The sequence below is a fragment of the Xiphophorus couchianus genome, chromosome 9 (assembly GCF_001444195.1).
Source record: "Xiphophorus couchianus chromosome 9, X_couchianus-1.0, whole genome shotgun sequence".
In the NCBI taxonomy this organism is placed as follows: Eukaryota; Metazoa; Chordata; class Actinopteri; order Cyprinodontiformes; family Poeciliidae; genus Xiphophorus; species Xiphophorus couchianus.
Window position 1 is genome coordinate 5,227,416 of NC_040236.1, and position 71,401 is coordinate 5,298,816.

At 36.0% G+C, this 71,401-nt stretch overlaps 5 protein-coding genes and 1 non-coding gene across 7 annotated transcripts; 2 read left to right on the forward strand and 4 right to left on the reverse strand.

Annotated features, from left to right (window-relative positions):
* The first annotated feature begins 7,357 nt into the window (after positions 1-7,357).
* Positions 7,358-10,943, forward strand: glrx2 (glutaredoxin 2). Of its 2 annotated transcripts, none has more exons than XM_028026683.1 (4): positions 7,358-7,422; positions 8,970-9,036; positions 9,517-9,693; positions 10,208-10,943. In XM_028026683.1, the coding sequence occupies exons 2-4, from the start codon at positions 8,971-8,973 to the stop codon at positions 10,361-10,363; spliced, it is 399 nt and encodes a 132-aa protein (XP_027882484.1). In that variant the 5' UTR covers positions 7,358-7,422; position 8,970; the 3' UTR covers positions 10,364-10,943. The 2 variants fall into 2 exon arrangements, with proteins under 2 accessions (XP_027882484.1, XP_027882485.1); XM_028026684.1 differs by lacking the exon at positions 7,358-7,422 and adding an exon at positions 7,429-7,896.
* Positions 10,944-11,276: 333 nt separating this feature from the next.
* uchl5 (ubiquitin carboxyl-terminal hydrolase L5) lies at positions 11,277-17,307 on the forward strand. The gene is made up of 11 exons (XM_028028268.1): positions 11,277-11,479; positions 11,874-11,937; positions 12,017-12,122; positions 12,914-13,039; positions 13,196-13,257; positions 13,554-13,684; positions 13,857-13,920; positions 14,005-14,107; positions 16,129-16,242; positions 16,377-16,475; positions 16,930-17,307. The coding sequence occupies exons 1-11, from the start codon at positions 11,404-11,406 to the stop codon at positions 16,972-16,974; spliced, it is 990 nt and encodes a 329-aa protein (XP_027884069.1). The 5' UTR covers positions 11,277-11,403; the 3' UTR covers positions 16,975-17,307.
* Positions 17,308-21,621: 4,314 nt separating this feature from the next.
* Positions 21,622-23,735, reverse strand: rgs2 (regulator of G protein signaling 2). The gene is made up of 5 exons (XM_028028269.1): positions 23,602-23,735; positions 23,427-23,513; positions 23,019-23,080; positions 22,633-22,799; positions 21,622-22,530 (listed from the first exon to the last, which is right to left on the reverse strand). The coding sequence occupies exons 1-5, from the start codon at positions 23,694-23,696 to the stop codon at positions 22,336-22,338; spliced, it is 606 nt and encodes a 201-aa protein (XP_027884070.1). The 5' UTR covers positions 23,697-23,735; the 3' UTR covers positions 21,622-22,335.
* Positions 23,736-34,931: 11,196 nt separating this feature from the next.
* Positions 34,932-38,528, reverse strand: LOC114151226 (regulator of G-protein signaling 21-like). Its single transcript, XM_028028310.1, has 5 exons — positions 38,094-38,528; positions 37,691-37,753; positions 37,329-37,393; positions 37,010-37,176; positions 34,932-36,826 (listed from the first exon to the last, which is right to left on the reverse strand). Exons 1-5 carry the CDS (start codon positions 38,171-38,173, stop codon positions 36,638-36,640), a joined length of 564 nt encoding a protein of 187 aa, XP_027884111.1. The 5' UTR covers positions 38,174-38,528; the 3' UTR covers positions 34,932-36,637.
* Positions 38,529-45,472: 6,944 nt separating this feature from the next.
* Positions 45,473-52,785, reverse strand: LOC114150995 (regulator of G-protein signaling 21-like). The gene is made up of 5 exons (XM_028027870.1): positions 52,741-52,785; positions 47,070-47,152; positions 46,924-46,979; positions 46,644-46,804; positions 45,473-45,956 (listed from the first exon to the last, which is right to left on the reverse strand). Exons 1-5 carry the CDS (start codon positions 52,783-52,785, stop codon positions 45,771-45,773), a joined length of 531 nt encoding a protein of 176 aa, XP_027883671.1. The 3' UTR covers positions 45,473-45,770.
* Positions 52,786-62,461: 9,676 nt separating this feature from the next.
* trnai-aau (transfer RNA isoleucine (anticodon AAU)) lies at positions 62,462-62,535 on the reverse strand. Its single transcript has one exon. It is a non-coding gene; the product is annotated as a tRNA-Ile (tRNA).
* Between the last annotated feature and the right edge of the window lie 8,866 nt (positions 62,536-71,401).

The window sequence follows — 71,401 nt, forward strand, 5'->3', positions numbered from 1 at the left end:
ACTGTAGCTCACAAAACACACATTTCCTTAAAAAACAAAACAAAATAAATGTTATTACTGTCTTACCTGCTTCGATTGAAAGTCCACTTGAGAAAACTTTTTTAGTGTTGTAATGTAGTCATCCATGTCGAAAGTCGGGATAAGCGAGAGGAAAAAAATCACTATCTCTATTATAATCTATCGCTGCACTTGACTTGCTTCCCGAATCGTTTAGCCTAGCTCGCTGTCACTTACTCGGCAGTTGAGGAGTGAACAAGACGAACGTCTGGGATCTTGAGCGCCCCCTGCCATGAGGCAAGAGAACTGCCTGCCTCACCTCGAACCTGTTCTCTGCCGTTTATAATCGCTCATTACACGAAACACGTTACACAAACACAGTTGGTGACAAAAAGCACTGTACATTATATACATAAGCTAAATTATTGGAAATAAGTTCACATATTAAATTTGTTTAAACCATTTTATTGACGCCGTACAGCAACAGGCTCTCTCCGCTTAGCAGCCAGCGCAGAGCCAGGGGTTGCGCAATCCAAGGTGAGGCAGAGCTCGCTGCTGCCTCACCGGCATCGCTTCCAAGCATTTGAATGGGAAAATAAGAAAATTCAGCGATTTTGAACAAATAAAAATCGAAATTGGTGAAGCTACATGAAAAATAAATATTTTTTAGTACAAACCACCGGATGAATATAACAATTTAAATTACTTTATGATTATATATTTTCTTTCTTTCCATGATGGCTGGTGAGGCACTGCCTCACCTGCCTCCCCTGACCGCACGTCACTGGTCATGAGAGTAATCAGGAACGGCTGATTGTCCACTGGAGGAGGTGGGGAGAGAAGGAAAATACGGTGCTGCTAACACAATTCATGACAGCCTCTCACCGACTGATTACAGCTCCAAGCTAAAGCATGTGGCAAACAGACATTGCATCAGAACATGCTAGTATTGGACCAAGTGTAGTATGCATGTGCGGCTCACAGCTATATACACTTGCAGCGATGGGAGAATTACATTTCTATAAGGGCTCCAGATGAGTTCGGGGATTTTTCTTCTCACAGTAATGATTAATAGTGATGGTCTCACAAATTGTTCCATTGCTGCAGTTGTTTTGCACTTGGAAACCATTGTATTTTTGAGAGTAGCGGTTAGATATGCATTCAGTGATGAAATTCGGATGCAGGAAAATTGAAAGAGCCTAGATTGATTTTGCAAACCAGACCCATTAAGAACTTTGATGTGAAATGACATTCTCTGAGCCCAAACAATACAGAAAGATCTGGAAGCGTTATCTCATTTCACCTCTAACCTTGTGTACTCCCACAGTGTGCTTGTTGCCACCTGCACAAAGATTGCCTCTATTTTTAGTTGCGCTTAGTTCAGTCTGGTCCCCAGACCATTTTCTAGCATGTTGCGCTCTGACTCATTTTATAAAATTGGGTCACATATTTGTTCTGTACTTCTTGACCTCATAACAATTTTGCCTTTCAAACTGGCCACCAGCAAACCATAAATGTAAATTTTTGGGATCCAGTGTCATCCTATTTTGACTAATAATAAAACCATTTACCATTAAAATGGACATAAATTGTTGAACCAGACTTAAGACGGTTTCAGTTTTCAGGGCTTTAATTGACTTCTTAAAAACTCTTTGTAGTCTTATAATTGAAATTTGCTGCAATTTAAAAGATGAAAGAAACACCCAACAGTTCATATTTATTACTTTTTCCAAACTAGATATGTGAAGCTTTTTATTTATTGTGCCAGTGAAAATCTACGGAAAAGAAGCAGAGCCAGCGAGGGAGCCTGCTGAGACCAAACCAGGTGCTCTTGGATTCCAATCACATGCAGCTCGCCCTGTGGGCCTGGATATGTGGACTCTGTCACACACTCATTGAGGTTTTCTCTGAGCTGCATTGCTTTATTACAATGGGGAATAAAGTTGCCATCAGGGTTTTAACCAAATTTCGTACCTGCAGTCAAATAGTGGAGGTAGTACAACAATAAAGCGGCTTATCTTGGTGTATCTAGTCAGACTAGACACAATGAATTATAACTTGATGTCCAGTTGATTTTGAAACTTCACTTCCATACAAAGAAAAAAAATATTTTTCTGATAGTTTCATTTTAACATTTCATAAATGTCTAAATGAAATAAGTATTTGATCCCCTACAACTAAGCCAGAACTTTGGCTAGTTATTGTTAAGGTAAAGGTAATTTTATTTATATAGCACATTTTCAGCAACAAGAAAATACAAAGTGCTTTACAGGAATTAAAATACAAACAAAATAACAAACCAAAGGAAAGAGCAAAATAAGAAAAAGCTAATAATGTTGTTCCACAGTAAATAAGCTAGATACTCAATGTGGCAAAACCCCCGACAACTTACCATCTGTAAACTTATAACTTCATATTCTAGTATTTGCCATAGCATCTAATAACTATGCAGACTTCTTTATTTCCGCTCGTAGGTGTACAGTCAATCAGCACAAAGGAAAATAAATGCTGCTCTCAGATTGGCTGCTTTGAAAATCCCAGCCAGCCAAGTAACATTGAGGTATTTCTGACAGTAACTTGGACTTAAGTTTCACAGAAAAATGTACGAAAAATTTGAACTATGAACCACGATCCACTTTATATGTATTGTGAGTCATAATATGAGAGTCTTTTGCAATAAATTCTTCATCACAACAGGGATAGAACATCATAGGGGAAAGAGTGAATCTCTGCAAGGCTGGAGTGGCATACATTCCTGCCTTGCTGTTGTAGATATTCTGAAACGGAAGAAACATAAAATTAGTGTCAGTTGCCCTTACTCTGTAGCTCCATGAAAGGTCTTGCCTCTTGGGGTGAGGATGGTCATTATAGAGTGTAGCTCTCTAATGAGAGAGAGCTACACTCTCTGTGCTAGCACTGTGTACTGCTAGCACACTACACAGTACTGGATTGAAATATTCTCTCTCTCTAGCACATCTGCAGGCATCATATGTTTTATAGTGAATTATCTAAATGACTCAGAGAGATGGCTGCTCATGTAAGAACCATTATTGAGTTCTATGGTATCAATTCAACATTGCATTTTTGGAAAAAATAAAATAAAAAATATATATAAATATATACAACCATCAAATTCATGGCATAATCCTCGATAAGTACCTTCTCTTTTTAACCAAAAAAGTGAAGATGAGTTTTGGATGAATTTTCCATCATTACAATGACCTAAAGTATGCAACCTAGACAAGTGGCTTAATAGGAGCTTATTAAGGTCAGTCTTCAGACCTCTATCCTTTGAAAATCTACAGCGTAAGCTCATGGTTTGAGTTGCCATGTAGCAGCCAGGAAACCTGAAACCACCAGAGGAAACCCAAGTGTAGCAAGAACTAATTTGTTTTCAAAATGAACAATTTGCTGTGACGGTCATCTTTTCAAGAGGAGCATTCCCCAATTTTTCTCTGACAAACATTAACAGCGCTCCCCTGTACCTCCCCCAAAAAACAGCCAAACTTCACAAGAAATTTCAGAATTGCAGGACTTGTCACACCATGTACATTAATTGCTATTGAGATGAACATATATGCATTTTGACATTGCTGGCAAACTAGTGAGCAGGGAACCAATTGGATTATTTGCTACCAAATCCAAGCCCTGGACAAAAAGTTGTGTCGATAATAGCAAATTACTTAGGTAAAGAGGTTTCAGAAATCATAACAATTTCATATAATATTGTAGATTTAAAATGTATTGTTATCAAGGGCACTGTTTTATTCTTATATATAAGAATTAAGGTTTTTATATCCAACATTAACTTTTAATAAACGTTTAACTTTTAATAAAATCATAAATTTTATCTTTCCCTAGCTGCAGTTCAGACTTGAACCTGTCAGCCCTAATCAGCCAAAATGAAAGTCAGTGCAAACCCCCCTGTGTGCAGCCCCTCTTGACTGACGGTATTATCAACACATCGAAATAGGAAATCTCCACATGCTATAAAAGCAAAGGCAGAACTACAGTCAATCTCCATTCCTGACTGAAACTCACACAGATTGAAAAATAACAGTGACACAAATTTAATAGATTGTCATGGCAAGCGTTAAAGATTTTAGTATTAGTTTATTGATAAACTGACCAAAAATGAAATATTACGTGCTCCCCTAATTGCCTGTTAAGCAGAAACTCAGCAGCACTCAATCAAGCTATGGCCACAAGCTACACTTTGATCAATAGAGACAAGAACTGTGATTTTTCCTTGTAACTTTCAGGCATGAAGCAGGTTGTAACAGCAGAAAACACCATAAACACAAAGCAAAAAAACTTTAGGCTCATCAGATGTTCTTTTCTAAATTTAAGATGAAAGGACATGAAAAGGAACTTTTCTTGCACTTCACTTGGTTCACACAAAAAGTACTTAAAAAAAACTGTGAAACTGTGAAGCACACATGACTAGTCCATGTCTTCCTCATACTATATTTACAAATCAGCATAAGGACGAATGCTGTCCCTTTAAAGTGGAAAAAATTGACATAACAAAAGAAGTAATTATTTGATTTAAAACATTTTTAAATTAGATGAAACTGAAAATGTTACTTCTTGGACACACCAACACTAAAATAATCACTTTTATTATTTTTTCTCTGAAACAAAGAATTTCAAGACTTACACTTTAGGTTTAATCTGGTTTAGGGGAGAAAAAAAAAAGAAAGACAAATATCTACAAAACTATGTTTTGTCAATACTTCATGATATACTGGTGTACAATGTAGGACAAATTGACAAATCAATTTGATAAAAGTGTGCATAATAATATTCTTAATCAGGAATAAAGCAGAGAAGTGATGTGTATCAGACTGGTTCAGTGTTACAATTAAGGTTCTGTATCCCAGCATTCTCTGATAATGTCCAATGTAATTAATTTTTTAAAGCGACAATCCATCTCTTCTTTCTGATGGTCGTTTTTTTTCTTTTTGCTAAAAACTAGCTTTGAAAAGCCATACACCTTTTTGTGACTTTCATTAGCATCCTAGAAGTACAGATTAGTTCTTATCAGACCATCATTTGCCCCACATGTGGAGTTTTTCCTTTAATCCCCCCAGAGAACAAGAATGTGCTGCACATGTGGGGTTTCTCCAGCCATGCTTAAACACAAATGAAATCAGGGGGATTTGAGGGAGTGAATTTCTGATAAGAATGAATGTGATGTCTCTATTTGGTATGCTGGGATTGGCTCTGACCTCATATAACCCAGACAAGGAAGAAATGACATGAATAAATGAAGTCCACCGAGACTGTGAATGTTTCTACAGGTTTATAATGCAATGTCAACAACTTACCCCACGCTGTCTCTAATTTGTCACAATGAAGCATCACAGGACTAATGACAATGAGATGGAAGATATAGATCACTCTAATGACTGCTCATCCTTTTCCATAGACAAATTATCCACAGTGCAAAGTCCATTTTCTGAGTAATCGTAGACAGTTTTGGGTTCCTCTCTTTTCTTCTCTGTAAAATCTTGCACCAATAGTTTTACAATGACAGCCCTTCACAATGGGTTCAGTGAAATTAAATTAGCATTCATTACATCTGTGTGATAAATGATGTGCTCCTCTATTATTTTTTTTGAATTATATGTATTTCTGCAGTGTTCAGTGGTGCAAATCCATCTACAAACAATTTGTCACCCAATGCCAGCTCCACACGTCAGCTTTTCACTGCTGCTTGAAATGTTTCTGCATGCGTCATTACCAAAGTGTTGTACATGGGAGCTGGGACACATTTTCTGAAAGCGCCATTTACTTTAGGCTATTTTATATTGTTATCACTTAAGTGTTGAGGTTGGTGAAGCTATTTTCTTTTTAAAATGTTAAACTTCAATTTTACCGTAAGTCCTGCCTTTGTCCAGTTGCATAAAAAAACACTGGAAATGTACTATGAAGTAATCTGCCACTCCTTTTATATTTTATTTGCCCAGTAACAGAAGTTGTATATATTTTTTAGACAGAAACCATAAAAAAGGCCTGAAGCCGGCACTGTAAGCCTTTTAAAGACCATTACCATGGCAACTATTTAGCCAATCACAGAGAATCAGTTTTTAATCTTCCTCTATGACCACCCTTATTTATCATTCAATTTCTCTAGCACTTATTATGACTTGATCTGCTTCAAATATGATTCTAAGACATTTAGTCTACAGCATCAACATAATAATTAAAGTATATGTGAATTAAAAATTATGAGTTCATTTCTATATCCATGGCATTTATTGATTGTTTTTTGGACAAAGAGTTTCCTCCTCAATGGTCAAGGTAATCTAAATGCTGCCTGGCTGTTTTTTGTCTGAACTGCTGATGTATTTGATGGTGTAAAAGCATTCTGAGATTATGCATATATCTCTCCTTCCTGAAAAAGCTGTTTGAAGCGTTTCTGTGCTGCCTCATCAGGTATTTTGGGATTTATGGTTGAATCTGCTGCCTGAGGTGGGCCAGAGTGGTCAAGGAGAAATTCAGAATTGATCTATTTTACTCTGCTTTTGACAAAGGAAGGGGAAATAGACATGCAGGTTAAATTTTTAACAAAGTGAGATAAATGGAAAGACAAAGCTCAAGTTTTATAGTAGCTGCATTTAAATAATGGGTATTGTATTCCAAGACACATACTTTTAAAACCTTGCAGCAATGAAAAGAGAAATTCAGTGTTTGAGCAACGAAAACTAAAAAGACAGTTGTCACATATGTAATCCTTTTGAGTGCATTTAAGAACAACAATTAAATATTAGTTAATGTGTTTTTGGTAAACCTCTTGAAAGTGCATAACTGCCACTGAAATGCACCTTTTTTGAAAAATGTTGTATTCATAGGTCCTCTTTATATTTCACATGCTGAAACAAGGACAAATTCTTTTCCATTTGTGTGATTTGAAATGTGATGTATTTCTTATAAGCCTTTGAAGACAGAATTACACATGGGGAGGAATGATATTAAAAAAATCAGAAGAGTAAAATAAGCTAATGCAACAGCCTTTGCAGTCCAACAATGGTAAAATTTAAATGGCTTTGTCAGAATTTGAACACAGGGTTTACGTTTACCTCCACCACTCAACTATTTGCAGGTGCTGCAGCATTTTACTTGAGTTTTATCTCATTTTAACTCATTTATTAAAATTCAAATATTGTGGCATGATACCAATTTTGCCACAGATACTTATGAATGTTATGTTCTGTAGTTGTCACAAAATAATTATCACAAATAATAGGGTGCTATTTTTAATTACTCATGTTGTAAATTTGTCCTTACTGTATTATCTCTAAACACCAAATACTATAACTTTTTTTTGCTTCACTTCCGTCCTGTTGGAGGCGGTAGCGTGCACTTCTGTTGATTCGCCACTTATTCACATAGGAAGAAGAAGGGCGCTCCATTCGTAAGGTAGGAATCGGACAGAAACGGTGTAAATAAGAGGGCAAAACCAGACGAAAAGCTTTAGACCGTGTGTTGTGTTGCTCCAGAGCTGCTCATACACTAACAGCATGTTTTATTCGAGGCACAAATTTGAGTCTTTACTAGCCTTTTGTTCATTTTTCACCATGTTTGTCCGCGCAGACTGTTTTCGTAGAGTTGTATGGACCGATTGCAGGAGGTCATTCCCGCTTGCTTTATGTAGAAAATACAGAAGCTCAACTACTTTAATCAAACGTCCACGTTTCCTAGTTTAAAACTACTCATTCCTTTTGTAATTGTACCGTTAACATTAGTAAACCACTCAGCAGCTGTGAAGATATTGTTGTCCCAGACGCCGAACATCGTTGATTCGTCAAAGTGCTATTTCTTTGCTTTCAATGACTCTTGACCGACTTAGAAAAGATGTTTCAAAATCGAATATTCTAAAAATAATCAACCAAGGTATAAATCCCACAACACTGCTTTAAAACACAGTTACGTCTTCGTGACATTCCAAGAAAATCATTTCCAATCAATTAACATTCATCTTGAAAAACTTGACACAAAATAAGACAACAAACGTGGACAGGATTGTGCTAAATTTAAACCAACTTCCTTTAAGCATATTTCATTATCTGATAAAATAAGAATATATATATACAGTATATATACTGTATATATATATATATATATATATATATATATATATATATATATATATATATATATACAGTATGTTGTTTATATATATATATATATATAGATACATACATGTAAGTTGTTTATATTATATCAGACCAAGTCTGATGCCATGTAATGGAGGTCATCATTGGAAATGATTTTCTGTGGTATAGAAACTGCTTTTATATAAATTGATATTTTAAGGAAAAATTATGCGGCATAGAGGAAATAGACCAGACTTAAAATGTCTTATTTAAAATTTTTGATTCTGAACTACAGCTCATAAAGTAGACTAGATTCCCTAAAATTTGTGAAATAACTATTCATTCAAGCTTCCAGTTTCATGTCAACTTAACATTGCTTTCAACAAGCAGGACAACTTTGTCTCTTCCTTAATTACTTTACAGCTTATTTCAGCTTACCGTGTTGGTAATGTACTTTTCAATATAATCCTCCACTGACATACATATAGTTTGTTGTCTTTTTAATTGAGAAGACACTTCTGGGCAGTTAGACAGACATTTGAACCATTTGCTTATTAACCCTGTTAGGTGGATAATCCTAGATTATCGGTCTCTTAAACCGTACTGCAGTTGTAGAAAGGCCATTAACTGAAGCAGCAGTAGTGAATGCACGGTGTTGCTACCTTCCACTAACAGTAATTGCTAAAGCTGCAGATATGGTTCATTTTTCCTTCCTTTTTGTTCTACTATTTTGTCTTCCTTTCCTCCCTTCCTTTGGTATTATCACATTTCTAAGGTTATTAAATGTGCCTTACCGTGTGTGTTAGTTTTCATAGTCCTGTTTTCCTTTGATTGTGCCAAATGGACCTATGTTTTTTATTCTTTCTTCAGGATGGGGAATCTTATTTCTTCCAGTACTGGGAGCCTCTCCAGTACAGCCTGTGTACAACTTGTTCAGGTGACTAGTTGTTTACAAATCTACCTCGTGCTTTTGTCGTGCTACTGTTAAGTGGATGCCCTTTGAAGCTCACTAATAACTCTTTGTATTTTAGATTTATGATTTAAGTCAAGAAATAGTATTTGAAATATCTCTGACGACAGATCTATGTATAGTTGCTTCTCAGCTGGGTTCCTGCTCTCTTTAATCTTTTGTCTGCATACACATCGTCTGCCGGTGTGATCTTACAGATTACCGCAAGTTGTTTTTCAGTTCAGTTTGTAATTAGAATTATTAATGAAGTGAATTTGATTTTTTTTTACATAGACAGTTTTATTTTCAATTATGTGACTTACTTTGATATCTATATTAAAAAGCTAATTGTGATGGAAAAAGTATAGAGTGTATGCTAATGGTAAATCATGGATACCTAATGAATCCTGGAAATATTCAGTGAAAGCCTTATAGTGGGTTAATTTCTATTTTCCCTCAATCTTTCAGGAGATGGTGTCACAGAACTGTGTTGTCATATTCTCCAAGACCACCTGTCCTTATTGCAAAATGGCCAAAAATGTGTTCAATGAAATTGGTGCCAATTACAGGGTGATTGAACTGGACCAGCACAACGATGGGAAGAGACTTCAGGAGGCCTTGGCACAGTTGACTGGTGTCAGAACAGTAAGAGTGTTAGATCTTAACGTGGGACTTTTAATGAACAGTTTATTTGAATTTTCGAATTTAAAAAAAATTATATATATATTTATTTCAGCCACACATAAGACCAAAATTATTCATACTCTGGCAGATTTTAGTTTCCTTTGATTTTACTAACAAGTTTCTTTTGACTGGAAGTAATATTAATGTTTTGAAGTGAGCCAAAAAATGTGAAAACAGGGTTTGGAATGAATAAAGCAGGCTAATTAAGCTTACAATCCTTTGTCTTCGCCCAATTGTAAGTTTGAGTAAAAGCTGGGTGTTAATCAAACAATTTAAATGATCTCTACTGATTCTTTCAAGCAGAGTGGTCAGAAATCCGTCCAGAAATGTGTGAGAAGATGTTTGTTGTAGGGGGGAAAGGAGGCATTTTTTTTCTCTTTTTTTGCAAATGCTATTGAAGCAGTAGTCTCTTAAAGCTTTCCCTGTAGGTGTCACAGATTAAATTTTCCTATGTTGTCATTGTTTATTTGTTCAGGTTCCAAGAGTTTTTGTGAACGGAAACTGCATTGGGGGCGGCTCTGACACCAAGCAGCTCCATCAGCAGGGAAAGTTACTGCCACTCATCGAGCGGTGCTCCCCCTGCTGTATTACCGAAGGATCAGGCAGTGGACACTTTGAACCCTCTAAATGACTAACCGTTGTTTTAGCCTTTTTAAATCCTCTATTATTTAATGCTTTGCTTAATTGTATACTAGAAGTTACAAATTTTTTGAACATGTCCATGCTCTTGGTTTATCAAAGTCAAACAGATTGTTGATGTCCAATTTGCTTGTATTTTCTCATAGATGTGAAGTATCAGTATACATTTTATTAAAATCTCCCATCTTAAAACATAAGTAAACCCTGAAAGCACTTCTGTTCCTTTGTTGAATTACAAAATAAAAGGGAAAAAAATAGCTTTAAACTTTAATATGTACTGGAATTGGGATACCTGGAAATACTAAAACACCTGATTATAACACACACTTTACTATGCTGCTAGTCTGCAAATCTTGGAGAACAACATTATGTGTATTTAAGAACTTACTGTTCTTTGACATTTTAGCAATAGCTGTGAATGTCTGAATGTTTACTAGAGAATAGCATTGATAAAAAAAAAATTCCAATGCATGTCAAAGGTTCCAGGAGAGCCTAAATAGGAGAAAAGTATTTTTATTCCTGTACGTCAGATGTACATTATTTAATAAACATGAAAGAAATACCATTCTCAAGTTCCAGTGCATTTGTCTGCATTTCTCTCCTCTTTTGGAGATGATTTTTTGGGGGGTTTTTTTGTTTCTGTTGACATTTTAATATTGGAGCTTATCAGTGAATTACAAGCAATAATAAGATAGAAATTATAATGCACATTTTCATTGAATTAAATGCTGTATTTATTGATGTGCTACTGTATTATGATGCATTTCTACATTTAACATTCACAAAGAGTCATAGGCATACAAGTCGAAATATTAGACCATAACGAATATATATTTATTTTTTGCAAAGTGGCGGTAGCACCCCACCGGTGTGTCCTCTAAAACAAATCGCGCGTACCCAGCTAGAACACATTGCACCGCATAGAAGTGAGGTCACTGCTACAATTAATTAGCCTAGCTAGCGTGTGCACCGCTAAGCTATAATAATTTGATAAATATATATGTTCTGAGGGCTTAACTGTACGGTGGAAAAATGTCTGGCAGCGCAGGAGAATGGTGTCTGATGGAGAGTGACCCCGGAGTGTTCACGGAGCTCATTAAAGGTTTCGGTGAGTGTTTCCTGTCCAAACGTTGGCAGCTCGTTCAATGTAATGTGGCTATGCGCAAACGCTAGCTAGTTGCTGCAAAGCTAACTTCTAAATTAGCTGGTGGAGAGTAATTTTCTCCATTGTGTGTACATATAACCAGCTGAGAATCTTGATCTGGCATCTGAATTTTACATCTTTTAAACATTTGCATGCGGTAACTGGGTAGCGGTCGATGACTTCATCAGGGAAGCTAAATAGCTAGCATTACTCAGCGTTCAAAAACGACGGCGCGTAAAAACAATCCGTAAAGATAGCGGACTTGTGTTTGTTGTCAAACGTGTAAAGACGCGTGTAAAGATATTTAATTTTTTCCGCTATTTAAATGTTAGTTTAATGCTGCTTTTTTATTTGTCAGGCTGTAAAGGGGCTCAGGTTGAAGAGATCTGGAGTATGGAACCAGAGAACTTTGAGAACCTGAAGTATGTTAATATTCGCTACTTGACTTTATCGCACGCCTTCTCTTAAGGTGTAATTTTTAATAAATCTGTTCTGTCTCAGGCCAGTCCACGGGTTGATTTTTCTCTTCAAGTGGCAGCCAGGGGAAGAACCAGCAGGATCAATTGTCCAGGATTCAAGGCTAGACCACATTTTCTTTGCTAAACAGGTAAATCCTTTACAATGAAACCTACTCAGCGAAGGTTAAACAAACCCAGGACTGAAAGAAGTTTAAGTAATAATCGTTTCCCTTTGTTTTCTTTAATGTTAAACAGTTCATCCAAGATAATGTTTTTGCTATTCTTTTACTGCATGAATGTGAAATTTAAAATTCTATTGTAAAAAAACATATCTGTAGCACACAGGTTTTCTCATTGTGGTGTAGGTTTGTATCTTAAACAATTAAAGAAAAGGGAAAATTTAAATGTTTTCACGGTTTCTTTGAGATGAAATGTGAAAAGGGTGGTGTTCATTTGGATTCAGTCCCCTGGAGTCATGTCAAAGAAGACTCGGCTCTCATGTACACACTGAAATATTAAACTGATGTTTTGATTTTTTTTCCCACTATGGAACTCATTTTCAAAAATAATATTTTTTTCCTGTTGTTCCAAAACATCAGATCCATGTGGACGCACACCCTAAATGGCAATATATTTACGGATACACCTAGTGTCTTCCCCGTGTCTATAATATAAAAACATTGATTTAATTCGAGCTACTTGAAGGAAATATATTTGCATGAACAGCTTATAAAAAAAAATGCTAATGCCACAAAAATGTTATTGACCAGTAAGAATATCTTCAATACCGTTTTTCTGTTTAATTGTTAGTATTGCTGCAGCCCTATTCCATTTCCAACAGCATAGTGTGAAGATGCTGCAGATCCTTATTACTGTTAATCAGTGGTTGTTCTGTGCGCTTTTAAATGTGTGTAATTTATGCTCTGTGTGCCATTTTCAGGTCATAAACAATGCATGCGCCACCCAGGCGATCATCAGCGTTCTGCTCAACTGCTCTCATCCGGACATGTTGCTTGGCGACACACTGACAGAGTTCAGAGAGTTTTCTCAGAGTTTTGATGGAGCTGTACGTAAATGGTATCTTTGTATACTTGCTGGCTTTTTTTCAGTTATGATGGGAGAAGAGATAAACAACATGACTTGAATATCTCTCTCCGCCTCTGCATTTTGTGATGCCAGCGTTTCACCGTGGGTTTTATAATCTTCTGCATGTGCTTCTCAGATGAAGGGTCTGGCTCTCAGCAACTCTGAAGTGATCCGACAAGTTCACAACAGCTTTGCAAGGTGAGCGCTTTCCCATGTCATCCCTAAGCTCTTTTCTTTTTAGCCTCTTGTAAATTTGTAAATTAGCTGCTGAATTAATATGTGTATTCTGAAATACAAGTCAGTTTCAAAATATTCAGCATTCTTGACTGTTTTTTTCAATCTAATAACATAAAGAAGACGTTTTCCCTACAGTTAATACTAATATTTCATTGAAAAAGTCTTTTGCTTTATGTTTGCTTTAGTTGTGTCTAACATTAACATCAGAATTTGTCCCATTATGTTTATCTTTGACTGGGTTTTTATGTGTTTTCAAGACAGCAGATGTTTGAATTTGATGCAAAGTCTTCAGCAAAGGATGAAGACGCCTTTCACTTTGTGAGCTATGTTCCTGTTAACGGCAGACTGTATGAGCTGGATGGGCTTCGGGAAGGACCAATCGACTTGGGTGAACAAAATGATTCACTTTATGCATGTTTTAGTTAGTTAAAGTTTCTGTATAAATTGTAAAAACAAAAAAATGTAAATCTTAACATGAGATCTTGATTATCTTTTGATAGTGATGTACTATACATGCTTGTGGAAACAACAGATTTTCATAGTAGTGTTTTATGCCACAGGTACCTGCAACCAGGATGACTGGATCAGTGCAGTTCGCCCAGTAATTGAGAAAAGAATACAAAAGTAAACAATATACGGAAATAACAAGTTTTTACAAAAAGTTTAAGTCTATTAAATGCTGAGAGAAATTCTTGTTTTCTTCTTCAGGTACAGTGAAGGAGAGATCCGATTCAACCTGATGGCCATCGTATCCGACAGGAAGATGGTATATGAGAAGAAAATTGCAGAGCTCCAGGCTCAGCTTACAGAGGTAAGAAGCAATGAGAAATAATATTACTTTTCTTATTTGAAGGCTTAACTGCATGCTTGAATTTAAAATAAAAAATGCTGTTTACACTTGAATCATGCATTCATTTTATTACCTTAAAATATGCTTTTGCAACTGTTTATACTTTTTTTTGCCTAGTAAAAAGCCCAAAATTAACCAACTAAAGCCTCAACAAGCGGTTTAGTAATTGCTAAAATTCCATGTTTTTTGTCTTACCTTCACTAGTAAAACAGAAAAAAAAGTTATCACTAAGGGAATTGAGGATTAATAGTCCCTAAAGTTGATTCACAAATATGTCAGTCTGTTATCCTTTTCAGAAATTACCTTAAAGAATTTCTGAAACAGCTTTGCAAAAATGACGATGAAACCACGTATTTGAGACTTTTTGTTGTTGTTGTTGGATAATCTCTCTACTGCTGCTTTTGTTGCAAGTGCTGACCATTTTGCTCCTTTACTGTTTTCTACCTCTGCATTCCTGACTTTGTTCAGGTATGAAATTATGTTAACTACAAGATGGTTATCAACTATTTTGTGTCAATTTATACCTGTCAGGGAGACGTTTCGCATTTTGTTTCCACCTCTCAGTTGCCATCTTTACCCTCACTAACTTCTCAAAACACCACTAAGAAGTGGCTTCAGTCTTCAGAGGGATGAAAGTGTGCATTGCAGGGTCATGTTGCCAATTGAGGGAATATTGGTTGTGTACTTTTTTGTTTATTCTTTTTTTTATTTTAGGCCCAAATTACATTTATCAGAAAAACTAACTATAATTGTGTAAACTAACTAACTGTAAAACCTTAAAGCTCCACCAGACTTCACACATGGTTGTGGGTTAGTTTGTGTTCTCACACGGTGGTAACCACCTGGTGACGCTCATTCCCACTTTGTCCCTGCATCCTTCATTTTGCTTTAGTGAAACACCACTCCACTTTAAAATTTCTATCTAAGAGTTTTTAGCCATTTGACAACCTCTGTAGGTATTTTGTGAAAAATTGTACAAATATACATATTTCTTCACAGCATCTGATGAACATTCCTCCAATTTAATGTGAACGAACAAAACCCGTTTAAGTGAAACATCAGCGTTGCTGTCTGAGTAAATTTCTGCATAAAACACGCTTCTGACCACTCACAAAACACATTGCAGAGCTCTGTTGAAGTAGTTCTACATGGACTGATGTCCAGAAATGGTCCAAACAGGATCATTCAGTTTTTGGTACGCGATTAAGTCAATGAGAGCAGATTTCAATGGTTTGGGGGAAGCATGGGTTAGCCTTCAATGTGAAGTCATCAAACCAGGTTTTGGTGTGCATATATGTAATTGGTAGCAGAACTCAAACCAGTTGCATACATGTTAAATAATGCACCAGCTTTCTCTGCTTTCTTTCAGGTCTGGTCTGCCATTTAGGATTTTCTAATTACAGCTTTCCTTCTCATTGCTGCAGCCCATACAGTCATTTGTATACATTTAGCTTTGATACATTTTTAAAAAAGAAGCTGCTTGATAGAGGTGTTGGTTTGGAATCCAGCAGTAAATTAAGTTCTTACAATATTATCCCTGTATGTATATACATAAAGAGTACATCAATATTTTTCTACCTAACTCAAAACTGCATGCAGCATTTTTCGCTTTTTATGAGTGAGGCGTGAAAGACGCACATAATCAGTAGTTGTTCACGTTAACCATAAGCTGCCTGAAACTTTTAGCCTTTCCAAAATTATTTTTTGTTCAATTAAGATGGCAAAGAAGCTTATTACAAAATCTTGATTAAACATTTATATTGCTGTGAATTTTGTTTCACCACCAGAGGTCAGCAAAAGTTTTCTTTTCCTAACTTCATGTAACCTTTTCCAGAGTGACATCTTTTAAAGCACTGCCCGTTTGTCTATTTTCAGACGCACAGATCAGAAGAAGATCCTTCTGTATCCAAAGAACTGTTTAGACTCTTCTTTTTTCTAAATCACCCTTTCAGTAATTTTTGTTTTCATTACTATGTTTGCAGGAGGAGCCCATGGACACAGACCAGAACAACACATTTCTTAGCTCCATCCAGTCAGAGATTGCCAAGTGTCAGCTCCTTATTGAAGAGGAGAACCAGAAGCTTAAAAGATATAAGGTTAACAACACAAAATGGTTCATAAATTTAGAGCTCTGCTTTATTTGATCATTTATCCGTATTTATTGGTTCATTTATCCGTCACAGAACAAATGTAGCTTTGCCCAGCTCTTTTAAATTCTGCTTTCTTGCAGATTGAAAATATTCGACGAAAGCACAACTACCTTCCCTTCATCATGGAGCTACTGAAGACATTGGCAGAGTACCAACAGCTAATACCTTTGGTGGAAAAGGTAACAATTCTCTCCCTTTTGCAGTTTTCCACGACTTTATTGACTCTGGGTTCACAGAGTCTGAGAATATAAGTGCCATGACATTTCTAAACGTCCACCATTAAGCATGCCAATTAATTTAATGAGCCATCTGGGTGCGACCTGCAGGTACTCTTTGTGGGCTGAGAATGAGAGATAATTCTTTCCGAGGAAGATAAAAGGCTTGTTAAAAGGAAAATAATTTCCACTTTTGATGAGGCACTCCTTTCTAGAAAAGTGCCAAATGAAATGACTAAACTACTGCTTCAATTTTTATTTTGCACACTAGACGGCATCACCTGTGAACATTATATTTTCAAAAGCAAAGCAGGTTGATTTGTAAGAAAAAGCTAAAACCGTTTAATTGTCTTTTGTTTTAACACATGTATGCTGTACCAATTGAAACATCATGGTCAATGTGGGTTTTTCTAAACAGGCAAAAGAAAAACAGAGCGCTAAAAAGGCTCAGGAGGCCAAGTGAAGAACACCAACACTGACTTCATCAGAGAAGTTTCCAATCAGACAAAAACACCCAATCATCCTGAACACTGGAGTTACTCTTTCGTCAGTGAGCCATGTACAGATTCATCAGTTATCTTCATGAGAGCGAGTGTGGACGGCCTGCGGCGCTCACGCTGTGGCTTCCTGTGAATTATTCAGAAAGAAAGAACTGCAGCTGCAGCACAGAGACTGTCTGATGAAACGCGGTCCCCATGTGTTTTTATTAGCGCTAATGCATGTCTGAAGGAAAAAATGTGGTAATATTTTGTTTTGTCTTATTTTCATAATAAAATGTCTAGACATTTGTGAGTTGTTTGGTTTTCAGAGATTTAATTTCCATCTTGCTCTTTTTCACCCATCTTCTGGTTTATATTTTAAACCAGAGGATGGTTTAAAATATTGTAGATAGAAAAGAGTAAATTACTTCCAAAAACTCTCTGACATATTCTAGAAAAAACATGGCAATTTCTGAGTTTGAAAAGTGGAAATTTTTTGACTTTTCAAACTAAGAAATGTCCAAGTGTTAGGGGTCAATTCTGTCTACAACAGTCTTTATACACCGTGGTATAATCTCGTCTAAAGAGATTCAGCGCTGTTAGTCAGACATGAGTTTTTACCGCCACCTGCAGTCGAAGCGATGTAATAGCATTTTAAAAGTGTTGCTGGAGCGATCACTAAGTCTACATAATCCATAAGGTATCACTCAAACATTGGGATGTGGTTTGCCTGCCATTATTAGTTCATCTAATATTTTTTTTGTGTTATTTGATTTTGAGTCATTAAAACTTACAGATTATTAAAACAAATGTTAAGTAAAAGAACAAAACAAAAATGGATAGTAAATGTTACTGTCACAACTTCCTGGAGAAGACGGACATTAACACCTTCAACATGAAGCTGAGGTCACACATTGTTATTAAAGATGCTGGTGGTGGTGAAACCAATCATTTATGAATCGTTGAGCTCAAAGAAAAAGTGGGGTAGGAATAAGTGTACAAGTAACAGGGCAGCCATAGTCTACAGAGGATTGCCCTTACCGGGATTAAGGAGGAAAAGGAATAAAATGTTGCACTACGTTTGGAAATCAATGTTGCAGAGTCTGGAGGAGGGAGGAGAGACAGCAATGTATAATTACTGGAGGACCAGAGTTAACTTTCCAGTCAGTAAGGCGTTCTGGATAAATATGAGCTGTCTTTTATCAAGACTAAAGTCATCATAGCCATGTGCTTGGGCATTTGTGAGCACTCCATGCTTCCATCTGCTGAAAAGTGTTATGGAAATGACAATTTTATTTCCCAACAGAACCTAACACCTACCCACACTGCCAAAAGTGCCAATACCTGGTTTAAATTCCATGATATATCACGGCCAGAATACCCAGCAAACTCCATGGCATGACAAGTTTATGCAGCAACTCGTTCAAAAGAAACCCAGACCATGTATTAAATTTAGCATAGCGAGATTTCTCAATATTTTGCAAATATTACATTTTTATGCAATTTCAAATCCTCAGACATTATTTGGGGTTTTCATTAGCTGCAAGCTGTGACGTCTTGAAATAGTGTGATCTACATGATGTGATAATTTAATAGTTTTTAATTTAATTAGTTAAAACTGTTTTTTGATGATGAACAAATTATTTGATATTTTAATTTGATCTGTATATGTAGCCACATGGTAACCAGCTGTAGTTTTATTTAAGTATGACTGATAAAACATTTTTGTTAACATATAATCTCATTTTGTTAGAATCATTGTGTTGCGATTGTTAGCGTTTTGACAAAGCATGGAATTGTAATTTTGTAAATAAGACCAATAAAAGAAATCCAGTCCATCAATTGACTGTCTATACCTGGTTGTCCATGCGACAGTTGGTGCCAATGCAAACTCCATGCAGAAAGACGTCATGCCGGATTCAAACCCTGAACCTTTTTGCTACGATGCAACACTGCCACCAACTGAGCCACTGTGCAGCCCCTTTTAAAAATATTCATACTTAGAATTGTTTTAAGTTCTCCAAGTTTTTACGTGTTTTTGGATTATTTAGTATATATGGATTAGTCCCACGGTTTAATCTCAATGATAAAGTGAAGCCATTGCATCTGTTTATCAAAGGGCTTACAATGAGCTCACAAGGCTTCTGCGTCCAAGACTTGTGGGGATATACACAAAATTATTTTCTGAAACAGAAATCCACTCATAGATCAACCAAAACAGCACATGGTTTTCCATTTCTTAGAGTTAGAAATATGTTGATGTTCCGAACTTTCTCTTCCCATTTGAATCAGCATCTGAATGGAAACTTACTGAGAATGCACTTATTTGCTTTAATTGCTGCTCTTGAACAGAGCGTACTTCTAAACCTCTGTGCATTCTGACGCATCTGCAGTCTGCTGACCGAAGTAAGACGTGGCCAGTTTCTAATTTTAGATCCAGTTTACATATGCACCTTAAGTACTTATTGGACCCGATCCCAGGAGTCTGTTGCCAGGTCAGTGCATGGCAACGGATGAAAAACTCATTGGTCTTACTACCAGCTGAGGGGAAAAAAAAAAATCCTCTCTGTTTTATTATTCTGTCACGACACGACACGTGAACGAGCAACTAAAGTAGCAAGTATTCTGTTCAGCAGAGGTTTTTGTATACCCTAATCACCACGCTGTATTTAGCTCTTTATTGAATCCACTAAAATTATCTGTGTGTTTGACTAGGGTCACGGGACAAAGTACCGCAGTTGACAGACGGGGAACACAAATGCTATGAAAAAGAATGAAGTCCTAAATAGCAAGACTGCTGCATAACGGAATGCGTATTTGGTATGCCTACTTGGAGGGGCAAGGAAAGTTTATTTATGAAGCTCATTATCGCACACAGTTCCTTAGAGAGCTGAAGAGGCCCATTGCTAAAAACGTTTCTGTTCAAAGTATTTAAACATAAACCAAGTAAATTAATGTAACCTGACATCAAATGTCAGAAAAACAACACAGATGACAGGAGGTGCAGGCTTTCTTTTTGCTTATAGTTCAAAATGTTTCCAACAAGCACAACATTTTAGACATTGAAGTTTAAAAAAATAATAATAATCTGCAGTAATCATATAAACATAAGGAACATCTCTTCTTTTGCTGTCATAAAAACCTTAAAACAAATACAAAGAGTAAATTGTACACATTTACTCAGTCGACTACACCCACTTTTATTGACACAGGCCAGAAATAGACTGCTCTCAGCTGCAGGCACAGAGAAGAAAAAAAAAAGAAAAAGAATATGTTTCCAGGTAAAGGCAGCAGGAGGTGTCAGGAGCAGGATGCTTGTTTCCTCCTGCTGCAAGGAGTTCTCAGCCTCTTTGAACGCAGACATACGCCAGACTGGAGGAGGATTCAGACTATCTCTTCTTCTCCACTGACAATCTAAACACTCATCATTGTTATTATAGTCAAACAAAGAAGGGTGTAGTATTCCAAAAAGATAAGGAATGCTGTAGTTGTGTGACTTAGCAAACTGTTTCTAATAGCTAGGTTCATTGCAGACCTTTGTCCTTTTGCCATGGGTAAATGACTGCTATTTAAATTACTCCTTCTAATTTAGGCTGAGTGACGCTGACTGCGTGGCATCTAGAGAATTTTCCACTAAAATTAGCAAAGAGACTTATACTTATTGAAATGGCCTTCTGCATGAATTCCCACATGTAGTGCCTTCCAGAAGTTTTTATGTATCTTTGTAACTTTGTTGCAGCTGAAATTTACAAGCTGCAACAAAGTTCACTTGTATTCATGCACAGCACTTAAATAAAACTATGTATAGCTGGGAAGATAGAGGAAACAGTAAAATCTGAAAAGTGTGGCATACATTTGTATTCAGCCACTGTTACTTCTACACAATATAAAACTAAACTTTTTAAAATATAGTCCACCGATGTGTAATTTAATCTCAGTATAAGTACAGCTGTTCTGTGAGGTTTGTTGCAGGACATAATTGACCTAAATTGTTAAGACTTCCAAGGGAAGGAAGTGTTGGAATGAAGCTACAGAAAGGTTATATGCAGAGTTAGGTTATAAAAATTTAACATTCTACAAAACTCTGTTCAATCTGTAATTGAACATAGACCCAGTCCAACTGCCGCCCTACCAAAACATGTCTGTCCACCTAAACTGACACAGGGTTAAGGAAAAGCTTAATCACAGAGGCACCCAAGAGGTTAGTGGGTAACTCTGGAGGAACTGCAGAGATTCACAGCTCAGATGGGACAAGAATGACTCATGGAGGCCTAGTCCACAAATGAGTTCTTCTTGAAGGTCATTTTCTGAGTGCATTCATTTGAAAAGGTGGACACCGCACTTTGAATCATTGTATGACATCATATGTATCTTGTGTAACAATAAATGTAATTTGTGATTGCCTGATAATATTTTTGATACTTGAGTAGCTTAAATAATATAATTACTATTCTAAATCAACCACTAATTTCCAAAAACCTTGGTCAAATCCACAAACATCTATGGATTAAATGTACAAAAGCATTGAAGAAAGAGTGATCTTAATGTGGGTGAAAGATCTTGCAGTGAAGCTGAGATTCTAATGTATAGGTTTATGGTTGAACTAGATCTATAAAGAACCACATTCAAGGTTTTCAACATTGAGAAAATATTTTATTTCTAAAGCAGGCCAGCTGCCCAAAGCTTAAATATACATGAAATATGATATCTAGTGCAGGATTACAGTATTTACATTCTCACAATCATTTGCAGTGAAAACAGTTGACATTATCATACACATTAAACTTGCACACCTTGTGTAAACAAGTGCAAATGCGAGTAAAAAAAAAAGGGTTACAGAAAAGTGTAAGACTCTTTTACATAGTTTTTCAGTGGATTTTGACTAAACATACATTCTTACAGCACTGTCGGTTTCATTGGAGCAGAGAAGCACAGTTCAGTGCTTCCATTTCTCAGTTCTGCAGCTCTACAATGTTATTCTGTTCTAAGTGTATTGTTCCATAAAACTTGAAATAGCCTAAAATTGTAATAGTGGATCAAAAAAAAAAAAAAAATGTGGGTAATGACCCGGTGATGAAAATGTAACCTTAATTCCACCTTGTAAAACGTTTCTGCACTTTTCCTGCAGCTTATTTATATTAACCTCACAGCTTCCTTGTTGAAATCCCGCAGCAGGACAACCTAAAAATTCACTTTGCATTTTCCACACTCGCTGCTGCTGTTAATGTTCAAAATTTGCATTCAGGTCTGTTATCCTGATGCAGCTCCTGGAATGAACATCATCTGCACTGAACTCACAGTCATAGCGGTAAACAAATGACTTCAGGAGTGTGTGTGTGGTTTGACTAGCACTTTATGAGCTTGCTATTTCCACTGGCAACTGCACACAGTTCCTTGTAGAGGTCTGAGTGGATAAACCTAGGGTAGGAATTGTTTTCCATCAAGCTGTAGACTTTCTTCTGTGCAGCATGGAAGCTCGTGGCAGTGGGTGCATGTAAGCATTGCTCAATAGCATTTCTTGTGTTGAAATCCAGATTTATCTGTGGCAAAAAAACCCAAAATATTAAACATTTGATATTCTCAAAACCACAGAGAAAATAATATAAGGTTAAAATAACTTCCCAAAGAGCAAATGTTCTTACCTCCTTTGGAGCTTCACTTTTAATGAACTCCTCATAGATGCGGTTGGCCTTGGATGTCAGCGCTTTTTGTGACGTGAGGGACTTGAAGTTCTCACAAGCTGTCCAAAACTCGACGTTTTCCTCACAGAACTCGGACTTCAAAAAGATATGGAAGGCAGCTTTCCCATCTGTGGGAGGAAGAAATAGAGCATGAGGATTGCGAGATGTTCCCTTGCGTCTTTCTCAGGCTCTTTGCCCATTAATGGAAGGTAAAGTGAGTGCAAAGCTATTACGAGCTTTGGTTTATTGAGGCCAATAAAATTCCTTTATTCAGCTCCCAGTTACAGTGTGACCTTTGAGACGCTTTTATGTAAGACTGCTGCAGCAGCGGGATGAATGATACTTACATTTATGGCCGAGTAGTTTGTCAAGTGACTGTGCCCATTGATTCACGTCATCAACACTTGGCCTGAAGGTAGAGAACAGAGCTCTCGTAAGAGGTAATTATAGCTGAGACAACTACCACTTTTTACGCCACTGTAAATCCTTGCAATTGATTACAACAGCTAAAATAGTATTACAATCGACTGGCTAGCTTTTCACTAGACTTGACTACATAGCCTTACTTTCTTTTTGCAGTTTGTTCTGCTACACTGAACACTGTAATCTCTTTCACTTTGAATATATTCAGTCCTTTTGACAGTAGGCTGTATCAAAATATAGTTATGCGGATAAAAGTCCTCAAACCTAATTTAATACAATGTATCAACCACATACATATACAGTATGTGCATATATAAAAATTGCCATCCTACCTGTATGACTTATTTTTCATTGGATGCAGAATCGACTTGGAAGAGTTTGTCCACAGAAATCTTATTCTGTTTCTCCAGTTCTTTCTCCTGTTAAAAAGTACAAGATCCATTAATCACTTCTTATTTTAAGTAAAATTTCATTAAGAACATCAAAAGATCTTTGAATAAGACTTACTTTATCCCCCTTTTCTCTGCAGACAGGTCACTGGGTTTCATGCAGTCAGGAAGAGCCATGTTTTGTGACGACATGCTGCTGAGGTTCTTTCTCATGGTTTAGTCTTGTCTCTTTCTCCCTCTTGGCTTGTGAGGCTGCTTTATACTTTTTGCTCTGGAAGTCATGGATGACGTATAGGAGGGCGGTCCAACCAGACTCTGAATGGACTCTGGTATGCCTCTGCCTCTGACTTTGCCTGAGGCAGAAGAGAGGCTGTCACTGCATAAACATCCCCTCCCTGAAAATGCTGCCGGTTTTCAAAATTAAGAGTGAGGTGAAATATATGGCAAACATTGTTTATATGTTTTATAAAGTTTACATGCACTCCTGCTAACTCCTGTTTCCAGGTTGATTTTAGTTTTTTATCTCAGTGTATCTTTTTTCAACTGATTTTGAAAGGAAAAACAAAACCTGAAATGTTAGCAGGTTTTGTCAAAAATAAATATTTTTTTCTAGTTCCTCTGTGTCGTTCTTCTTCATTCTCTATTTGTCCTGAACAACAGAGTCATTCTAACACTGGAAACATGGCTGGATGTTTAATGTTTATTAAATTAGTCATAAAGGGTGTGTGAGCATGAAGCATCTTGACACTTTTGTCATCATGGCATGTTGAGATATGACAGGTTGGCACAGATATGATTATGTAATATCCACTCACCTTTCAAGGTGGGATGGATAAAAAAAAGACAGGTCAGCTTTAGGCAGGAGACAACTTCACATTTCTTAGATCACATCAGAACATCAGATAAGATGAGACTCTTATGTTAAGGAATTCTCTATTTTTAGAAAACAGTTTGATTTAGTGGATAAGGTTTCAGCCTACTCTGCAAGCTCTCAGGAGGATCTCATCTGAACTGTGAAGCTTCTCTAGGAACTGATACTCCTTTGGCAAACACAAACTCAAATATTACAACCCATTTAAGTCAACATTGAAAATTTAAACCCAACAGGATTAGGAGTGGTTCATGCTTGTTTAAAAAAACATAACCCACCACACACACCAGCGAGCCTACGGTTATCTGGGAATATATCTGGCTGTCAGTGGTCAGCTGACGTAAGATGATAGAGATAGTGTCGGATGTGGTTGATAGAAATCAAATTATGCAAGTTCTAAATTTGAGATGTGAAGTTATTTTGGAGCTCAAGCTATATCAATGCCTCTTTCATCAATAAACGGATAAAAACCTTGCCTGCTTTGAATATGATTAAATTAGTCTTGGTTAATTAGGGATTAGAAAAAAGGAGCATGTTGTTTTGACTTGGATTTGCTCTTTTTAGTGATAAAACATGCTGTTCTTTAGCTGCTCAGCTGTTCAGTATTGTTTATGAGCTAAATGTTGATTTTCTCCTCTGTTTCTCCTTCTGTGTATTTTTCTGTGTCTTTTGATAGTCATGGAGACTACAATAATGTAGTACAAGTTATTTTCTAAATTGCAGTGGTAGTAAATGAGATATTTTTTTTAACTGAGAGCCAGGCTTATTACATTGTTAGAGAGATGTTAGAGAAACACGGGCAATCTGAAGACCTGACAATGGCCTAAATGAAAGGATAGTGGATGCTGTGGGTTTAAACATAAACATACATTTCCACATTTTGTCACGTTAAATCCACAAGCTTGAATGTATTTTATTTGAATTTTAAGTGAGATTTTGACCAATATAATAATGGCAAAGTGTACAGAAAATAATACATACTGTAGTCTCGATGTACAAATAAAACGTTACCTAATCTAGAGTAAGACTTTTCCTCTTTGCAGTGTGTTCCTGTGATGACTCATCAGATGTGCTGAAGAAAAGCATGTTTCAAAGTAGAGATGGTGTGTACAACTCTTATACAGACTAAACAATGCTCTGTGAGATGTTCAGAGTGTGGGGTATTGTTTTATACATTCTTTATGCAATCTTACTAAAACACATTAAAATTTTGCTGTTGTGCTATGACACAATGTAGAAAGGTTCAACGCATATAAGTACATTTGCAAGTTACTCCATACATATAATGAACAGTGTTTCCTCAGCTTTTCAGTGTCCATTCATTGTTTATAGTCGCTTGTCTTTGCAGGGTGACCTGGGCTGGTACCAAAACCTAACAGTCATTAGGCGAGAGGCGGGGTACACCCTGGACAGGTCGCCAGTCCATTAGAGAAAACCAGAGATACACACACTCATACCAGACAGTATCCCAGAGAGAACCCGCACACACAGGGAAAACATGCAAACTCCACACAGAAAGATCTCAGGCTGTGTGGAGTTTGCATCTTGTTGCAAATCTTGCATCTTGTTTTCTCAACTAGATGACAAAAAAAGACTTACAATGATGATGCAGCTTCAAGTGAGGGAATGAATTATGTTTATCTTACATATCTTTTCAAGGGCTTATTAACTTAAATTGTATGTTTTTGTATAACTTCCCAACTTGCCCATATGGACCTGCAACATTTCATAGTAACATTAAAAACAGGTTAACTGAGTTCACTGTAGCAAGGAATGGGACAAATCATGTCAAATTTAACCTGCAGGTACTGCATGTATACACAGCTGGTGAATAACCCACATCATCTTTGCTAAACACAAACTGCTGTCTTTTTATTCCATTTATGCCTTTCTTTAAAACTCTGGTCCTTAAATCTCTTTTTCATAAAAACAGAAGATGGAAAAAGTTAATCAGAACTGAAATTATTTTTTTATGATCTTAAACAGTAAAGATTTAGAGCAATGTTATTAGCAAGAAGAGGGACTTAACAGGCACAGTAAAACCTTTGCCAGTAAGATTATGGGATTCTTTATGACATCACATCCCCACAGAACTGAGAGGTCAAATCCACTTTGGAGCACAACATGCTTATATGTAGAATTATCACATTTTGTTCTATGTTATCAGTGCAATAGTGTATCTGCGTCACCTGTTGTACACTGTTGCGGTTAGCCTTGGCCTCCCCCCTGCTTTCGCACGGGTTTAAAGCTATGCTTTGTGAAAACATGGTGTTCACCTCTTCTGCTTATTATGATGTGCAGACTGTGTGTAAGCAGATGTCTGTTTATAAGTGGATGGAGAGCAGAGCCAAGTTTCCACTAAAGCACTCGTTTTATCTGCAGTCTTAAACAGAAGGCAATTCCCATCATTGCTTTGCACCACGTGTCCTTTTTGTGTTTTTGGAAGTTGCAGAAAGGACGTGTGCACTCTAAATCTTCATTTGGGGGTTTCTGCTCAGACTGATAGCACAGAGCAACAAAATAAAAGGTCAACGTTCAGCATGATGCTTCCAAGGCTTAAAAGATATGCTCTGGACCATGAGCACAGCAATCAGTACAACACATTCTCTTTTTGTTTCAAACAACCTGGCAGTCAAACAATATAAAATAATAATAATAATAATAATAATAATAATAATAATAATAATAATAATAATAATAAAATAAGAATTAGTATTGAACTGACTTTCTATTTTGTCTATAGCTTACTGAAGTTCAACCAACAGGTTGGTAATGAAATCAGCTGAGTTACATTTTCTCTTTTGCTGGAACTTTGGGCAAAACAAACACAACATTTAACACCACAAAAACAGGCTTATTAAGTAAGAGTAAATAACTTAAACAGAGTTTTGCTTGTATGTCTTTGCTTAAAAATATCATAAACTGTCTATAGATTCAGGCTAAGTTTACAAAGCATTTTTAGGTAAAGTTAAACTTGACAGAATTGTTTTCTTTTTCCTGTGATAGGATATAATTTAAAATTACCATAGTTTGTACGAAATATTGGGTTGCATTAGGTTTTATTTTTGCATTGCTGCTTAAGTATATTTTCGTAAACATTAACAGTTTTACCGACAGAACAAACATTTTATGGGTTCCTTCAACTACATAAAGTAGGATTGTTTGACAGGTGAGACACACACTTTCATGTACAAGTGCTTCAGCAATGACTTATCTCTCTTGGCTTCTGAATAGAGATTTCATCATTAGGAACATTTTAGTTGGACATTTGCCCTAATGAATGTAAATAGTGTTTACTTATGGCAGTGGCCCTTTTATGACATAAGAATGATTCGAAATGTCAATTATTGTGTCTTATAAGCCATATACTGTATTGTGATTCTATAATGTTTTCTTTTTAGCTGTATTTGGGCCTGTAGATCATAATATTCATTTATTTAATTTCTCATTCGAAGTGGAGGGGAAAAACAAAAAGAAAACAACAACAGATAGTTACACAAAACACATGTAGACCAGAGAAGCATATTGACATGTGAGGGTAAAAAACTTCTCCATTGTTTCACAGCCAGGATGAAAGTCACATCGCTTCTCATCAATCCGAGGTTCGACAATCAGTTGGAACCTCTTCTCCAACACGTGAGAGGCTGAGAAGGATGTAAATATCTGAGGCTTAAATAGGGAACATCTACTTCAAAATGCTGAGCAGGAATTTTGTCTTAATTTTAAATTGATCTGATTTACCTAAGTGGGCAATTCCAAATGTATTTTTCATCAGAAATTGCTTGTATTATATTTTAGAAACATTTTATGTAGTTTCTTTTTTTTTAGATTTACATAGACCTCTTATCGTTAAAAGTTTCACTGAACATCAAAATGTTGAAATGTGTTTAAGAAAAGGAAAATGTAGAATAACTCAGCATTAGGTGGGTGGTTAACATTCATAGATGATCATTTTTTTTATTCCAGCAAAAGTTTTGCCTTTAAATGGTAAATGAGTCCAAGCTTAATACCTGGCCGTGCTGAGGTGTTGGGAAATAGTGTGGTGACAGTTTATGACTTAATTGTGACATTTTTCTTGCATATTGTAATGTTGAACAGGTCACAACCAGCACAGAGGTCTGTGTTTTTGTTTTTCGCAACAATAGGTACTCAGTTGGCAACACGTCTCCATGGCGCTGATCATCCTTTGTTTTGGCATCATAAGTAGACAAACGGGTTGAAGAATTACTTCGGTGTGACTTAAAGAAAGATACACTGGCAGACTGTGATGACACCAATTAAAAAAAATACCTACAGTCTAAACAAGGACAATGTAAAATGTAAATTAGTCTTTTACATCAAATTTTATCTATGCTACTTGAATTAAAAGATTATTCCTGTAGCTTACACTGGTTTATAGTTAGCAAGGAGGCAACTGGTATAGTACTTTAAAGAAGTTACTGGAGAGCTGGAGAAAGGAGTCTATTCATCTGCTTATTTCAGTGAGGATGTTAGAAATAGCTATACTTTTTTGTAAAGACGGCACCTTTATAAAGTGGGAGTTATTTCTGGCAACAAATTTATGACACACAGTTCCACAACTTCTTCTTCCATAGGTATGTAGATGCTATGTACTTAACCAACTGTTCGCCATTCCAGTTGGAATCTGCGGTCATTAGTGTGTTCGTACACACTGTACACATTTTTCAAGTAGGGGTGTTTTGTCAAGTGTCCTATTTGCAAAAACACACACAAATTTTATGACAAATAATGTTTGATGCAATATTTATTGCAGTTTAATTCACTTGACTTGCATACAAGTTTAACAATGTTTTCTGTATTAAGTACTGTACTACGGTATATGTATGCCTTGTGTTTCAGCACTTGAACCACACAGCAACAGAAGCAACGTTTTCTTGTCTATGTCTCAATGACGCAGCAATATTTGTGTATGTATAAACATAATAGTTTGTACCAATGTCTGTAGGATAAAAAAAAGGAAACAAACCCACGAGAACAATCTATCTGCTTATATTAACACAAATTTGAAGTTTTCTTTAACCAGAAGAAGTGAGAGACAAAAGTGCCTCCAAGGGATTTGATCCTACTCTTCACTTGGTTTCACTTCAATAGGCACACCTTTGCAAAAGGACAAAAATAGGTTGAGTGTTAAAAAAGGTCAAACATGTGACACTCGGCGTGTGCCGATTGATTGAAGTCTATCTGGTTTGAGGGACAGGAAAGTCACAGACATCAAAACACTTCTGAAAGCACTCCCTTCCTTTCAAGTTCTCCAACATCCTATCTGACAGAATTTGTTCCTATTTTTACTCACATGATAAAGGATTGATTGGTTGCTTCTTTTACTGCTTCTCTGACAAAAAAATAGAGGCACATATTTGTGTAGTGGTCTTGTAGTAGACCATAGTGTTGAATAACCATGTAAAATAAGTATAACATTAATAATAAAACATTCATAATAAGTTTTTATTTAGTGTGGATCAGTGGAACAATTTTGGTTTGGAAAAACAGAAAATTTTGATCCGTCAGTAAAGCTTCCTTTTTCGCGCTACCTTAACTTAAGACAAGTGACAAAGTAGCTCTTATTTGTTAAATGGTTGCAAACTTAAAACTTGCCATGTCTCTAATTTTTACATTAAGAAGTCAAAACCTTTAAAGTGATCATGTGGATTTTTCTCATTTGGGGTTTTGTAGAGTTGTTATCAGCAGTTAGTATCTTGCGTGCAGCTGAAAGCCTTTTGAGTGGGCTCAGTTTGAGGAAACTAAGCTTCTCACAGTATGGTTGAGCTAGCAGTTTGTCAGAATGAGCCGACTCAACAAGCAGATTAACCACAAGTGAAATATTTCACAACGAGTCAGGCAATGAGTGTCAACACTATCATGGAATTTTGCATTTCAGTTACTTAGTCTGTAAAGCTTGTTGTTATATAAGCTGAAAATAGGGAAGGTCAGAGGTCCATTATCAGTGGTGCTTTTTATAAAACATGTTCCCGAATGCAAAATGACTTCTTAGAAATAATTGCAAAAGCATTTTACCCAGTTAAAACTGCAAACTTCAATGTATTTTAACAGGGTTTTAAATGATATAGCAACATATAGTTACATAATTGTCCTGTTAATGCAAAATAAAATGTAAACATTTTTTAAATTATGTTTTGCAAATAAAATTCTAAACAATGTGGAATGTTCAGTCAGCCTTCGAGAGTCAGTTACAACTTCTTTGTGTAAAGACAGTTGCAGGACCTTTGGTGTATGTCTTCACCAGCCTGTAAAGTGATTGAAATGTTTGTCAATTCTTCCTCTTAAAGTCTAGATCAATCAGTTTTTAAGCTCTGTGAAATATTTTCAATTGGATTTGCACTATGGCTTTGCCTGTTATTATTAAAGTTGTTTGTGTTTTTTTTGTGTGTTTTCCTTTCTGATCATTTCTTGGTTATTATTACCATTTAGGTTATGCCATGTGCAGTTTGTTCATTGATGTTCTTATTGTCTTATTAGTTCATTAGATATTTCATTTTTGTTTAGTTTCTTACTTATTCCAGGTGTTATTTTCTTTATGCCTTTTAATGTATTTCCTTATGTTAGTTTTAAGACTTTTCCTTTTTATGCATATCCTTTTTGGTCTTGATACAGCTCCTTTTTTAAAAATTATTCCACCTCTCTCAGTTTCCCTGCTTTCATCCTACCGCTCACCTGGATCTTTATCATTTTCCTCCCCTTCCTCAGTACTTAAGCTCCTGGTTTTTCATAGCTCCTTGGTGGACTCCTCTATTACTCTCATGTCAGTTCCATGTCCTGTTCTCCTCATGCCAGAGTCCTCAGTTGAGGTCTTCATTTGTCATCATTAAAATTCAACTGGCCTCTGCTTATACCTGTGTCTTGGTTAAATTGACAACAAACATAACAATGCCTCCCATCTGAATATATTTCAAACAATTGAATTGATAGGGTCATAATGTAAAATTCTGGTCTTCATATTTTCTTGTTATGTCTCCCTTAACTTTTACTCTTGTAAGTATCGGTAGTTTTACTTGAGTAAATATCCTCACCACTGTGAGTAACTTCACTGAATGAAAAACAAACTTGTAAAAATGCACGGAATACAGTAAGTCAGAGCTCTTGTTTACACACGTTTTGTTGTTTTAATGTTATTGCAGCCTTTATCCGATTGCTATATCTATATTATGACGTGAATGCAATATTATGTCTCCACATTCTCCCATTTGATTTATGAAACTATGCAGCTCCTCCACAGTTAGCATTAGTGTTTTGGCTGCTTCTCTCATTTGTTTCTTTTTTTTTTCAAAACAGATATTTTCCAGTTCAAGTGGCCTTTGTTTTACAGTGGTCTGACAGGAAAGTAGGTTATGAGAGAGGGGGAAGACATGTGGCAAGTGTCAACCCGTACGCCACAGCCACCCCAGGCTGCTTCCCTTATTAATGCGTTCCTCGCTTGGTGTTTCAGTTTATCTTGGCAGCCAGGCGTTGCTAAGGTTACAGTTGCACCATATGTTCTCTATTCTCATATAAAACTAACTTGTGAGATATTCAAAGCTTGGAATATTGTGATATAACCTAACACTGCTTTGACTTTCCCTACTTTTTTTTCTTAAAACGTTCTGAAGATTAAAGAGATTTAACTGGCCCTGACGGGTTTTAGTAAAGTTCAGATGGAAAAATTGTCACATTTCTTGTTTATTTTCAAGGAGTGCAAATAACAATTCTATGAAAATTTATCCACGTTTTCCAGCCACATTTGCAACTTGCAAAGCAAAAAGTTTAAATAACCCATAAGGAAGAGTTCAGTCTTGTAAAACAGGAAAGAAATAATGTAGATGATGGCAATTTGAATGAATGAAAACATAGATGCAAATAAACATGGCTGCATGTGTAGATTACATATGAGCATGCAATATTTTCCATCTGTCCTGTTGTCACCACTTTTTTTTTCTTCCTGTATTTTTTGAAGTACTTTATCCTCAATATTTGCATGGTGGCTGTGAGTGGAAAGCACACAAATTTGCATTTTCCATTTACAATTGTCTTTAATCCTGGATGGAAAAATCTGCCATTGACACAGAATGTAAACACGGATGTTCCTGGTATGTTTAATCAAAAAAGGAATATTTTTAAAATCATTACACAAACTTTCAAGATTAATGTTAAAGTTGTCTTAAGAGTTTAAGCCTTCTAAATATTTTTGGTGTTTCTGTGGAAAAATGAAGTGATGTAGTCAATTATGAGGCCAAAATTGCTCAATGTTCACTTGCAACTTGAACAGTGAGTGTGCGTGATGGTAGGCACAATGAGCGCATTAAAGAGGGAAACTTGCACCTCCCACTTCTACAGACAGCTACTTTAAACCATAATTACCAGTGAAAAATATGAAAGAAGATTAAAACACATTAGGGAGGATTTATCTGTGGCCATCTTGGCCACACCTCCATAAGTGACAAAGAGTGAAGAATGTAGAGCTTTTTCTTTTTAAAATGGAATTTATGTGCAACATTTGCAGCACTTTTACTTTATAGTTTGATCTGATACTGGAAGTATTGTCCCTGTTTAATGACAAACCTGTATGAAGTCAAAAGATCGATTTGTCTACTTGTAAAATAAGAACACGAAAGAGACAAGACTGTTGGACGGGGTCAGTTTAATAATTCACAACCCATAAAGCATACTGCTGCAGAGTCAAACATTTTTTGAGGCAATCAGCAAGCACTAGGATGATTACCTCCTGCAATTTATCTTTCAGAAGTAAAAGAAAAAGTCAAGTGGGTAATGTCTCAACACTTTTTCCAATATTCCAATGTTAGGATTCTGTCACAGCAGTCTCTTTAGAATAACAAAAAGCTTCAGTGTCTTGTGCTTTTGCTGGTACATTTTGTATTGCTTGAACTTCCGGCATCGGGTTTACACACGAGATGTAAGATCTCATCAAATGTACCTTATTTTGTGAGTTTTCTGTGCCATCATTGCCTCATTGAGAAGTTTTGAGTGGCTGTTACCCTGTACACTAACTTCAAATACGTCAGCTTCACCTTTTCTCTTGTGCTTCAATGTCCTCTGTTTGTAAAGATGATCATATCTTTATGGGAACTTCAGAGGCAGTTACTGTGTGCTACAAATGATTCACAACCTTTGAACCTTCTTACATTTTGTCACCTTAATGTATTTAATGTATTTTATTACTTACTATACTTTACGTGATACAACATTACAAAATGGCATATAATTGTGGAGTGATGCGTAATTTATGAAGGCCAAAATAATTTTTTAACTGGTTGTCATCTGACCAGAGGACACACCTTCTACCGTTTGCTGCACTCTGAGATGTTTAAAGCTCCAAAACATTGTTTTCCAACCTAATTGTCCTTTATAACAGACCTGTTTGCCATGTTTCTTGGTCTTCATGGTGCTGCAGAGTTAGTACTAGCAGGACTGTGCCAGGTATGGCACCAAAGTGATTTGATAGACAGCTGGGTGGATTCATTGATTGGCTCATGATTTACATCACTGAAGACTCCAAACAACATTAGAGTTTAGCTGTGGACTGTGGACATGCTGTCTGCTATCAGAGAGCTGTTCAGTATGGAGGAGCAATTATGAGTTATTTTAGCATGAATGATATAGCAATGCTGATGGGGCTGCAGTTTTGAGCCGACAGTAGGAAACACCGGAGCTGCATAATATTAGCTCGTGATGTGAATTTTAGTTTTCCTTTGGTTTTAGAGAAATAAATAAACAATGAAAAAGTTCCAACGTGGCTATTTGTTTACATCTTTTTACTGCACTAGCTAAATTGAAAAGGTTGGACATTTAAAAAATTATAAAAATTATATTTATATAAATAAATACTCAGCTGATCTGAGTCTATATTGCTATGTTTGGGCAAGCAATGAATTTCTATGAGACAAAATTAAGTATCTGGGTTTGAGAACCAGAACCTTGAAATTCTCCATTGTTGAGTGTTGCTGCAAACATAAGCAGAGCGTTGACCACATCTGCTGAGTGATCAAGTCCTGCCCATAATAGCGAAGAACAGAGCACATAATGGAAAAGCTCACTACACGGGGCAAAACCGAACAAATGTTAGTTTTTTTTTTAAACATTGTCTTATCATTTATGGTTTTCCTTGCAATTCTTACATATGTATTACATTATAAGTTACATAAAATCTGTGATAGTGATTGAAAACAAATTGTGAAAATTCTCGGAACACTCAAAGTGTAGTAAAATCTGTTGTTTCTACTACAAGCTGAATAACAAAGTTTGGTGAACTCGCAATAGTTTGTTTACCCAAGGTCAAATCTCTGTTGCACTTAGACACATTTGGGCCTGCAGACAAAAGGATGGCACAAAATAAAATGGAGAAGATCTCATTTCTCTCACCTCTTGATTTCTCAAGAAACTGGAAGTCCAAGCCTTCCGGTTTGTCAAATCCACATGTCACTTGTGTGTCAAAAATGCTTTTCATTGACTTCAGACCACAAAGCAGTAGGGGAACACTAACCACCCCTGTTGGATTTATTGAAAAGGTATTGTTCTTGGTCATTATTTTTAGTAAAAAAAACAAGGAAACAAAAAACTGTAATATCTGTGCTCATTTGAAAGAAGTTGGATTTTTAAACTACCACTACTTCTTTCGATTTCTTATTATAATTTTCATAATTTCCAACATAAACAATGCGTGAAACTTTAAATAAAATGAATTAAATATTTAAATTAAAGAGACTCATAAGCATTTAGCACATGTTCATAAAAACTGCTGACTTTTTTTTTTATGCTTCTATGACGTATTATTGTGCAATACCACAGACTGTTATGTGCCAACATCACTTGAGCTTATGGCGCAATCTTTTAAGATCAGCCTTTTTCCAAAAGTGTGCTGTCTTCTTTGAATATATTTAGGACTGAAAAAGGTCAGGATGACGAGATTAAATCCATGTGATTCAGGAAAATAAAGTCTTCTCTTTTTTTGAAGCGGTTCAAATAATTTAATATCATTTAAATCCACCAGCAGTTAAAGAAGCACTTCAACTCTACAACAAACTTTGCACTCAAGTTGTGACAGAACAGTAAGCAATAAATAATACAATGTTAAAATTTTAAGTTAATTTAACTATTAAACTCCTAACAAGCATTTATTCACTCTTATTCATGCTTTGACAATCAGTAATAAGGCCCAGTCCCAGAATATATAGGTTTAACCACATTTTCATGCTGTGTAATAGTAGTCCTAATTCTATTATCAAATGCAAAACTCATTATGCTTCGGTGCTGTAAGATGTCGGTTTGAGTTTTGGCAAGCCATTGACCAAGTGACGAATTAAATGTGACGTAGGCTGTCTCAAAATGGGAAGTTCTTGGTTTCAGTTATGCAACTATTTGTCAAGATTCCACAAAGAAGTTTAGAAAGTGTGCATGATTTTGTTTTCTTTGTACATATCAGTTTAAAGACAATACTTGCAAAAGATATTCTGACAATAATCAATGCTAAAGAAGTTAAAAGAAAAGGGGAAAAAAGGGGACAAAAAACTTCTCTATGGGCCACCTTTGAATAAAAAATATACATGCATTTCTAACCCAATTTAGATTAAAGAAATAAAGATGCTTTAAAATAGTTCTCTATTTTAAGGACAGATCATTATTAAATCCTCAGCCTGCGATGAATTTTCTGTCTCTTAGTGCTCTGATTTATTGACCAGCTCTTTGGCTACAGCTTATTCTGAGTAAATGATATTTAAGTGCCATAATAAAATTCTACTTTTTTTATTTCACTTTGTGTCTCTTTTTTTCCCCTCTCTAACATACACAAGTGAGAGAGTGGGAGTTAAGCAGTTGTGACTGTTGTATCTTTTATCTTCTATCTGCACAGGAAACACCTCTCCAAAGAAGGCCAGAAGGCAACTAGTGCATTCTTTGCATATGTTGCAGCTTTACTGTTGCAGAAGTCCGTCACCTTACTAATTCGTTCACAGCGAAAGGCGTCCAGTTGTCCTGCACAGTCTTCATCCTGTGACAACAGGGTCTAGGGGGTCATTATTGGGAAAATTTGCTTCAGAAAAAGTCTTCAGGTGTGTGGTGCTAAATGTAGGGATCCGCTCCTTAATTAGTGTAGAGCAGGAGTGGCATCGCCGATGTGCGCGGGCCGCTGATTGTGTCCTAGTTCCACACTGGATGACCCTCCTTCCTTTTCGTTTTCAGTTCCTCCGCCTGAAGGAGCCTCAAAGATTCCAGTTATGGGTTTTCTTCTCCTTCCTCTCTCCTCCTGACCGTGCTTTCATCCCGTTGTGGCGTCAGTAGCGAGGCTTTCCAGGAGTGTTCTATAAATGTCCGAGCGGAGGAACCGCGGGTACGAGTCTCTTTCCATCAGCCCGTAAACTATCTTCTGAGCTTCGTCAAAGCAGTGCATGGTGGGAGTCTTGACGTTTCTTTTGATCTGCTCTCGAGTGTGATAGTCAATGTTGATCTGGAATGAGGCACACAGATAGGTATGAGGGGGATTTGAGCCAAGAGTGAGAGATGGGAGATTCAACATTTGAGCTGCTGTTTTTTTCACTAGCACATAGAGCTTAAAATGTAAAACAGAAACTGTATGGGTGCGTGTGGGCGTGTGTGTCTGAATGGAAAGACATCTCCCAACTTGCTTTACCTCTTTAGGTGATTCTGCTTTGATGAACTGCTCATAAATCTTCTTAGCTCTCGAGGACAATTTAAATGAAGACTTAATCTTCTTGTAGTCCTCACAAGTGAGCCAAAATTCAATATTCTCATCACTATATTCTGATTTGAGGAAGTTACGAAAGGTGGCCAGTCCATCTGACGGAGGAACAAACAACAGCAGGCTTAGCCACACTTAAGGCACAAATAGCATTTCTTTTGAACTGTTCTATAAGTCAGTTACTTTCATTTTCTTTAACCTAATTTACTGCCTTAGCAGCATTTTAATTCCGAAGAGGAAAACAACTTACATTTAGATTCAAGAAGCCTTTCCAGAGACTGTGACCATTGTTGGGTGTCTTCTAAACTTAGCCCGCTGGGAGAGAAAACAAGTTGGATTACTTAACCAGAATCAAATTTGAGTGAAGTAAATCTACAAGGACAGAAAAGGCTCTGAGGCATTTAGGCCAAGAAGGCCTTTGCAGATGTGATCAAGTTCATACAGAAATGTTGAACCCTGGGATTAGCTGGCACTAGCATATATCGTTCCAAAGCAAACACTGTGCCGCTAGATCATTTGAATCCTTTCGTGATGCCATAGATGGAGATGGTTGTAGCAGGCCGGCTCTTTTAAAACTGAAATGTATGCAAAACAGTATATAAGATTCCTCACCTCTCTGAGCATTGAGGCGTCTGTGAGAACATGCACTGGAGTCGACACATAAAGTTCTTTCCACTGTGTAGAAATAAGAAATACATGAGTTCATCCTTCACTGATTTGCTGTTCTTAAATAATTCTCTAGTGAGTGTGTGTGAAAGCATGAAGAGAATGTAAGTAAATAAAAAGAAAGAACTTAACATTCAAAATGTAATCACAATGTTATTTTGTCCTCCAAAAAGACGTATTTTATTACCATTCCCTGTTTTTCTAAAATTTCATATTTTTCCAGCGTTAACAAGTTAATCAAGAGTTAAAACAAATCAAAATCTTTCAGATAAATCATGTGGTTAACAAATATCTTAAAATATTACCAAGGCAGCATATCTACAACACATCCCATTTTAAAAGTACTTACAGCGTGTTGTTTCTGTTCCTGTCATCTCGGTCCATGATGAAGTGATGAGTGCTGGGTGGTTTGGCTTTTATGCTGGGCATTGTTTTGTTAGGTCCACACTCTCAGGCTCTTGGTCCTGGTCATGCTGTGTCTAAGAGGTACTCAGGAGGGTTCCCCCTGCGATGCAGCTTTTTATACGAAGGTTTCCTGTCGCCACAGCCTGGGGCTGCTGGGATACCTCAGCAGCTCTACTCAGACTAAAGAGGAAGTACCCCTTCCTCCTCCTCCCGCCTGCTGAGCTTCTCCTCCTACTTCACAGTTCGAAACAACACATGCAGTGCCTGAATGCCTTCCTCCTCCTGATGCCTTCCTCCCTATTATGTCTCGCTGATTCTTCTCCTTTCCCGTCTGCTGTTGCTTTTCAGACTCTCCTCCTTGCTGGTCTAACCAAACAAACAGCAGTCTCTTAGGCTGAAAGCATGCAGTGTTTGAATTATTTTTAGTCTGGCTGCGCAGATGCAAATGACAGCAACAGAGAGTGTGATAGGCAAATTTCCAACCATCTCGTGCAGTATGTTAAGCAGCTCATGAGATGAGACTAACTTCTGATCTCATGATAACGCAAATGGAAAGGCTGTTCTTCACAACAAATTACACAGCAAGAAACTTACATCTTCATTTATCCCACAAAAAAGAAAGAATTTGCAAAAAAACAAAACAAAAAAACATGCAATGTGAGGTCACAGCCTTTTGTAAGAAAGAGGAAACACCAGAGTGATTGCAACAGAGACCGAGCAAAGGGACAGGAAGTAAGAGAGACGGCCAGGACGTCACATTGTGACCAGTCTCATTTGGAAACCACCAAGTTGGTGTCTAAAATGTTTAGCTTGGACAAACTGAAATCTTTAAAATTGTGGTGAGAATAGAAAAAATACTCGTGGACCAACACGGCAGAGACCAACAAAAAAACAGAGCACCAACAAAACAGAAAACAATAGCACTAGCATAAAATAACAGAGCAATAAAAAACATTCATACAACAAAATGCACCAACAGCCTTATCTGTAATAATGATATCCTTCAAAGCAAAGAAACTTTAGCATCTAAATATCTAGACAAGCATGAATGATTTTGCCAAAGGAAGCAGATTCTTTTTTACTTGAAAGAGCACAGATATTTATCAGTTCACCCTGTTAGCAATTCAACAAATTGGGAGCTGACAGGAGTAAAGAGACTCAGAGTCAGTGCCAGAAATCCACTTGCTGTGTGGGAACTTGAAGTGAACTGGACAGCGTCTTGGCATGAGGCTAGCTATAACTGATATTAGCATTTGTGGTGCTGACCGCTGACGTTTGAGGTTGTCTTCAGATCAGCTGTGATCAGTCCCAGACACTTTGGCTTGTGCCTTAGCAGATACTGAAAACTGAAACACAGTGTTGGGAATTTACGTGTCGACATTTCATCATGAACTGCATGTTGTCCTGTAGAAATACAGACGTTATCCTGGAAAGCATTTAAGTACAATGCATCAAACATCCGATTGCTGTGTATTTGATTTAGTTTGAGAAAGTAAAGAGGTTTTCTGGAAAATGGAAACCACTTTAATATGTGTTTGGTTAGTGATACATTTCTCGTGTACAAATAGCAAAGTAGTGAAATAAAAAAGGATAGTTTCACAGCTAATATGTTACTTAATTTTCACATGAAAAGCATTCATCTTTTCTCAGTGTAAAAATACTGCTGCAGGATGTCCACAAATCTCTCTGGAGATGACATTAAATGCATTATGACCTCTAAAACCTTTTCCTGACCTAGTGCAGGATGATGACTGGTTGTAAACAATTTTGCATTTGCCATAACCCTTTGAGTTTTGGCTACTGAATGTCATCCATCAGCTAACAAGTAGTAATTTCTCAGCCTCCAATAAAGCCATTGTTGTCAACACCAGTACTGTTAGAAAAGTATTTGCCACTTTTTAGAGTTGTTTATGTGTTTCCTTTATTTAACATGATTCTATATTTTAAATCATTGACAATTTTTACATTTTAAACAACTATAACCAGAGTAAGCACAAAAAGCAAGCAAATTATGATTTAATTTATCATGGGAAAATAATTCTCAAACTAGCCAGTCCCTATGTGAACACACAACAGGCCAAGCCCCCTTAGTTATATCAAAACCAGTGGTCTACCACATTTTTAAACCACATTTTCAATAAAAAAAATTTCTAGTGGTGAGACTTGATAAAAAACAATTTCATTGAATTAATAGCAGGATCTGTACTTAAAAACCATTAACCATATTTAATCAACAACAATATATTGTCAAAATAAGCAACATTTTCAATTCAAAAACCCTTCCAACCCTTTCAAGTGTTTCAGGAACCCATACAACTCGCTACATGGAACACCTTTGAAAAACTACTTCTTTAGGAATGTGGACTGTGAATGCTGGCATTCTAGATGAGTTAGGTGATTGGCTGATTCACTCTTTTGTTGAAAAGAAATTGAGCACGTGTCCAGTATAAAGTGGACAATAAGTCTATATAATGAGGAAAGAACTTCCACTGATACAACTGTGAAATTTTGAGATTTTAGGCTTGCTCAGTGGCTTTACTTGAACGACAACCAGTTCTGCTTGCTTGAGACTCAGTGGAGAGTAGTGTTGCAGCCTGTCATACCGCTATTAACTAAAAATCTCTACAGTAAAGAGATAAAGCAGACAACTTTCAAATTTTAGAAACTCAGTTTATTCAGCCCACAATTTTAGAGATTAGAAATATATTTTGTTTAAATAATTTCTTTTGAGACATGCTAAAACAAATTTTAGCATGTTTGAGGTTGCATGACTGCTTGCTAAGCTCTGCTATTACATAACCTAAGAATGAGATTGGGTTTGCTAGTGGCCACAGCACTTACCGCTTCCTGAATGCTAGCACACACTGAACATGCCAATTTATGCCTGCAGCATAGGAGATAGAGTTATGGGGTTTTGGTAGTTTCTCTGAACAATCGACACTCCCACCTTAGGGTGAACTGATCGAGCTATTCACTCTTTGGAATATCGGCATGATAGTACTTCAAGCTTTATGGGAACTACCTTACAAGTCTCAGGTTCACATGCTGCAATAATTGCTTTTCTCTTTTTTGGATTGTATTCACACAAATGTGCATGTGCCTGACCAACAAATTGACAAATAGTCTATTTTTATAAACGTTTTCACAGTTACTGATGATAAATTAATCAAATGCACTTGAAGGCACCTGGCTACTAATTCCCTCATTCGTCTTGTGAAATCAGGGAGGTAATACTTAGTTTTTCTAATGAGTAAGTTAGTCGTCCATTTGTTCATGAAATTCTTGTAAGTTAAAACATGTGCTTCAGTCCGTTTCATTCTATTGCTTGAAAGAAAACAGGAAGTTGTGCATTCAGCCTTTGACTTCCCTGATGAAATTTTACACAAGAAGATTAAGTTGTTTTTTCTGGTATTAATATTAATTCTCATCCATTACATTTATTGTTATGTAGTCCATTTGTAAATGTGCTTTTTTTTTCTTTTTTTTACATTTTGAAGGCAATTACCATTGAAAAAGCCCTATTGAAATATGTGCTCTATTACAGCCTGTCCTTTAGTTTGGCTTCACTGATGCTGCTTTCCCTCTTTTGCCCAAACATGGCTGTAAGCAGTGAGCCGTTACATAGAGATGCTAAATATTGAATTGATTGCACATTTACACAAAAGTGTTACACCTCATGTGGATATAGATTCATTTAGGATTTCTAGCACTTTGATAAGTCACAACTGGGACAACTGTAACACAATGCCATTGACAGTACTCACTTCCTTTTAGCTACCATGGTAACAGAACTGGGCAAAGAGAAAACAGTGGCAGCTTGTGTGTGAGGAACAGCAAGCCGTGTAATGGAGATCCGAGAACTGTGTGATTTAGCAGGAACAACCCCTGACGCCCCAGTGCACTCACGTTTACTGACGTAGAGCTTTGAAATAAATTCTGCCGCTCATAAATAACTGTCCATTAAAACACTTATTTATTTTGGACATTGCCAGTTTTTAATCCAGTAGTCATAAACGGAATGAATGTCCTACAAACTTTCAGCATGCAGCAGACAAGAACACTGAGTTTGTGATTTCAGATTGGACCAGTTTCACTTCAGCCATGAAACACAATGTTGTTTTTTTTTTGTAAACTATGATTTTAACAAAGCTGCATGTTTTGTCATAATCAATAATGTCTCATGAATGTATAAACCTTAGCACACATGCAATTCAGGATAGAAAAAAGTCTTGTCTCGAATGACATTCAAACATTACTGGCAATACGGTGCGTAAACAGTGATGCAAATGTCGAAACTCCACTGGCTGTGTTGGGACAGAGGTGTGTTTTTCTTTTTCCAAAATTGAAAACATGCTATTAGTTTCTGGTGTAATGACAGAGACAGAAACTCTTAAAACAAAGGTCTTGTCTTCTAGAGCATTTCTGGGCTTGTGGTAGATTTTATGGATTTTATGCTTTATGCTGAAATAGTGAAGATTTTGCACCAAAATCAGTATAAATAATATGTAGCTTGTCTTTAAAACTTTCTTTTCAGAGAGAACGTGCTGGTTCTCATGATACTGGATTGTTAAAATTAGCAAATAACATTATTTTTTACCAGGACAGCAAGTATGTCTCCTCTCATCTAAGAGCCTAAAATGCAACCCAGCGTCATTTCTAAAGAGTCAGACTCTCTGGTTTTGTTAAAGCAGGTACAACTTACATATTGCCTTTAGAGCAGGCTTTAATGTTTGCTGTTGCAATGTTTGATGCTCTTACTTGCAAAAAGTGAGATTGCACTCACTCTTTGCAATCTTAATAAGCAAAACTGATGCAGTGTTCAAAATAAATAAGTTGAGTTGGGACATATTATATAAAATAAACATATTTAGTTAGGTTTAGCTCAGAATACAGTTATATATGTCTTTCAAATAAGAGAAAAATATTTTAATATGGATGTTAAATAAGTGGACTTCTTTTTCCAAGGCAAATATGCATATTGTATTTTAATGTTAAGCTGTAACTGTAAGATAGATAATGTTAAGTGGTGTTTTTTAAAATATATTTTACAATCAAATCCTCTAACTATCTGCCATTTCTTGCTTTCATTCTATGCTGACATTTTAAGTATTTTAGCTTTTTGAATTATTTATGAGAATGAAAAGTTATCTCACTTTGAGTTAGAGGGTAAACAGAACATTTAAGATAAATGTGTGCAGCTGATAAGTTATATAAAAGCAAATTCTTTAAATATTCTGAGTTTTTTAAAAACTTGTTTAAACCAAAGACCCTTTATTTCTTCCTAACTCCCGACACTGTCTCTTTTTCTAAGTTAAGCACTTGTATTTCTGACCCATCATTGTCTGTGCGGTGATGAGATTATTCCCCTAACAAGGCAGTATATTCTGACTGTTACGCTTCAGGTTGTCTGATGACTCCAGCAGTGTTGTCGTTTAAGCTGCTGGCTTATTTTTAGCTGCCTCAGTATTCCTTTTTAGGCTCATTTTTTCGGAAGAAAGCCTTGTTCAGAACGGAGTATGATTAAAGGTCACAGAGGGATTGCTTTTTTTTCCAGTTTGGTAAACCCTGTAACTTGTGTATGGAATCATCCCTGAACCCAATTAGAGAACGTATCAGGCATAAGACCAAAGACAGAATCTTTGTTCTGAGAAGTGGAAACTCTTCTCCTATTTTGTGGTTCCTGAGCATCTCTAAGTCTGCACTTAGTCATTTATTCATATAGAAATTATGACCACTGGGGAAATATGCAAAAGCAGACACTCATAGAGAATAAATAAAAATCAACACAATAGTGTAGTTACAGAATGTAACAAGTGATTTCAAGTTGAAGTCAAATCGCAAGTTTCTATTATTTATAGTTAACATTTTAACTTTAAATGGATACTGTCTAGCTGCCTGAACCTTGGCTTGATTATCAACTCTAATCATCATCAATACAATTAATGTAGAAGACAAACATTTAACTTTTTCATGTTTTGAGGATTCAATTTGACATGTAAAAAAGACAACCGGTTGTGAACTCCCTCTTAGCTTACCAGTAAATGTCAAGTTTCTAGATTAATATAACAGGAAGTTTTTTCACTTTGAAAGAACATTATTGTTTTTATATTTACATAGTGGACACACATTAATCCTTATATTCAAAGTATCCAGTAGTTTACTAGAGCATCAAAACTTGTTTAAAGGTTCTTTTCTCCTCACTGTAATTCAATAGATTAGCAAAAAATATTTGGAAATCATTTACTAAATCTACACTTAAAGGTGTTGTTTTCATGTCTGCACAGTAATTATAATAGGACATCATAAAAAATATTAAGAACAAGGTCCAAGATTGTGAATGAATAAAGAGAGAATATTTAATTTCTGGAATAGAATCAGTTTTATTTTTGAAGAACTTGGAGGCTTTTGTTTTTTTAAATTACTCTCCCTTACTTGCAAAAGAATAAAATGAAAGTAAGTTAAATTATTATTTTTTAAAGATGCAAAGTGATCTACTTTAAAGTTTAGTTTGAATTATTAATCTCCCACAGCCCATTATTTTCTGCCTAACAAATCAAACTCACCCTTTTATACAAAAATGAGCGCATCTTAGCCAAAGTTATCTTACTGTGAACATTGAATTAAAACAAATTAACTTAGAAGCTGCAGCTAACTACTTTAGATTTTATGTATTGTTAACAATACATAATTATGCTTAATCTGTCCTTAAATGCATTCAGAAAACTGCAAAACAGCTGAAACACTGAGTTCCTCTAAATCCAGACTAAACACTCACCTGTTTAGAGTTGCCTATGAATCATAATAACTGGAAGATATATCAATATGATGGCTTTGGAGGTGTTGAGTTGACTAAATGTAATTTTTATTGCTGTTTTATAATTAGTTACTGTATTATGTTTTTATGGTGTAAAGCTGTTTGAACTTCCTCGTTGCTGAAATGTGCTATAAAATAAACTTGACTTGACTTGACTATTGAGCTCATGCTCAATGTGTAACATTACCATGGCAACCATTTTTTTGTATGCACCATGACAACAGCGAGGAGCAGGAACCATCTATTAAAAGGTACATTTTCTGAAATATTTTCACTAGTAATTATGAAATAAATATTAATTATAAGACTGAAATCCCAGATCATTGTTTCAGGTCAGTCTTAAGTTCTTGTGCTTACAACTTCATGCCATTTGACTGAAACTCAAGTCCCAATCTCTGCTGGAATTTCAATAGTCTGTGTCCAAAAAAAGGAAAAAAAAAAATCAACATTAAGAAATAAACTGTAAAAGTAAACAATCCCTCATTTAAAAAAACAAAGGAATGTCGTGCCATTGTTTACAGTTGTTCATCTTTTATTATTCTCCATAATCTCTCCTGACGTACTTAGACTTTCAAGCAACACATGCAGCACTTCAAGCAACCCTGAACAAGCATAAACATGCACGTCGTTGTCCTTCAATGCACATCACCATCACACAACTCCTCTCTCTTTCAGCTGTTCTTTTCAATGACTTTATATTCTTACAAACATAAAACATTTTTAGGTTGTACACACTTCTTGTTAATGTACCCTGACACTTGAGTTGTAGTGTTTTCACCTGAAATGGGAACAGTACCCATTTTTTTCCTAAATATACCAATGGGTCCTAGATTTGCGCTTCAAACTCAGGTAAGCATCTGAGTGAAGGAATCTGGGACAAGAGTCTCTTAGCATCAGGAGGTAGACATGTTTCTGGGCCTCATCAAAGCAGCAATGACTCGGCTTCTCCAACGACTCCTGGATCTTCTCTCTGACTCTGTGGTCTACATTAATCTAATAGAGAAAAGAGGAAGAAAGTTTAAATTTTGAATGTGCAATTGATAAGTGCAGCTATGATAAGGTGGTAAAATGATCAATGACTTAATCTGGCAGTAAAAAAAAATGTCTCATGAATAAAAGCTCTATGAAGGGTTAAAGAAAAGCTCTTTATCTTTATTCCCAACAAAATTATACAGAAAGCTGAGTGGCCCTAAAATTTTCTGAGAAAGGTGTGTCTTTTTAAGCGTTGTTTTTATTTAGAACTAACAACACTGAGCAAATTATTGTCAGAATTTTTCAACTGCGCTGTGAACATATACTAAAGCGAGTGTTTGTCTAATTGTTTGATGTGAAGACACTGCTTCTTTTTATTTGTCTCAACTAAAATGTGTGACTGTTTTTACCATTTTATTTCTTTTGTTTTCACTTTATAAAACAAGAAATGTATATAAAAGCTGATTCTAAAAGACAAATGCCTAAAATGTGAAGCATAAAAAACTAACCATTTGGCTCAGAAGTAAAAGATTGTGAATAGAATCACAAATAAATGACAGCCAAGACATATGCTGGGAAATATATCTAAACATTTTCTAACATTTAAAATGTAATGTAAGATTTATTTAAATGGCAATGAAAATGACAGTGAGCCCACTCCTGGCCAAGAAGGTCACTCCTCTTCTTGTCGTACAGTATGAAACTGACCTCTCTGCATGCTGTAGGTTTGACAAACTCCTCATAGATCTCCTCAGCTCTCCATTTCAGGTTATCTGAAGATGACTTAAAGTCTTCACATGCGAGCCAGAAATCAATGTTTTCCTCACTGAACTCAGACTCCAGGAAAGACCGGAATGCTGCTCTGTACCCTTTGGAAAAGTACAGGTTAAACTCAAAAATTGTTCAGTATCTTATGTAATTCCTTAATTTTTGAAAGTGTTTGGGAGGATTGTAACGGTACATTTTGTGAAAAGTTAGAATGTCTTACTTTTATCTTTTAGCCATTTTTCCAGAGATAGTTCAAGTTTATGGTCAGTCTTCCAGCTGAAGCAAACATATTTTTTATAGATCTTTACTGCCATGAACACAAACTATGTTACTAACAGAAATAATAAATACTTAGAAAACCACTACCTGAGGTTTGAAGGACAAGCTTCATCATTTGATTTTTGACCTGAGGACCATGTGTTGTAGTTTCTCCCCCTTCGTTTCTCCCCCTGTCACACAAATCAAATTAAATCTATGCAAAATAATAACTAACAATGAGAAAAACATTATGCATTATCATAGTCAGTATCATACTGTCTGGCTTACCTTCTCGGTCGTTGTATATTTGGAAATAAATCCTTTATATCGCTAAACCGAATCTTGGAAAACAGAAGCTTGGGCATTATAACATCACTGGTATTGTCTTAGGATAAGATCAGATGGTCTGATGTGGTATAAGTAAATGGTGCTTAGTTTCCCCTGAGCTGGGTTTTAACTCGACAGCTGTAGTGAAACACCTGTGACGTTGAGGGCCTGCTGGTGCAAGTAAAAAATACCTTTCAGATAACTGGACGACTACGGATTCGACTTAGCGGCTGTTGTTACTGAGTCACGGCTGTAAAATTCCAGTAAGGAAAGATTAATATTTGACTCAGATATTTGAGAAAATAATGAGAACAAAGAACCAAGACGAGGCTCGAAATGTCTAAATTTAAAAGAAAATTGATATAGACAAGATACATAAATCACTTTTAGAAGGTTTATGAAGTGTGTTCATAAGAGCGAGATGTTCCTGCTAGGGAAGCCTCATTTCCAGTTCCAGTGCAGTAACCATATGGCTGGGACTATGACAGTGTGAAAGGTGGTGAATCTCATGATTGTGATTAGTGGGAGGATCAGATCAAATTAGAATTTTTACCTTCTGATGTCTTTGTCATCGAAGCGTGACATCTGGCTGGCACTGATGACCAGAAGTGAGACAGGGAGTAATTACAGAGGAGTTTCAGTCTTCCTGCTGAATCCTGGATGGAAGTTGATTGAAAATGTTTGCAGCTATGCTGCACTATGTTCTGTGTAAAAGTTGGTTCTTGGTGTAGATTGGAGAATCTTTCTCAAACAGTACAAAATGCAGATTTTACATTTTATTTGTAATAGAGTTTAATAGTGTCATGATCTTTGGGTGTTTGTGTTTTGGTTCTCTCTTATGTTTTGTGTAGGTTATTTTAGTGTTACCAATGTCTCATTTTGAGTGGATTTTCTCATTTTATTTTTGTGTGATTAATAGTTCATTATGTGCCAAAGTTCAACTTTCTTTATTAATTGATTTCCCCGTGTCCCCCTGGCCTAATTAAGTGTATTTTTCAGTATTCATTGTTATATTTTCCAGATTAGTTAAGATTCCTTCTGTGTTTCTTAGTTATTCTGCCTTTCCTCAGTTCTCACTTGCAATCTCCCCCAGCTCCTCTGCCTTTTGTTATCCATAATCACATTTAAACTAATTGGCTTCATTCACTCACTGCTGGATACTTAAGTTATATTGATGCTGTCACCTTGAATCCTGTCTTTTCCGTCAAGTTCTGTGAGTTTTTCATAAAATGCATCATTCTTTACTACTCAATGCATGAGCTGTTGTCTTCCTCCTCAAAGCCTCAAAGCCTCAAAGCATGACCTAAAGAGTTGTAATCATAAAAAATGCTTACTTTAGTTTGATAAAAATTCCTGCACCAAGGGACACTTAATCAGTTTTTATAATTATCTGATTTTATTGGCTTTGTGAGAAAGACTGAATCTCCAAAATCAAATAAGTAATTCATTAGTTCAATGTAGGACAGGTGCTGTTCATATGCTTGAAATGATTAAAACTCTGCACTGGATCAAGATTACAGATTCCATCTTCTGTTGCTTTATGACACAAAAACTTTATTTCTGAAAAATTTGAGTTTGTGTTTTTTGGTGGGTGTTTTGTGTGTGTGTGTGGCCTTGTATTTGATACAGTTTAAGAACCATAAAGCATAAGGACCATTTTCCTAGCATATACTATGTTGTGGAGACTGACTGCTCCTTATAGGGTAGTCACATAAGCCTACACAAGAAAAGAAAAGAAAAGAAAAAGAAAAAGCAAAAGTGCTGTTTTTGGGTCAGGGGTTAGGTTTAGGGTTAGAGTGTGAACTGAGATTATCTTAGGTTAGGACAAATGAAAATTGAAAGACACACGGTGTGTGTTTAGTTTTTAAGAATACCCTCAGGGGACTTTACGGCCAGGTATAGTAAGTTTGTGGTTAGAGGAAGGCTGGTGGGTTTATTTCAAATTTTCCCCTCTAGAGAAACAGGAGCAACAGCGGATGTATACATGAGACTGTGGACTGCACATTTCATGAACCAACGCCCTTTATTTTGCACGCTTGACAGAACAGTACTTTTACACATGTACATGGGAAAATTCAGAGAATGCAAATCACTTAGGGCACATGATGTCATTGTGAAAACATTCATTGAGCTCATGTTTTTGTTTTAAACTTAAATTATATCTTATTTTTACATCATCTAAAAAATGAGATGATAGTCTATTGAGGCTGACCTAACATTCATTATTTCCTAAAACAGGAAATGTGTAACTGTGCTCATGCATACATACATTGGTAGTTCTTGTAGAATACAAACTACACCAACCACTTGGTTACGCCATCCTATATATTCCTTTCTGTGAGACACTGGATTGTTCCTGGAGGCTTTTTGCAAAGCCAGAACCTGGGATCTTATCTGGTGTGATAGATCCATCCATCTAACACCCTTGTCCCTAGTGGGATCAGGAGGAATGCTGGTGCCTATCTCCACCTAACGTTCCGGGCAAGAGGCGGGGTACACCCTGGACAGGTCGCCAGTTTGTCCCAGGGCACAGACAGGACAAACAACCATGCACACACTCACACCTAGGGACCAATTAACCTAACAGTCATGTTTTTGGACTCTGGGAGGAGTACCCGGAGTACCACACATGCACAGGGAGAACATGCAAACTCCATGCAGAAAGACCCTGGGCTGGGAATCGAACCCAGGACCTTCTCACTGCAAGGCAACTCTACCAACTGCGCCAATGTGCAGCCCTGGTGTGATAGATCTCGGGGTTTATTACTCTGGTGCTCCTGGTCTATCTTGTGCTGTTGTGATCTGTGATGTCCTTCTGATCTGCTCTCTCTACATGACAGTTTGGTCATGTCATCTATCTGACTCTTCCATGATTCATATCATGGAAGAGTTTTTCCTCCTTTGATGCTTCCTCCACCTTCTTCTCTTCCAGTTTTCATTATTTGAAACATTCACTCTTTGAGCCATCTCCCTGATGTATTCCTGGATCTTGAATGTTCAAGATCCACTTGTCCTCTGCCTCCATCTGTACACTTAATGTACAGGTTGCGGAAAGTGGATTTGGAGTGGAATCCACCATACATGGTAAGCAGCTTTTGTGTTTAAACATCTGTGGGTTGAATTTCCTCTCATATCCAACTTATTATCCCAGCAAGGATATCTGATTAGTTTCAAGTGATTTAAATATAAATTAATATAATGATCTATTTATGCAGATAATACAACTAGTTCTCTATTTGGCACAGATCTTCAGAATTGATGTAGCATTCAGACTTGCTTAAAAACAGTGTGTTGGAGGCTTCATGAGCAGCAGCATCCAAGTCTTACACCGCAAACTGTAATTAGGACTGTCTGTCACAATCACAGAAATAAATATTCTAAAGTCCTTTGAAATTGGAAAGAAAAGTCAATTTATTTTCCTGATTTGCTATTTATTTTTCATTCAATTTTTTGGTGCAATTTTTAAAATTTCTATTTGGCCTTAGGAGAAAGTAATGCTTCTTGTTTCCAGGGATAGAAGTTGATTTGTCTTGAATAAATTCAATTGTACAAAGGTTTTATTTCTTGCACTAGGCCTGGTATTTTTATAGTCTCTAAATCTGAGAAAAAATGTTATATGGAGAGACTGAACAAAGAGCTGTGCCAAGAGATCAACAATTTGTGGCCATTTTAGCTGCTGGTCCTGGCACCAACAGTTAGTATGGCGCCTGTTGCTATGTTGTGCACCCTCTGAAACACCATCTCTCATATTTGCATGAAATATTCAGACAAGGAAATGTGTGTAACAAGGAAAAGAAATACAAAAATAAATGAATTAATATGAGAAAATGAGAGCCAAATTCATACAAAAAAATGCATATATCAAAGAACAGGTTCTAAGCTGAAAAACAAAAACAGGCTTTTCTCCTCTCAATCTTCCAACTAAATGGTCAACTGATATTGCAGATGGGATGTTCCTGTCGTAGTTGGGAGTCCAGACAAACTTCTTTTGATGTGTCAGTTAGTCTGAGTCTTTAAAGAATTGAAGATTATTCAATAGAAAAACACAAAATTTCACAAATGACACTATGCATGACCAAAAAAGGGCATCCTGTCGCATTTTGGAGCTCTTCACACTCTGGTTTAGATTAACAATGTGACAGTTTTTTCTATATCTTGTTCTAAGACCTGTTTGTACCAATTATTCTAAAAACATCTGGTTTTCAGTCAGCTTTCCTGAGTCCAGTTTCCTTTGACTTAGGCCTGTTGTGATAGATATGCCTAAGATGGCTGAGAATATACACAAGCATACTTTAAGCAGCATCCACTTACCAAGTTTGCAGAAATCTTTTCAATTTTCAACACCTGGCATTTAAAGGAAACAGGCTCACCAAGGTAACTTAAGGACAATCCAAAGCTGATAACGTTTGCAGGAAGTTAAAAGCTAAAATTCCACAATGCATGTGTCAGAGGCCTAAAAAAAGACTTCAAGGAATGGAACAAACCCTTCACTTTTTGTCTAAAAATAGCAACTAAGATGTTATAATTCTTATTAAAAGTTTGGTTCACATGACTGAATTGTGACTTATGTGGATCACAAGTTGCAGTCATAATTTTGTAAAACCTTCATAAATCTTCATTGATTAAAACAGGATCCATATAATACATAAGTGAAAGTCAGGCAACGGCAATGAATGACAAACACTGCAATCAAGGTTGATGAACTGGTTTTCTGGATTCAGATCCTCATTGACAAGATAAACGTGACATAATGCTGTGGCACTATGCATAGCGCACATGCTGTGAAAAGAGCAAACCAGTTATATTTGTTTTTATAGAACCAATTAGAAACCTGCTCTACCTCCAGCTCCAAAACATGTAAAAGATAAAAAAGGACAGTAACAGTAAGCCTATTTGCTGAGTCAGTCTATATTTTGAAGTAAAATCCCTATTTCTGTCACATTCATTTTATCTGTAAAACGTTTATGTGAATAATTGACTGCAGAAATTCCAAATATCAAAGCTTTACCTTGTTATCATATATTTTCATCCACATTTTCTGTATCTGCCTTTTAGTCACAGAATTATGGGGACTCTGGTGCCAATTCCCATTGGTCAGTGGGAAAACAGGTGAGATACATCTGAGAACCACTAACAATCCAGACATTTATGCCTCAAGGCTATTTAGAGTGGCCAGTTAATATAGAAATTTAAAGATCTTTGCACTGTACCGCAATGACAAGGATGATAACTTCGTTTTAAAAAGATGTGCACGTTCATTCATTGTCAATCCAGTGTCAACTACTCATCTAGCTTGAAAATTTCGACATTTATCGGCAATATGCAGAAAGCTGAGAAGCTTCTATGAATGCTGATCCAGTAGTGGAAAACAGTGACGACAACTGATAGCAGAACAATGAGATCAGAACAAGTATCTACAGATATCAGAAAACAGAAATAGTGCATCTTGTACCTTCCGCATGAATTCCCTAGTGTAATGAATGGCATTGAACGACATGTTTCCAAAACATAATAGTGGATGGTGTCATCACAAATATTTTCCTTAAGAAACAAAGCCAACATGTATTTCATGGTTCATGATGTACAGGACTGTTGTTGCAAATTCATGGGTTTACAGCTAATGACAAGAGAAACGTAAAGTCTGGCAAAATCAAGAGGGTCACAGATCCCCAATTACTGAATAAGGTAGATTAGTATCTGCTCCCTTTCTGATTGCTTCTGTATCTGATCCTTTCTGTTTTGTTTCATATCTTCCAACAAATCGTAACATCAACATTTTTAAGCCTACTTAATGTTGTCATCAGAGTTGACAACATTAGATACATTAACTCATTAATACATTAACTCAATAAATAGATACATTTACTCAGTTACTTTTACTTGAGTAACGTTTTGGAGAAAAAAATGCTTTTAGGAGTAATTTCTTGGAGGAATTTTTATTTTTAGTTGAATGAAAACATGCTGGAGCTACATTTACTTGAGTACAATTTGTGGCTACACTCCCCACCTCAGGTTGTCATACAGGTTCTAGCAGGACTCTAGACTAACTTATTCTACTAGTTCCACTGGTGGGCCTAACTTCTTTTTCTAAGTGCACCAGGACAAAATTTAGGTGCACCTAAACTGTCACGTAACTTATAATAATGTTAAACGTGACAGGGTTTAACTATCACGTTAAACCCTGTCACGTTTAGCATTATTATAAGTATTCAAATGCCTTAAACCTTAATGTGCTCATAATTTACAAGTAATGCTGCTTTGCAAAACATTTAATTACATGCCACTTAACATTTAATTAAGTGTCATTATGGTTGTTTGTCTACCTAAAAATAAATGCAATAATTAGTTTTCAAAGAGTTGCCCAACTGCTACTAATAATAGAAACTTCTGAATAACTTCTCCCAAATAAGGATCATTTACAAAATAAAGAACATGAAACCATTTTGAACTTCTGGTTCATTAAGTGTTATTATGGTTGCTTGTGTACCTAAAAAATGCAATAATGAGTCTTAAAAAATTTGTCAGTAGTACTAAAAATAGAAACTCGTTTCACAAGAATAAGAGTATGAAGTAACTTTGAATAAGTTCTCCACAAAAGATTTTGAAGAATGTCCTATAAAATGTCTGTTCACAGGTTTTCAGGCACGTTGAACTTCTTAGAATTTCAAGTAACAATTTCCCTGCCAATGACAGCACGAAGGAACAAAGATAGGCATCTGACATGCTCAAGCTCATGAGCAGATGATAATTTAGTGCCTTAGCGAGATTATTTTTTCTTTTTGAGGTCAGATATGCGGTTATTTTTAAACTAGTACTTTATGTACATCAGACAACACTTTAACTTCTAAAACAATGCTAGAACTTTAAAATCAAAATTTTATTTTAAAAGCAACTGTTAATTAATGATGTATGCTTTTGAATTTAAATGAACTTACAACCAATCGATGATTTAACCTCAGAGTTAGCCTGTTGAGTGATATTTTAATTCATGAACAACTTTTGAGATTTTGGTCCCGTTATAAAATAATACATCTACACCCTAACCAACAAACTTATTTGTTTATTGGTTAGGGTTATATACACCTATTTCCAAAGCCTTGCAAAATAACTTTCCATTTTGTCAAAAAAAGAAGAAAGTACCTGAAAGCTTTCTGTCACAAACAACATCGGAGAGACAAAAAACGTGGAAGAAGGTACACTGGTCATTCCAGACTTTTAGCCATTATGTAAAATTCTGTGTTGAGGAGAACTAATAGTGCAACTCTCTCTTTAAATCATGCTGTGGGAATATCTTTCTTCAGAAACCCATTTAGCAATAGATCTGTCTGCTACTTGGAGGACATACCAAGACCTCATGGACATTAAACATGAGCCAATGATATGTCTCTTCATAGGTCTTATTTTGACCCAGATAGGTTTAGACAAAGCAAAACTACTTTGTCCAATAGCAGACTAAATTGAACTTAAAATTAAAAATTTAAAAGGTGCACAAAAATGACTTTTCTAGTCACAAAGCAAGAAACAAAAGTCAAAGGCAGCTTGATTCAACTTATCACTCTAAACTAATTTAATAGATTTTTCTCTTGCTATGATATGGTAATAATATTTAGTGAGAAAAGTAAAGAGAATGATAAGATATTTGCATATTTAGATCATACTGCCGGATGGAAACAAACATTTTAATATTGCGCCGGATCTCAGCCGACAGTAAGGCGCTTCCTCTGTATCACTAAAAATTTCAGTTTTGTTGCCATAAAAAAATTTCTCTTGTGAAGCTAGAATTGCAACATCCACAAAGAACTACTGCACTCAGTACTACTGTGAGAGAGTTGATTATTACACAGAGAGGATGCAGCTCTGAAAGAATATTGCAGAGGCAAATAATGACTAACAGGGTTTAATTTGCATAAAGAATTATTTTTCACAAGTCTGTCTCAACTTAAACTGGTCCATGTTGAGACTTCCACACCATCACATCACAAGAATGCAACAGCAAAAATATAACTGTAAATACAGAAATAATATAGTAAATCTAACAATCGTTAGATTTAATTGTTTAATGCAAAATTAGTCAAGTCAAGATCAAATACACGAATAAATACCCACTAAAACCATATTTAAGCTTCTACGTGACCTAATCTTAATGTCTTCATAGCATCTATTTCCTGTTTTATTGCAAAATATTTTTTTACCTTCCCTTTGTGTTTCAGTGTGAGGTCATGAATACCAGCAGTGTAAAATACATAAACTAGACATTTATGAACTGACAGTGTTTTTGTAACAGACAGGTCTGGGCATGTTCATCAAACAAAATATTGAGGTCAGACAAGAAATCAAAAGGATCTCATTGTGAGCTTTAAAGTGTCGAGAGAAAAAAAAGTGATTCTCTATTCTTTCATAAAATGGTAACTAACCCGTGGCATATTTACAAAATCTTTAAGCGCCTCTCTCACAATAAAATGAGGAAGAGGATCCTTGTGGTATAAGGGTGTGACGCGGTTGTTAAGAAAATCAGTTTCCTGATGTTGTCATGAGGTTCATAAAGAAAAGTTTGAGGCAATGTCTCGGAAGAATCATTCATATCTGAGAGGAGAGCAGTAAGTCAACCGAGAGAAAGGTGTATTGACCCAGAAAAAAAACTATTTCCAAGTCATTGACCTGAAAATGTTCTGCAATGAATTTTGAAACTGGCAAAACCCACCTCCTTTCAACAACTTTATATAGCGACTGTACAACCTTACACTCTATTCTGCTCCCCAAATGTGTCAAAAATGAAAATAGGAAACCCCCTTGATTTCCTGTAAAAAGCTTTCATTACCAATTAGAAATTAAAAGAATTCTGTGGTAATATTTGTTTCACTCAGTGATTTTCTAAGAAGCAACTTCTGCATCCTGTCAATATGTCCCTAACATGAAAATTTCCCCTGAGTCTGAGCAACATCCTCCTTTTATCAGTCAGCTGTATAGCATCAACTTTTGTATCTTTTCAGAAAAGCTATTGTGACATTAGCCTTACATAATAATGGAAAGTCATGATATATTTCAACAGTAGATGTTTGAGGGACTGACAGGATGTGGGTTTTGAGAGATATTTAACACTCATAACAGATGAACAGAAGGAGCACCACAGGCTGTTGAAGAACAGCAGTTTCACTTTTGTTTACACAAATAACTTGAAAAAATGTTTGTGAAAAGCCAGAAAATGCATTATTTACAGGAATATGCAGATCGGTTGATGGTTTCTGTTTTGCAAAAAAAAAATTCTTATAGTCTTTTTGAAAAGGAGTAAAGATTATTTTCACTTAACATGTGCATACCCTTACTAGACAAGTCTGAAGAAACCCTAAGAAACAGAGTTATGTTGATAAAATATGAGCAGACTTTAGCATATAATTATGTAAATGTAAAAACAGAAAATTAAATGTTATAATGTATTTGTACATAATAAAAGCAAAAGAAAACTGGGCCCCAATAGTCCATGGTCTTTTTTCAAAATTTACAGAATGGATAATTGCAATTTTACACAAATTGGAATTATTGTCTGTCTGCTCATGCATCTGTGTGCTCTGCTCTTGCTTGTCAGGGCAAAGTGGTGGCTCAGCTGAAACGCTTGGCTTATCTTTCATCAAAGATAACACAGAGTTAGCTAAAATTGGCGCCACGTCTCTGTGGATGACTCAGATAAATTGAAACTTACTGGTATCTGAATCATCAGACAACATTATCATCCACTTGAAGAGACAGTTGTACGTTTTTTGTTTTTTTTACCTGGTAAAGTTTATTCATACAGTTTTCTGCCACTTTATTAAGAAGCCATGTGCAATTACTTATTAACAACAATAGGATCAGAATTTGGTGCAAATAACATAAAAGCAGTGGCTGCTAGTTTTGGTTTATTATCGTGGGAGATATTACATTTTGGGTCTTTTGCAACCAACTGAAAATCATTTCTGTGCCACTGCCCAACTGAGGATTGCTGCATGCTTACAAGTATTAGCTAACAGGATGATGCACCAAGTCACAAAGCTTGGATCTTCTCATGCTGTTTTATTGAATGTGACATTGAGTTTATTGTACACCAAAAGATTTCAGTTCAATAAGAAAAGCTTCGGGGTATGTAGGTGAGGCTGACAGCTTCCTTATGCAATGGTATCATTCTACACTAAAGTCTTTTAAAGAGTGTTCCCAACACGTTAACAGTGTCGCTACTAAAGTGGTCATTTAGTGTGTAGCACAAGTTCACCCGAATTCTCCTACAAACAGGTCCAATTCATACCCTGATGTATTTCAGTTCCAAATAAATCAATTTAATCCAGTTTATTGCAATGCAATTCGATTGTCAAATTCAGTTGATCATAAGTTGCCAGAGTAAACAGTTTTCCATTTAAAAAAACCAGCAGATGGCGTCAAAGTTACTCAAGCAAGGCAAAGGGATCTTGAGTTAAAATAAAAAATTATCTGAAATCTGTTACATCAACTATTTTATAATCTTAAGAAATGTATTAATGTATTTATTATCTCTGAAATGTTTTAACATTTAGAATGCAAGAAAAAAACAGTGTTTAGCAGCTATCTGTCATATAGTCAGATGAATCATCTGCCAAGTAGTGTTCATTGTTGAAAAGAGACATGATGGGGGAAGCTGAGACACAGATAGCTTTTTTTTCACACCATAGTGGAAGTGAACAAAGGATATAAATTTCAGGAGTAAACAATCAAAAATAAACACTGAATCATCACATATATGCTACTTCTTTTCAAAAGATGAGGCTGTTTTCTCATAGTTATGTCCTATGGTTGTTGACATTCCATTGCTTTATGGTGCGTGCGTCTTTGTGATCGTCTGTTGATAATGTTAGAGAGAAGCAGGGCTGTTCCAGACTGGCAGGGGTAGAAAATGTGTGTTGCAAATGTTTCAGCAGAAGACATTGTGGAAGTGAAACAGCTTTTGGTAGCTGAGGGACGTCAGGTCGTGTCAGATTCAGGGGAAGTCAGAATGTCATGTTGTCCTTGAATAAAAGTCCCTGTTCTGAGCGTTATATCCCTCCATGTCTTTCACTTTGTTTCTAACCCCTGACACACCAGTCAGAGAATTTGCTTTGTCAGTGAAACACATTTTAATTACATTGTAATGACATTTCATTAATGACTGGTAATTTGCTTTTTAGTGTAACACAACTGCGTCTTTACAATCAAATGTGGTTTCTTTTCAATTTTAAGCCTCAGTCCCAAATGTACAATAAGAACTAATTTCCTTGAATTTTCCACATAAATACAAACAAATCAAGGAATTGAACACCTAATCTTATTATGTTTAAGGTTACAAAACAAATCAAACTATGTGACATGTGCTGGTGAAATTTAGATTTTAGAAAAAAGCTATTAACCCACACCTGTTCTCCACCAGAAACTTAAATCTTCTTGCCTGCTTCTTTCTTGAAGGCTAGTGGTTGTCTCCATCTAGTGGTGAAATATATTGTCTTAGAGACAAAATAAAAGTATTTTCCCTCAATTCCAATTCTTTTGTACCAAAGACTTACTGACAAATCAGAGAAAAAAATACAAATTGTTTTCAGAACATGTAACAAGTAAATAATATTAATTTAATTTGCATATCTAGCAGAGTTAAGCTATGTAAGTTTATTATTAAACTTTTTGTATGCTACCAGAGGATTAAATGTAATAAATGGAATTAAAGAGCAAATAGATAAATAAAGATTTTTGTTTAAAATTTTTATTTTTTAAAGAAGATAATTCTTACATTGCAGACATGTTATTTACATTTTTGATTTTCTTTCTTTACCACAGTGAGCTAACATTGCTCTGTGTCTGAGCACTGAAACCACAGAAAACAACATGAAGGCAGTCATTTTTATTTTATGGTTTTTGCACCAAACCACCTTATGGAAAAATGTCAACTAGAATGAAATTATTGTTGGATTATTACTAATGTTATTAAAATCTAATCACATTTTTCTGTTTTACTCACTTTTTCGCTCAACAAATAATATTTTCATATATCATGTACAGTGCAGCCACACAGATGTGTGATATTGCATACTGATTAAATAGACAGACAACTTTATTAATCCCATTATTTCAATGCAATTTTGTGTTTTGGTTTATTTGGATTATCCTTTTCACATAAATGCAACTAATACTGCAACTAATAATACAACCACACAAACATACCCATGACAATATCGCACTCTAATGGTACTAATGAGTAACGCATATGGGTGCGTTGGGTTGGACGTTGTAAGAAACATACTCTGATTGGCTAAGTGGTGTTCATTTTTTCAAACCCATTTGAATGCAGTCCTGACTACACAATACTCAGACAGCAAAACACACCAGTGGTGTCATCTCTTATACGTCTGAGCAGTTCTGCCCACACGAGACAAAACTGAGCTGAGCAGCAGACCTATATTGCAGGTGGTTTAATGTTATTGCTGACCTCGAGTTATTTTAAATCTTGCTTACCTTATAAGTTATCAGTCCCATAAGATTCTTATAACAGTAGAGTGATACTCTATAGTACTTTGCCCCTTTGCACCAAAAATTGATCAGGGGACAGTTGAAAACACAACACAGAATGCTTTAAGCGTCTAAGCCATGTATTCATTATAAAGATTAAAACTATGAAGCCTAAAATTGTTTCAGTTCTTGTATTAACATGGTATAGTGCAAGAGTCAAAAGTTGAGAAAATTGGCAAACATTTACATGTTACCAGTAAAAAGCTTTGATTTCAGTGCTCAAGGTAGCATAAAATATTTATTCTGAAAGTTGTAGGAAGGCTGTATGACTTTCCTCCTTTATCTGCACGTAAATGCTTGCAGCACACAGACTTGAAGATAGCTGCAACAGAACGACTGCTGGGTCCTTAGATTCTCTAGAGATAATAGAGAGAAAAATCTCCATCAATTCTCCTATATCTTTAAAGCTGGTGTATTAAAGCACCACAATTCTGCCTCTGGAGGAGTAAATCTTTAGTATTCTCTGTAGCTCAGACAGTGTAAAGTTTCCTCCTCCCCAGCAGGAAATAAAGAACAGTTTGTGGCAGTCAGCAAAGACTTGGTTGCCTTATCATGGACTCTCTGCAGGCTGCACCTCTACATGTCCCTGAGCCCAGAGTCCAGGGGCATTATCTCCACCTCAGCAACTCCCACCGTCGACATGCTGGGGTTTTGCTCCATCTTAGCTCCTTTTCTCTGCCCCATTCATTCATCTATACTTCCTCTGGTTTTTATCCTGCTGTGCTTCTTCCTTCACCTGGTTGTTGCTCCTGTGCTGCTTTCCTCCTCTTAAGCTTTTTAATCCAAGGTTTTTTTTCTATCACACTTCTCCCATTTCTTAATGTTCTTATGATGCATTTTGTTGTAAACTCTTCATATTCTTTCGCTTATAATTGACTCTGACATTCCTGCAATTTATTATCCATTTTCTACTATTTTCATAAATTTTCTTTACTAGTCTGATAATCATTGTCTCAGTTCTGTCTTTAGCTATGGTTCCCTCTATCCTCTTGTATCCTGTCCTGTCTCCCTTGAGTAAAAAAAAACACGCTCAGTTTAGCCAAGGACAAAAACACAACCAGACAATGCTGGACCAATTAAACAGAGAGTGCAGGGTATTTCACAGAAAACCTTGGCCAGGATGAAAACACTCTGTGGTTTTGCAAATTCTCTGTATATTCAGAGATTATTTTAAGGATGCATTATGGAGTAGTTTGTCTTCTCAAAATATTAAAACTTCTACTGTCTTGAAAATACAAGAAATATGTGGAATACAGGAACTAATGTGTTTTAGATGTGATGGCAACAGCAATTTTGTTAAAATTATTGAGTTGGCAGAAGATCTTGGAACTAGTTGTAGCATCATAAGGCAAAGAAGGTTTCTGATTGTAAAACTGATGTAATTTTGGAGAGATCACCACAGGTATTGATACAATTTGGAGGAAAGTCTACACAAAAAACAAGAAAACATTCACTGTCTTTTTGTGAAATATACACACCATCTTGGAAATTCATTTATATTTTTGTAAATTTTTCCAACTACAAATTTCAATGCATCTTTTTCCAATTTTATAACATAGTCCAACAAAAAAGTTATAAAAGAGCTGAATAAAAAGGAAATAATACATGTTTTAAAAAACAAATACATCTGAAAGTGTGACATGAATATCTGGGTCAATTACCATAATTTGTTTAATGTATTTTGACACAAGTACAGGCTGCACAGTTGGTAGAACTGTTGCCTTGCAGCAAGAAGGTCCTGGATTCGATTCCCAGCTTGGGGTCTTTCTGCATGGAGTTTGCATGTTCTCCCAGTGCATGCGTGGGTTCTCTCTAGGTACTCCAGCTTCCTCCCACAGTCCAAAAACATGACTGTCTGGTTAATTGGTCTCTCCAAATTCTCCCTAGGTTTGAGTGTGTGTGTGTGCATGGTTGTCTGTCTCTGTGTTGCCCTGTAACAGACTGGTGACCACACTAGTAGAAAATCGATATTTTGGTATGTTTCTACTACTTTTGTACACAGATTAAATGTATCTTTGCTTAGTAGTCTTTGTAAAATAATAGCCTAGGTTGTGCCATGCTCTTGCTCTTGATGAGTCAAGGTTAAAACCTTGACTTAGGGAGATAGTCCAAACTTGGGATACTGTTTTACAACCTAACTTTATCCCTGAGCTGGCACAACTTAAATGCTCTTTGTTGTCTAATGGTCAGCAGCAAAGCACTGAGGCATTGCGACAACAGTTGTATTCATACTGAGATTTAATCCTGACACACAGGTGGACTCTGTACTGATTAAGTGACTTGAAATTTTTCTGTTTTACTCACTTTTTCGCTCAACAAATAATATTTTCATATATCATGTACAGTGCAGCCACACAGATGTGTGATATTTTACTCATATTTTTTTACTCATATTTTTATTTATGAACTATATTGTTTGTGCAGATGCAGTACTTTTCAGATTTTATTTGAAAAGTATATATCCTATTCTTTCTGTATCCCAGTCATGCTACTTTATGTTGGTTTAAGAAAAACTTACATGATCTTGACAAAAGTGGTCATATTCTAATGTTTTTCAAAATCAATATGCATAATAGTTTAATTTAAAAACTTCTGCTATTTTGAAGTGTTGATTTTCTGAAAGATTATATTTCAATTGGCCAGTATGGGGATTGAACCCATGACCTTGGCGTTATTAGCACCACACTCTGACCAGCTGAGCTAACTGGCCATACACAATGTTGAGTTATTGTAGATTTATGAAAAATTTACATGATCTTACCAGAATGAAGATTTGACAGAAGTAGTCATATTCTAATGTTTTTCATAATCAACATGCGTAAAGGTATATTTTCCAGCCTTTTTCTGTTTTGAAGTGTTGATTTTCTGAAGATTTTAGAGTTCAATTGTCCAGTACTGGGATGAACCCATGACCTTGGGGTTATTAGCACCACGCTCTGACGAGCTGAGCTAACTGGCCATACACAATGTTGAGTTTTCATAGATTTAAATTAAAATATGAAAGAATAATAATGGTGGCTGTAGCACCACAAAGCGTGAATAAGGTTCAGGGCTCTGAATGCTTTTCAAATGTGCTTTTTCGCTACATTTTGAACAAAATTATACGTTGGAAACTGAAACAAATGCACCATTGTGCAGATTCTGACATCTCTAGCCTCTCTGGGCATTGTATGGCCTTTTCTTTCCACATTTAGAAATTTTGCTTGATCCTTATTGTTTAAGCACTTTGTCTTTAAGCTTTTCTTTTTTCTCTTGTGCTTTTTATACAGAAAGTATGAGTTCTGTCTTTAAGAAATATTATAATCTTTAATCACTTAAAGCAGGGAACCTTTGCGGGAGCAGGTTAGTTTGAATAACAAATCTATATTTTAGACAATTTTTAAAGCAAAGCGCAAGTATCTAACCTCTGTTGTTAAAATTCTTGACTTTTCATAAGAACGTGAGGCGTACTGATTGGGAGAGGTGTTCAAAGCTGAATCTATAATCTTAAAGCACACTTCACAATATTACTTTTTTCTCTTTGAAGTAGAACTTACATTCTCGATCTCATCCAAATACTTAAGCATTAAGCCTTTTATGAGACATTTACAATTCATGAGCTTTGCATTTATGATGACTTTTGTGCATTCATCTCTGTTTGCATAGCTTAAATGTTGGAGACGTCTACCAGCTCTTGTGAAAAGCTTCAGAATCCTTGAGTTCCTTCTGAGTTTTGTTTGTTATTTTTGCCTTTTGTAGAATGTAAGATTAAAGTTTAAAGAATGGGAATAAGTAAGGTATGGGATTCTGTTTGGAATGCTTTATACATCAGTAAGAAATGCAAGGTAGTCGGAACAGAGAAAATATTTGACAAAAAACAGGCAGATTTTCAAACACACTCAAGATTTAAAACTTGCATACTGATGGTACCATGACATTGTGTTTCCTACGTCTGACACATCACTTGCAGTTTCTCTTGTACTTCTGTGTGGCATAAAATAAAATACAACAGGGCATCAAAAAAACCTCATGGAAGGATCTAGCTTATAAGAACTATAGTAAAGTTTGAAAAAAAAATCTGTTGATGAATACCCTGCTCAATATATTGTTTTAAAATAGGCAGACCTACACATATTTTTTAACAGAATTGCACAGGAAGGCAGTGACCAGGCTACTAGAACATAAAAGTGTAATGAATAAATATTTTTTTCTTATTTTAGGTGTTACTCATTTGAATATTGGGCTACTGTGTTTTTCAAACTGGGGAAAAAAAATCCAGAAAGTTACTGTCTGTGGTTTTATCAACTACATTCCCGGTGACCTTTGTTTCAACCTAATGCAGCAAGTTTTTAAAATACGCAGCCTGCATAATCAGTAAAGCTGCATTATAAGAATTATTTACTGATTTAACAATTTACACATTTTTCACTCCTAATGTTGCCTGTGTCATGTGACCTTCATTTTTTTCAGATCACATGGTCCATATTTCCAGCACCTTGGGAGAAGTGCATACAGCAGACTCTTTTTGTTTTTAAGCTTTTGAAGCAAGATAGCAGCTTTTTCAGAAAATGTTCTCATTAACTTGAAGTACACTGAAACGTAAAATAATGAGTCATTATCAACAATTCATATCAAAACAGAGTAAGCACTGAGGAGTAAGCAATAATGTTTAGTAATCTGCTCTGGATCAAAACAGCAAGACCTCAAAAGGATCAACATCTGATGTTTCTTTTAAAAACTGTATCTTGTGTTGTCTCACATATTAGAAACGATTTATAAGATTTGTTCCTTTCATGCAAGACGCCAAAAAATTATCCTTTAACTCCCTGAATTTTTTGTAAACCTATTTGTAAATAGTAACTGTTTTGAGTGTTGCAGTAAAATGCATGTTTAACCAAGCTCACATAATTATTTTGAACTTAAGATGTAACATAAATCTAAATGTGGGGATTTTGTTTATAAACTAGCCAAATTAGGCCCATTCTGGTAAAACTGACCACTAGATGGCAACAAAATGCTGTAAGGTGGTTTGAGCCAAATTCAGAACAATTGTTAAAAAAAAGTTAAAGTCATTTAACTTTTAACAAGTCATTTAACAAGTCAACCCTGTTTTGTGACTGGTTTCTCAATTGATTACTATGTTGATTACTATGAGTTTTCATTTTTGTGTTTTTATGATGTAAATCACTTGCTGATGAAATGTTCTATACACATAAACTTGATTGATTGATTGATTATTATTGCAGTATGGACATAGAATTCTCTAGACAGATGCCTATTGTCAAATAATTCAGATATTGTACCAAATATATCTTAATCTTTGCCTCCTATCAGTATAGGAGGCAAAGATTAAGATATATTTGGTACAATATTGTAAGAAAAGATGACTGAAGATTGTGGCTTCACGTAATTTTGAAAAGAGCTAAAAAGAGACTGTTGGCAAGTACCAAGGAGGAAAGAAGTAAATTGTTTTTTTGCAATTTCTGTTTACTCTACCTACAGATTGAAATATGTGCCTAAGTAATTTTCTATGTATTTGAAAGGAATTCAGGATGTGAAACTGAATTATTTTTTTTATGATAGAACCCTATTATTGCTATTTTCTTCCCCTAACTGCTATGATACAAATCAACTGTCAATATGTGTCATTACTGAATAGTGACAGTTGCACTTTTCTTTCTACGGATGTTAGCAGATAATTTACAATGAGGTAATATGCATGAAAAAGGGAAAGTTCAATTCTTTGTAATCCTTTGGTAACTCTGTGTGTGTTTCTCTGGTGAAGTTGTGTGGTAGTGATGGGGGTTGGGGACTCACAGCTCTGAGGAAAAAAGCTGTCTCGCAATCTGGTGGTTTGTGTTTTTATTTTACCTTTTCTGCTTTCTGGAAGCAAACAGCATAAACAGTCCATTTCCACGTGGGCTAAGTCTACAGCAATTTTTCTGGCCTTCCTCTGGATCTGCCCAGCTTCTACCGTCCACAGATGTAAAAATGGACTTCCCACTATCCCCTGTGTTGAATCACTAGCAAGGCCAAGGTCTTTCTGTCTCATGCTGTGCAGTTTCTGTACAACATTGTCACTAAGACAGATTACTCTTTCTGCTGTGGCCCTGTAAAAGTTTTCAAGCAGAACTGAAGTGAGACTGGTCCGTTTTACCTTCCTGAGAAAGAAGAGCCTTTGGTGAGCGGTTTTTACCAGTGACAAAATCAATCAACCAATCAATCAATCAATCAATCAATCAATCAATCAATCAATCAATCAATCAATCAATCAATAGGGGCAAAGTCAGGTCAGCTCTTACGTGAATATACCCATGATCTTGATGTTGTCCACGCACTCTACAGCTTACTCATCTTTGGGAAGAGGAACATGTTCTAACTTTCTGTCTGGTCATCCCCCAATGACCACTTTGGTCTTGCTGATGTTCAGTACAAGGTTGTAGTTTAGTGCATCAGGTGATGGATGTCTTCTATTTAATGAGTCTCATCATTGTCTGATGTGAAATCAACCATGGTGATATGTGCTAGCTACACATAATTGTTGGTGAAGCGAGTAGAGTAAGGCGTGGCTGAGCACACAGCCCTGTGGTGTGGCTGTGTTCAGGAACAGTGTAAAAGATGCCCTTCTACTAGTTGTGGTCTGTTGGAGAGAAAAAAAAATATCTAAATTCACAGCAATAGTGACCAAGTTGGGTTATGAATCTTCAGAGCCAACTTATCTGGGATCATAGTGTTGAAAGCCGAACTGAATCAGCAAACAGCATTTAAATGTTGTGATGTCCATTGTGAGTCAAGCTTGAGTGCACGCTATTGAGACTGCCTCCGCTGGACATCCAGACCAGCAGGAATTAAGTCATTGATGTCCAACCTACCTTTCCTTTTTAATTGTGGCAATTCTGCTGGTTAGAGATGTCCACTGTAACAAAATGGACTCTTAAAATGGTTAAATCTTTATGCAATATCTGTTAATCATCCATTTTAGTTAACTTAAAATCACTAGGTGACCCTCACGGATATTTTTATTCCCAATATAATTTTTGTTGAAGACACCGAAGCACAGCAAGATTTTGTTTAGCAGCTTATTTTAGATGAGAGGTTTATTTTCTAACACTTAGAGATTGATGTTCATCACAGTTAATCTGCTGTGCTGAATTTCACATCTGGTCATGCATAAAATACAGTTAGTCTACAATATATAAACAAGCTAATGGCACAGATGTTTGTATGACAGCTGTCTAGTTATCCACCTGTAAGGGGATATTTAACCTGAAGATTTCGACATGACTTTGCTCGGTTGGTGAACACAAATGTTCTTCACAGCTTATGTTTTACAAAAGGTACTTGTGTCAAATCTTCTGTTTTCTGTTTTTCTTTGATGAACACACATGGAAGTTGAAATGATGATGTATGGAGGCTGTTTTCTCCGTCTAGAGATCATTGAGGGGGAAGCAGGTCACCAACAAACAACCATTCATCCACACACTCCTGCCAGAGGGTAATTTAGCCAACAATCATGTTTTTGGACTGTGGGAGGAAGCTGGAGTACCTGGAGAGAAAATATTCACAAATTCTGAATAATTATTCTCTTTTAATCAGTGCTTTTATTATTGTTTCTTCATAAATTACAACAAACACACACAAAATTGTATGAATGGAAACATCACACCACAGTCAATATAATCAGCCACTGCAGCTGCACTGGTTTTTCAAAGAAAGAGAAAGCAAACAACACAATACTTTGACATATAAGTACAAAACAGATCCTAAGGCATTTTGAGAGGGCTGCATTTACTGGTTGAAAAAATAATGATTATCCTCCTGAACATTTGGAAACATTTTCATTAATTGACTCCCAGCTGGATATGGCATAACCTGGTATTGATGGTAAAATGAGAGAATGGGACAAAAATGTCAACCGCTGACGTAATCTGAATAACAAATAATTTATCCACACATAAATTATCTGTGCTTGTACAATGCAACAAGTTAAAAAATATAAAAAAAAGTTATCATCATGTATTGCTCAGGTTGATGATAAAACCAAAGCATCTCCATATTAGTTAGCAAAAGGTCATGACAGTAATCAGTAAGCTGTTTACATGGACAACACTTTTTTTTAGTAATAAATTAATTATACTTAAAAAAAAATAAAAGGATGATTAGCTTTCCTAACTCAGTTTTTGCCACTTTTCATTTTTCTTGTTTCAAACATTCAAAAGAACAACAACGACAAAAATCCTTCCAAGGAGCCTTGTTTGCCTTTTAGGTCCAGTCACTGCTCAAACAAACTGTTCTTTTACCCCTGCTTCCTTTGACAAGCAGATTTAGTTTAAACTGAGAGCTTCTTCTAAAGTGCAGAATCAATCATTCAAAGAGCCCTTGATCCAGCCATTTTCTAGATGTTGCTTTCATTGTCCTTCAGAATGTTCCAGGAGAGTTTTGTAAATCTCTGATTTCAGAAGTCGAGAATAAAAGTCATTTTCCATCAAGCTGTATATCAGCATGTGCACCCTGTCAAAGCAAGTTGACCCCAGTTGAGAAATGTTCTCCCTGATATCTTATGTTGTCTCACAGTCAATCTTTATCTGTGCCGAGAAAGGAGTAAGTTACTTCTGTTATGCATGTATGCTCACATTAAAGTGAACTGCAAGGCAACACCATAAAAGCTCTACTGTACGTTTTAGTGAGGGATCAAAAAGAGAGGAATGGTCTAAAATGTTTCTCATTGTAAATGTATAAATGTGAACAGAAATGCAGACTACTGACAGACCAGCAGTAGGGCTGATTTGAAGTTACACAAGTCTGAGATCATTGACATATCTATTCAAAAGATGTACCTGTCTTAGTGCATTAACTTGGACAAAGTATTTGTAAATCCTTTGGGCAGCAACTTTTATTTCTGTCTCACTTGAAATGTCTTTGTAGGCCAGTAAATATAGTTTTTTACTCACTGTACTAAGTGTATATAGTCTTTGAATGCCACTTATCCTGCTACACAAAGACATAACAATTTAGATTTCATTTAGTCCATTATTCAAAGGCCCCTGTTGGGATTCAAACCCAGACCTCACTTACTGCAAGTCAACCTTTTATTTAAAACTACTTTTTTAATTCTTTAATAGTCTTGTAAAATTGATCCTAAAATGCAACTTCATGACTATGCTATCCATCAAAATTATTAGAGCAATAAATGCCAACAAACTTAATATATATTTACATAAACTTAATGTATATTTCTATAAAATATACTTTAAACTATGCTTCAAATATTATTCTTGATGGCAAGTCAGCAAGTATAGACCATCAGTGTGCTGCATCTATTCATGAGTGGTGGTAGCCAAGTTTCCATTCGCCACTCGCTACATGCGCTTCAAAGCAGGTCTGTTCATTTACAATTTTTCATTGTGACAAGAATAATTTTCAATTATTTATCAAAGGCAGCTGATTTTGTGTTATGAGCTGTCTGAGTGAGCACAAGAACGAAACTCGTGGAATGCATTTGACCAGTATGAACTCCATCAATGCTTTTTATTGATAATGTTTGTTCCCTGAATGAAAGGATTTATTATTTAAAGCTGCAGGGACACACACTATATTCACCTAAAAATAGAAGACTGTTGTGCTTTTATTTTTGACTGATTCTAGATCAATTTCTCAAAATCTGTCTGCACATACTGGTATTGCCTGTAGGTAACATCCCTTCATCTAGACAATATAAGCACTGGATATGCTACAAAATGTCCTATGTTACTGCTATTCTTTGGCAAGTAACTGTTGATTATAACAGAATAAATGCAGCCTGGAGAAGAAATATTGCTAGCCAAAAAGTCGGTCAGGTCTTAATAATCCTCTGCTGCCTTCATGTCAAAATACACCACATTTTATTTTGCTAGATATGTGCTTGTGCTTTTATGCATTCAATAACAATACATTCCTTGTGACATCTGTTTTTTTTCAATGTGGAATGTTTCTACTTAACATTTTAATATATGGATAGTTCTTAAAAGTTAGCAAAAACCTAAAGTTGAAACTTCAAGTTTTTAGTGTGATAAATTGTTGAGTCTCCTGTACACAGTGCTAAATGCCCAATCTATCACTTTTCCAAATGAACTGGCAAGGCTTTCTGTGGTTATTATTTTGTTCTGCTGTTCTGCTGCTGTGCTTCTTTCAAGTTGCCTGTATTTGATTTACTCTGTTGTTTAAAGTTTGGCAACAAAATTCTATTCTTTAAACCATGTGGACAAAGAAAGACACAAATTTATAAGTTTAACAAAACACAATACAAAAATAACTTCATTATGACAATCCAAAGGGCATCAAGCCTTCACTAAAAATTAGGGCTTTCTGTTATCACTAACATTCTCAGCTCCTTACAGCAATATTTGAAAGCTCAAAGAAGTCACTGAACAAAGAAAATGCACACAACTGCTAGACAATGCTGTGGAAGCCTGCAGGGCAGTTTTACTTTTAAACCCTGAAAACCAAACCTGCGTCTCGAGGTTCACCGCCTAGGGATCAGACCATTGAACTTACCTAGACATTTTTTTGTCTGCTCTTTCCACCCATTACCTTTGTTGTTGGTCTTGTCATAGAGCTAGGATTTAAAGACAGTTGTGAAACACTTAGTGTGTCTATAGGGAGCAAATACAAGCAGCTAACTGTGAATACTTTGGTTGCTATACATACAAAGTCACGGCTGATGCTCTAAAAGTAATTGACAGAAAAACAGTTACTATGAAAGATAATTTTGCTGTGTTGATTTAAAATTAGCACATTGTAATTGAATGGAAATGGCTTTTTTGACACAACATTTATTGTGAATTGGTGTAACATAAAAACTGATTTGAATTAAACAAAGAACAACTGTCATATGTAGAGCTCTTTGCTCTTCAGATTGTCACTTCTCATATTTCTTTGAAGGCAAAAGGAGTAATAGAGGTCTAGAACTAAATTTACCTTCAAGAGGCAGTAAAGACAAAAATATTACAGTTCAGTCAAATTCTTTTTGCCAAAGTACTAAGAGTAAGAGCAAAGCCGAATGAGATAGGGAGAGTTATCTGTCTTTTTCAAATGCATGCCATGAATAAGGTCAGGTGACAGCCTGAGAATGAACATCATCTGGAATCATCTTATCTACATTGGCAGCCCCGATTCCACCTCTTTTTGCTTCTAGTGTCATCTCCTTTCAAATATATCTTCAAATAGGTTTGATGAACTTCAGGCAGGAATGGATCCTTCGCCGTCCAAAAGAGGCTTGAGGGGAAATCAAAATGATGCGCCAGGCCAATCGGCCAAGCAGTGAAAGCGTGGAATGAGAACATAGAGCATTAAGAGAAAATGTGAGTCTAAATCCACACATTGTGTCACTTTTGCACTGTAGAAGATGGCAGAGTGACTCTCCTCAAGCTTCAGGTCAACTTTCATGGACAGATGAAGAAATTCATATCTTTCAAACAATGACAATTTGTAAATATAAATAGAATATCAAATGCCCATTGTAAAGTTTTCCATTTTCTGTCATATAGATTAACTTCTTTAGAATTGAGATTTACAGTGAGTTTTATTATGTTGTACTCCTGTTTTGACACTATAAAGCG

Coding starts and splice junctions, on each gene's coding strand:
- LOC114150995 (XM_028027870.1), bottom strand. CDS start 52,785: ATGTCGTTCAATGCCATTCATTACACTAGGGAATTCATGCGGAAG. Junction 47,153..52,740: donor CTAGGGAATTCATGCGGAAG/GTACAAGATGCA, acceptor TTTGTGTGACAG/GGGGAGAAACGAAGGGGGAG. Junction 46,980..47,069: donor GCTTGTCCTTCAAACCTCAG/GTAGTGGTTTTC, acceptor TGTTTGCTTCAG/CTGGAAGACTGACCATAAAC.
- LOC114151226 (XM_028028310.1), bottom strand. CDS start 38,173: ATGCCCAGCATAAAAGCCAAACCACCCAGCACTCATCACTTCATCATG. Junction 37,754..38,093: donor AGGAACAGAAACAACACGCT/GTAAGTACTTTT, acceptor ATTTCTACACAG/TGGAAAGAACTTTATGTGTC. Junction 37,177..37,328: donor AAGGCTTCTTGAATCTAAAT/GTAAGTTGTTTT, acceptor TTCCTCCGTCAG/ATGGACTGGCCACCTTTCGT.
- uchl5 (XM_028028268.1), top strand. CDS start 11,404: ATGTCTGGCAGCGCAGGAGAATGGTGTCTGATGGAGAGTGACCCCGGA. Junction 11,480..11,873: donor GGAGCTCATTAAAGGTTTCG/GTGAGTGTTTCC, acceptor TTTATTTGTCAG/GCTGTAAAGGGGCTCAGGTT. Junction 16,243..16,376: donor AGAAGCTTAAAAGATATAAG/GTTAACAACACA, acceptor GCTTTCTTGCAG/ATTGAAAATATTCGACGAAA.
- rgs2 (XM_028028269.1), bottom strand. CDS start 23,696: ATGAGAAAGAACCTCAGCAGCATGTCGTCACAAAACATGGCTCTTCCT. Junction 23,514..23,601: donor GCAGAGAAAAGGGGGATAAA/GTAAGTCTTATT, acceptor ACTTTTTAACAG/GAGAAAGAACTGGAGAAACA. Junction 22,800..23,018: donor CAAACTACTCGGCCATAAAT/GTAAGTATCATT, acceptor TTCCTCCCACAG/ATGGGAAAGCTGCCTTCCAT.
- glrx2 (XM_028026683.1), top strand. CDS start 8,971: ATGGGGAATCTTATTTCTTCCAGTACTGGGAGCCTCTCCAGTACAGCC. Junction 9,037..9,516: donor CCTGTGTACAACTTGTTCAG/GTGACTAGTTGT, acceptor TCAATCTTTCAG/GAGATGGTGTCACAGAACTG. Junction 9,694..10,207: donor AGTTGACTGGTGTCAGAACA/GTAAGAGTGTTA, acceptor TTATTTGTTCAG/GTTCCAAGAGTTTTTGTGAA.